The sequence below is a fragment of the Takifugu rubripes genome, chromosome 11 (genome assembly GCF_901000725.2).
Source record: "Takifugu rubripes chromosome 11, fTakRub1.2, whole genome shotgun sequence".
Lineage (NCBI taxonomy): Eukaryota > Metazoa > Chordata > Actinopteri > Tetraodontiformes > Tetraodontidae > Takifugu > Takifugu rubripes.
The window spans coordinates 1,828,256-1,889,203 of NC_042295.1; the positions used below are offsets into that span (position 1 = coordinate 1,828,256).

Consider the following 60,948-nt stretch of genomic DNA (forward strand, 5'->3'; position numbering starts at 1 on the left):
TCTCGTTGGGAATCATTTTGACCACCGAGAGGTCGGACGGGGGCCCCAGGAAGGGGGAGATGGCTCGAACCTGGACAGGAACGCAGGAGAGCGGCGTCGTGGGGAACAGCGCGACAAATTAAAAGGCGGCATCAGCGGGAGGACTCACCAGGAACAGGTACTGCTCGCCGCTGTCCACCACGACCGTCAGGCCGAGGGACGCCGCGCTGAAGTGGCGAGGACTGCGGTACAGATCCAGGAAGGAGGTGGCGTAAAACACGCCGTACATCTGCACACACACACACACACACACACGTCAAAGCTGGCGCGGCCGTCACGCGTCCGCTGTGGAGGACTCGTACCTGAGCGGCGGCCCCGCCCACGGTCCAGCTGCACTCCACAGCCGTCTGGTTGAGGGCCCGCGATTTGAGGAGGGGTCGTTCTGGCTGCACGCCGCCGGTCTGATGGTGGGACAGGGCGGTGGGACTGTCTCCGATCATCGTGTGGGCCCACACCGCCACCTCGTACACCGTCCCCGCCGTCAGGTTGGTAGCTGCAAATGACATCGCCTCAGATTTTCCGCTCCATAAAAGCCGCCATTTTAGCGAGACGCTCGGTACCGTTGAGGAACTTGTCCGCCACTGTGAAGTTCCTGCTCTCCTTGACGTGGGTGTCGAACTGCCAGGACAGATACACCACGTACTGTTTGACCTGAGGGGCAGACCAGAGAGTCGGTCACCACTCTGCAGGTGGGATCAGGACGGGGCGTCGGAGTGGCGCCGTTACCTCGTACTGGGAGTTGAAGCTGAAGGAAAAGCTCATGGAGTCGGCCGTGATGGCGTCCGCGACCACGGATGGAGGAGGAAGAGCTGCGGTGCAGGAGAAACATCAAATTTGATCAAACAGCCGCCAGCACCTGCACAGGTAATCCGTGACCTGCAATAGCGCCGCTCTGCCGCTAGATGTCAGCGTTCGCCCTCGCGCGCAGCCCCAAAACCGCCTTTTCCTTCGTTCCCACTTGGACATTTTTAGCACAAACCAACCTAAAGGTGAGAGAAGGAGCTGACCTTTCTTTGGGGTGATGGACTTCACCTCTGACCAGTTGCCGACGCCTCGACTCGTCACCGCTGCGACCTGATGAAGGACGTCACAGGTCACACTGGGTCTACAGTGTGTGTATGTGTGTGTGTGTGTGTGTGTGTTCTCACCCTGAACTTGTACAGAGTGTCCGACTGCAGATCCTTCACCTCCAGCTTGGTGGCGCTGCATCTCTGAGACGTCCAATCGAGCCCCCCTTTCTCGCTGTACTCCACCTGAAGGGTTAAAGCTGTTGATGGGTTCCGGTCCAACCCGGACGGGTTAAATCTGGGCCGAGCTGAAACTCACGATGTATTCCCTGATGAGGCCGTGCGCTTTGTCAGGAGCGCTCCAGGAAACTTGCACCTTCCCGTCCTCGCCGTGGTCACAGGACAGCTGCAGGTTCCCGGGCGGGTCGGGCACTTTGGGACACATTTAAAAACGGGGCGAGTCAGAACCCGTCCCCTATAAGTGGACTAAAGCCGGGTCTGAGCAGCTACTCACGTCCCTCTGGTGTCCTCACTGTGATCAGCTCGTTGCTCTTGTGCAGCTTACTGAGACACTGGGTCAGAACCTTGACCTGGTAGGTGGTATCGGGCTTCAGCACCGTCAGCTTGTAAGCGGCCTTGTTGCTGTGGGTGTCCATGGTTGTCCACGGCTGCGTCCCCACGACCCTGAGGAAGAGACGGGCTCAGCACCGTATCGGGAGTCACAATATCACAGGTCTCACCTGTAGTAAATGAGGAAGGAGCAGGAATTCAGAGGAAGGTTTTTGGGCCGAGACCACGTCAGCGTGACGGATCCATAGAAGTCTGGCGTCCAATGGAGGTTCTGGACTTTATAGGTCTGCGTATCAGCTGGGAGAGACGGGAGAGTTCAGCCTGTGCACAGGTGACCGGCGGGTGGTCCTGACCGGGTTTGTGGGACCTACTGGTGCAGTTGTCCTCGTCGCTGTGGTCGGAGCAGTCCAGGAAGCCGTCGCACCGCTCGCCGTCCAGCAGGCAGGCCTCGCCGTCAGAGCAGCGGGTCCCGTTGAGGCAGAGCAGGGGCCCCCGCGTGGCTGCAGGGGGGAGGACAGCAGGTTTACCACCGCCGTCGAGCGACTCTTACTCTCCCGAACAGGCGGCGGACTCACGGCAGCGGGCCTCGTCGGAGCCGTCCTGGCAGTGGGGCCGGCCGTCGCAGCGCTGCCAGTCCGGGATGCAGACGGGGGGCCGGAGGCACAGGAAGTGACCCCGGCTGCAGCGGTCCGGGGAATGTTGGGGCGTGGGGGTGGCGGCCGGCGCCAGCGTCACGGAGCCGTTGGCTGCTGTCACAGAAACCAGGAAGTCAGTGCGGAGCTTCACATTGATACAGCTGAAGGGGGGGGGGGGGTAGGGGGGGTGGTACCGGTGGGACAGCCCAGCTCGTCGCTGCCGTCGGGACAGTCGGCGTAACCGTCACACACCCAGGAGTCGATGACGCACACTCCGGAGCCGCAGTGGAAGCGGTTGGGGGCGCAGGTGGAGGGGCCCGGGGCTGCGGTGTGAGGGGTGGCGCCACCTGCAGGGACGAGAGCACAAGATGCGGTCCAGACAAACACGCCTTCGCGCTCCGGTGCTGCGAGGAGCGGCGCCCACCTGTGCACTGGGTCTCGTCGGACCAGTCTCTGCAGTCGTTCTCGCCGTCGCACTTCCACCACGTCGGGATGCAGCGTCCGTTTTTACACTCGAACTGGAAGTACCGGGAGCAGCCCGGAACGTCGGTGGGAGCGGCTGAAACAGACACAAGAGCGTCAGAAGCCATTGCCACCGGGTCGGCGGCGCCGGCGGCCGCGCCTCCATACCGCAGTTGGCCTCGTCGGAGTAATCCCCGCAGTCGTCCATGCCGTCGCACTTCCACTCCAGGCTCACGCACACGCCGTTGGCGCACTGGAAGGTGTAGGCGTCACACACTTTTCCAAACTCCGACGGCACGGCTGCGCGGCGACACACGTTAGCGTTAGCGTAGCAGAACACGGGAAGGGGCGGAGTCACGGGATCGTCGCTCACCGCAGCCGGCGTACTCGGAGTCCTCGTCGGATCCGTCCTTGCAGTGCTTGATGCCGTCACAGACCAGGGACTGGAACAGACACTGGGCCCGGTTCTTGCACACAAACTCCATGTAGCGCGTGCACAGAGGTTCTACAGGCGACAACGGGCGAGTCACCACACGTCACCTGAAGCGTTCTCCCGAAACCGCCCTCCACTCACCGCAGTTGTGCTCGTCGGCGCCGTCCGAACACTCCTGGACGCCGTTGCAGTGGGCGGTGGCGGGCAGGCAGGTTTGATTGGAGCACAGGAAGCCGTTACACTGGGGCCCCTCTGAAATCCCAGGACGGAACCGTTATGAGCCGCTTCCTGCTCCGCCTCTTCAACGACGGCGTGCCGACTTACCGCAGTACTGCGGGTCTTCGTCCGAGCCGTCCTGGCAGTCGTCGTCGCCGTCGCACATCCAGCGCTGCGGGATGCAGTGACCCGTGTGGCACTGGAAGCTGTTGGCCTCGCAGGTATGGTGGCCCACTGGGGTCAAACGGAGAGAAACGGTAACCACGCTGAAGATAGGCGCCGCCCTCCGGCGGTCCGCCGCCCCGCCCCTGTCCCGCCCTCACCCGTGCAGTTGGCCTCGTCCGACCAATCCCTGCAGTCGTTGTCGCCGTCGCAGCGCCACGCCTCGCGGATGCAAACGCCTCGGGCGCACGTGAACTCCCCGGCGCCGCACTGGTGCGACTCTGAGACAGAGACCACAACGCCGTCAGCAAATTTAATCTGGACCGGCGTCCCGCAGGGCTCCGTGTCGGCACTTCTGCCGTTACGGCGGTAACCTGAGCGACCCGGGAGTTACCGCAGTGTTCTTCGTCGCTGTTGTCGCCGCAGTCGTCCTCGTGGTCGCACTTGAAGGCCAGCGGGATGCAGGACCCCGAGGCCACGCAGCGGAACTGGTTGGCTGGGTCGCAGGTGGTGGTCGCTAAAGGATGCAGACGACAGGGGTCAAAGGCGGGAAGCGAGGAACCAGTGCGACCCGCCGGCTGGAGGCTTACGGCACTCTTGCTCGTCGCTCATGTCGCCGCAGTCGTTGTCGCTGTCGCACTTCCAGATGCTGCTGATGCAGCGGCCGTTGGAGCAGCGGTACTGGTTGGGCAGACAGCTGTGCTCTGGTGGGAGGAGAGGATTAATCACACAGATGTTGAGGCACCAGAATCATCACGCTGCCGCCGCCACCGCCTCACCGGTCTTGACGCAGGTTTTGTTTTGCAGCTGGTAGCCGCTCGGGCACTGGCACTGCAGGTCGCCGTCGGCGGTGGCTACGGTCGGGGCGCCGTCCGGGCAGACGCAGGTGTGTCGCTGACCCGGCTGAGGGAGACACAGGAGGCTGCACGGCCGATCGGCACAGGCGTTGAGGCCTGAGGGCAAACGGACGGCACGGCCCGGTCAGGAGACCCGGTTCAGACTGGGGAAGATGCAGCGAACACTGCGCCCCCTGGTGGTCATTTCTGATGTCCTCACCTCTGTTCTTCCCTTTGTAGAAGATCTTCAGGTCCATGACTCCGGTCAGTCTGCCGACAATCAGCTCGCTGCTCTGGGAGCCGGCTTTGGGAGCTTTGAAGATCCCCATTCTGGACCAGTCGTCCCAGTACAGCTCATTCTGAAACCCAGAACCCCAATGAGACCCGTTCAAACGCCTTCACCGGCGAACTCCTGCTCACCTTGAAGACGGCGATGGCATACGGGTGGGGCAGCCCTTCCATCAGGACGCTCCGCTGCCCCCCCCTGAAGTCGGACCTCTCGATGCGGTCGCTGTAGGCTTCGGTCCAGTACAGCCAGCGGTCGTCGGCCGTGATCCCGTTGGGCCAGCGGACGCCCTGGGACGCGATGCAGGACACGTTGGTTCCGTCCATGAACCCGCGATAAACTCCGGCCGCCCGGTCGCCCCAGTCGGTCCAGAACATCAGACTGGGGGGCGGACAGGGAGGATTTAGCTACAGGTGTATCACATCAAAACGACCCGGCTGTGTGACACACGTGTGTGTGTGTGTGTGTGTGTGTGTGTGTGTGTGCGACCTCTCTCCAGGAATCAGGACCAGGGCTCTGGGATGTTCCAGGATGGAGGCGTTGAGCAGAGTGTGACGCAGGTCGCCGTCCGAGTTCGACACCTTTGAAAACCACCAACATGCCCTCAAAAGATCAGGCTCCTCCGTCGCCGCGGCAACCGTTTTTTTTTTTTAAGGCGTTACCTCGATCTTCTGCGCGCCGGCGTCGACCCAATACAGCAGCCTGCTGACGGGGTCGAAGGAGAGCGCCTCCACGTTCTGCAGGTCCTTCCTGACGACCACCTCCTGACCCGTGCTGCCGTTCAGGCACAGCCGCTGCGGGACACGGACACGGGCTCAGGCGGGGGGGCGGAGCCTACCGGGGGAAGGGGCGGCGCCTCCCGGGGAAGGGGGCGGAGCCTCGGACCTCCTCACTCACCTGGATGGTGTCCAGCGAGATGTCGGCCCAGTACAGGCAGTTCCTGTCGTAGTCGAAGTCCAGCGCCACGGCCTCCCGGAGGCCGTTGAGGGGGAGGGGCTGGTCCATGCCCGTGGCCAGGTCGTAGCGGTGGATGGCGTTCCTCACGGCGTACAGGATGAACTCGTTACTCTCTGGAACAGCGTCCACAGACGTGTTTAACCCGTTAACCTACACGCCACCAATGAAGCTCCACAGTCTTTTATTTTTTTTTTTTTTTTCGTTCACCTCCGACAGGACACGGCAGCATCTCGCCGTCCAGCCTGGACTCCACGTCGCCCCCGCCGCAGCTGTCACCCGGAACCTTCCTGTACCCTTTACTGCGGCGGTAGGCGGAGCCTACCGGACAGGGCACCGGGGGGGCGTACAGGTCCCCCGTGAACTCGGGGTCGGGGACGCACACCTGCAGGGACAGGTCGTCGCTCAGCTTGAAGCCGTAGTCGCTGGAGACGAGAACAGACGGTTAGTCGGGGCACCGCGGTCGGCGCCGGCCGCGTTCACGCCGACGAACCATTCGTAGTCCTGGCGCGTGCACGAGCAGTTGGAGATGGTGACGGGCCGGTCGAACTCCTCGCCGTTGAAGCAGGTGGCGTGGGGGGCCCGCCGCTTGAACGTGACCTCCCGGCCCAACAGGCAGTCGTTGCCGCGCTCGTCCGAGGGAGCCCAGCGCTTGTAGTCCGCCTCGGAACACGGGACCCCTGGGAAACCGGGAAAGGGGGGTTCAGGTCAAGCTCGCCGCGGCTGCCGAGAGCCTCCGTTGCTAAGAGACGCAGGTGCCCACCGAGGACGTCGGAGGTGTTGACCTGCAGGATGAGCCAGCTGTGCCTCTGGTCGGCGTAGGAGCCGAAGATGGTGAAGATGGTGCTCTTCTCCCCCGGCTCCGTCAGCAGCTGGTACACGTACACCTCCCTGTCGGAGAACCGGAAGTCCGTCCACGTCTCGCCCTCGTTGGTGCTGAACCTGGCGGGAAGACGGACGGTTTCACCCAGACGTGCGCGGGGGCCGATTCCTGCCTCCCGTCCGGATGGGACCTACTTGAGATGTGTGGTGGCGCCTCCCTGCGAGATGGCCATCAGGATACCGCCGTGGTCGCCCCACGTGTAGAAATGGGGGCCCGCGAGCGCCTGGGAAGCGGATTCAGCGAACCATCAGAACATAATGCTCATAATGGGCACTTCCGCGGGGACGAGCCCCCAGTAAACGTGTTCCTGGCGTTCCGTTGGCCGTCCGTTTAAAGGAACTCGCCGTGAACAAAGACTGACAACATCAAAGGGTCTCCGGGGAGTTACCCTGATCTGCGGCTAACTCGAGCTAGCGGAGCAAACTCAACAATCTGACAGCAGTGTGTGTGTTAGGTGTGTTTTCCATGTGCTGACCTCCCTCCAGCGGGCTCCCGCGCTGCTGGAGACGTACACGTTGGGCTTATTGGCCAAGTTCCTGCCAACAGACCCTGGAACCAGGAAACAAACGGGGTGGGGGGGGGGGTCAGAAACTCGGACGCGATTAATGTGACAGTTGTTTAATCTTCTGTTTTCATGTTTTCTGAATGGAAAGACGGTATGTTTGTGTCTGCGGCTAAGGCTAGCTACGCTCTAGCTTTGATCGCTTTGATCTGGCACGTCGACTCACCGGTGGCCATGATGAGTCCTGGTGCAGAGTCTTTGGACAGGATGGGCATCCTCCTCAGCTGGATGTTGAAGAGCTGACTCCAGCGCTGGGCCAGGTGGAGGGAGCAACCTTTACTGGGCTGGGGGGGGGGGGGGAGGAAGAGGAGGAGGGAGGGAGGGAGGAAGAGGAGGAGGGAGGGAGGGGGAGGAGGGAGAGGAGGAGGGGGGGGAGCAGGAGGAGGGGGGGAGGAGGAGGAGGAGGGAGATGAGGAGCAAGTCAGGGCGTCAGGAAGCCTCCCCTCCCCTCAGTCTGCCGGCGTTCCCGGCGTTCCTACCTGACAGGCGACGCTCCCTCCCAGGCTGTCGGCGGCCGGCGGCAGCAGCAGCTCCCAGGTTCCGCCCTTGTCGAAGGTGATGACGGAGCGCATGTTGTCCTCGCTGACCGAGCCGTTGACCAGGGTGGCGATGAAGACGCCGCGCAGCCCCTCCACACGGTGCAGGTCTGCAAAGGGCTCGTTGGCAAAGTACCTGAGGGCGAGGAGATGCATGGAACGAGGAGCGGCAGCTAACGAGGAGCGGCAGCTAACGAGGAGCGGCAGCTAATGTGGAGGGGCAGCTAACCAGGAGCGGCAGCTAATGTGGAGGGGCAGCTAACCAGGAGCGGCAGCTAACGAGGAGCGGCAGCTAATGTGGAGGGGCAGCTAACGAGGAGCGGCAGCTAACGAGGAGCGGCAGCTAACCAGGAGCGGCAGCTAACGTGGAGGGCCAGCTAACGCCCCCCGCCCACCATCTGATTAGAAGAGAGGAAACGACACCTTCCGTCTTTATCTGCTAGCGCTTCTGTTATCAGCGCTGCAGCCAAGACGCCTTCCTGCCCGCGCTGCGGTTGCTACGGTAACCGCTGGGCGGCCGCTTCCGCCTCGTTTGCCCTGCAGGTGAGCGCCGGCTGCATCGACAGCTAGCGTCTTTCAAGTGTTACGTAAAGAACGTGGGCGAGCTTCACGTGGGACCCTCCGCTGGTCGCTGCCCCCCATTGCTGGCACGTGCACGTGGGCCGGCCTGTACCTGATCAGCGTCTTGCCCCCGGAGCCCTCGGGACTGTAGTACAGGACGTTCTCCAGGGACAGGGAGAAGGACAGGCCCTGCGTGTCCGAGATGTACAGGTGCGTCAGGTTGTTCAGGTGGTTCACGCACACAAACACCTGGTCCTCTGACGCGTCTGCGATGTAGTACTCCTGCGGGGGGGTAAAGAGAGGAGGTCAGGTTTACCCCGGCTGGAAACGACCCCGGCGCCGGCTGGACTCACCGTGATGGGATGGCGCGTCATGAACTGGGCGGCCTTCATGGGCTGGCGGTTGTAGGAGACCCAGAGCTGAACGGACGAAGGTTCGTGGCTGCCGAACAGCTTCTGGAGGAGGACGGGAAACATCTCAGTCTGGTCATGTGACCCACAGCCCAACACCCCCCCCCCCCCCCAGCAAAACTGTCCAGAACATTTCTATCATCTGACGGCGCCCCCTTTGGTGGCTGGAGGTACTGCAGACGTGAAAAGAAGAATTCTTCCGCTTCCAAACGCGAGTCCCTGACCTTTGAATTGGAAGCTAAGAGTTAGCGTGCGTCATCGCCACAATGGTCGTGGGTTTGGAGCCGGGCTTTCCCGCTACGCTCCGATATGTTTTCGTGTTTACTTTGTGAGTCAGGGGGGGAAAACGTCTCCGACGTCTTTTCACATGGAAGCGATGCTACATTTTTCCACTTTAACCACAGCGGCGGACTCGCAACCCGGCTCGAGTTCTCGCAACGTGATCCGCGCTGAACTCGAGATGAGACTCTGGAGCCACCGAACCTCCACTCGGAGAACGCAGAGGGAGGATTAGCATTAGCATTAGCACGAGGGCGCGGTGCCTGACCCGGCGGCTCGACCCCACACCTGCTACGTACTGATGATCCGGCGGCCAAAGTTAGCCTCAATATAGCTACATAAACGTAGCCGCGTTACGCGATTAAAAGAATTTTAACTTTAGCGAGAACCAATCGACACTCGGCTAACGTTAGCTCAGTGGGTTAGCTTTTTCGGAACCCCTCCGCTTGGATAAAAATCTGTTTCTCGTTCCTTAATTAGCGTAAGCGGCTCAGCGCCACCAAAGAGGCGCTGATATTTCACCATGCTAATCCTATTAGCAACTGAGACCAGATCAGGAGGATCTTAGCAGGTCTCCGTCAGGCGCTAAGAGCTGGTTTCTGCTCCGCCCCCTGGCAGGCCGCCAAGAATGTTGCTACTCCGGATCCGAGGTTGTGATCCGGACGCAACGGGCTCGTTAAAAGTGTTGCGCAACGTTGAAACGCAGATAAACTTCCTGTCTGCTCCTCCGCAGATAAAGATGGCAGCTATGGCGGCGGCGGCGGCTAGCATCGGCTGCTACGGCCGCAGCACGTTCCTGCTCCGCCGGCGTCCAAACCACACTTGAGAGCCGCGGCGTTGCGGTCGGGCTCCACATCTCATCGAACCGCGGCGGTAATTGGAAATGAGGTTAGCGCGACCACACGAGTCACTGGGCTCCAATAACGCCACTCCGCCTCCACGTGCACGCGGGGCCAGAACTTCCTGGTTCCACCGCCAGCAGCTCGCCGGCGCCGCGTGACGAGGAATGAAACCGGGCTCACCATCTGCTCCGTTCGCCTGCCGCCTCCGGACAAACACGTCGGCCTCGGCGCCGCCCAAATATTGACCTCGCGCCTGCTCAGCACATGGCGCCGAGGCGCGAAAGGCAGCTCGCGGCCGCCCGCCGCTCCTCGGACAGGAAGTGCCAGCCGTCAGCTGGCCCCTCCCCCGGCCCACTTACCCGCGTGGTGGTGGCGAACATGTACTTCTCCCTCAGCTGGAAGCTGTCGACCTGCTCCAGGATCACCCTGCGGTTCCGTTTGCTCTGGAAGAAGTCGGTGCTGCTGAGGACGGTGGAGACCCCCTGGGGCTCGCTCCTCTGGACCAGCACGGTGGTGGGGGGGTCGTAGGGCTCTACCCCCCTGGGTGGGGGGAGGGAGGGAGGGAGGGGAGAGAGAAGGACCAGGTGAGGCGGGTTCATTCACACCCTCGGTGAAGCAGGGTAGGTGGTAACCGCGGTAACCCCCCCCATTTCCTCAAGGACGCTCTTACACCAGCGATAACAGCCTGCGCTGACCTTGAGAAACGGCGCCGCCGAGCTCCGAGATTCACCGCGACGCAGCCGTTGAATGACCCCCCCCCAAGCGGACCCCCCCACACACACACACACACGCAACCCCCCCCCCCCCACAGAGCCGAACAGAGGGAGCGCTGTGCTCACCGGCTCTGCTCCTGTGACGCCCTTTCAAAAGCCCCCTGTTCAGCCGACGGACGGCGTCTGGACCCGGAGGGCGGCGGGGGCCGTCCCCAGTCTGCCTCCGAGCGCTCCATTCAAGAACTGCCCCCCCCCCATCTGTGAGGGGCGATGCTAACAAGCTAACGAGCTACACATCACTGCCATCAACCCTGATGTAGGCAGCTTTCCTTCGCCGCGACCTTTGACCCTCCACTGTAGGTTCCCGTTTGAGAGCATCTGTCTGCAGGGGGGGGGCATCAGATCGGGGGGGGGTTAAATGAAACCAGGCATTTGAAGCTAAACCAGAACAAACAGGATTAAACACAAATTGGAGGAAGCTGTGGGTTTGTTTGTTTGTTTGGGTGGGGGGGGGGGGTGTCTTCTGACTGATACTCAAATATGAAGAAGGCACACACACACACACACACACACACAGTGACAAGGTTAAAGTAAACACTCACAGCTTCAAACTGTCATGTTTTACAATCACGATCTGGCGTCTCCTCCCAGAACATAAACATGATATTAGCTCTGTAAACACTGGGGAGGGGGGGGGGCAGCTCCGCTAATGTGAGAGGCTAAAAACAGGCAGAAATACTGACAGTTCAACCTTCCCCCCATTGATGCACCGTTCCAGTTCTGAACCACAAAGGTCCCAAGATAGCATCAATGCTAGCTGGCTTACGTAAGAGTCGTAAACTAGCCGTTTTACACTTTTTTTCCCGGACAGATTTTTATATATTGTCCGCGCAGCTTCGTGGCTGCTAAGCTAATGACCGTCACCGTCTTTTGCTGCATCTCTTACCAGAAGTAGGTCTTCACGTGCTCCTGGATCAACACCCAGGTCTCCCCAAAGTCGTCGGATTTCCACAGCTACACCGAGGAAGAGGAGGAGGAGGAGGAGGAGGAAGAGGAGGGGGGAGAGGAGGGGGGAGATGGTGTGACGAGAGCAGTAAAATGTAGGTCAACTCACTCGTTGTTTTACAGTGCAGGAGGCTAACGGGTCCCTCACCTGTCTGCTGGGGTGGGAGCCGTCGTAGCCCAGAACCAGGTTGGACCTCCTGCTGTGCAGCAGCAGGTCGGTGGGCTTGAAGGGCAGAGCGAAGCCCAGGACGCTCCGGCAGAAGTCATAAGAGTTCCACAGGAAGTCGTTGGTGGCGTCCACAAAGATGTACTGAAGGAGGAGAAGAAGAAAACGGTAGTGGCGCCTGACTGGAACCAGATTCATCCCGAGTTCTGAGCGCTGCTAACGCTAACGAGAGGTTAGCATCCGGGCCGATGCTGGTACTGACCCGCCTATTGTCCGCGGGGCTGTGGTAGAACTGCGAGATGACCGGCGTGCCGCCGTCTTTGGCCTTGGCCTCCGACAGCTGGAACTTCTCCGAGACCAGCGTGAAGGTGGTCCCGTAGTCATAGGACACGTAGACCTGGACAGGACAGCAAGAGCGGTTCAGGAGGGGGGGCAACAGGAGGCAGAGCCAGACCGCTGAGGAGGGCTTACCGAGCTGGTCTTGGGCCCGGTGGATCCGGCGCTGTCCCGGGCCAGGGCGACGATCACGTTGCTCTTCTCCCCAGCCCAGTGGACCACCATCTGGTTGTGGGAGTCGTTCAGGTTGGCCTGCGGGACAAACGGGGTTTTCAGCTCGTTAGCTTAGCGGAACAACGTGGCTTCACGTCTCACGTCATCGCGAGCTAACAGCCGCCGCCACAGGAACGCTTCTGTTCCCACCGAGGGTTCGGAACCCGCCAGGATCAGCGAGCTACCGCCGAAGCTTCCTGGACGTTCCCCCGTCTCTCTGTGCGCTCGTGCATAAACGTGCAAGTAGGACGGGCTTTTGTTTGGGTCCAAAGCGCCTGGGAAACTGATACGGCCTCTCCGGGTAGCCGACCTTCAAACGTCAAGCTAGCTGGAGTCCTCCCAGCCTGGTGTGAAGAGCTAAAAACAGGAAGGTTTAGCTAGCCTGGAGCAGCCTGGTGTGTACGCGGCTGCACCATCGGTGTGTGTGTGTGTGGGGGGGGGGTTACCCACGGCAACCAGCGAGCCTCCTGACAACTGCTGGGAACCATCAGAGACGTTGGAAGTGATATTTCTTGTGCTTGCCACCATTTTTAACAACAGGGCTGCGTCTAAACCCCAAACACACACACACACACACACACACACACACACACACACACCCAGGAGAACCTGCTCCGTCTGTCCTCGATTTGAATTTTTTAATACGATTAATAATTCAACACCCGTGTTTATCCTGGTTTTTGAGTCTCTTCAGCCGTCAGCTGTGGAAACCAGTTTAACCAGTGACGGGACGGCCTCCCACAGCCCTGGCCCTGGGGGGGGGCTGTTAAAAGGAAGGGTTTCAGCTGGTCCAGGGACAGACCATCGTCACGGTAACAGACGCTGTATTAATAAATCTTATCCCAGCCGGGGAGCGTCATCCTCCTCTTATTTCTGCATCGTCATGATGAAGAGGAGGACTCCAGCTTCCTCCCCGGAGCGACGCGCACGCCTGCCTCCGCCCCCCCACCTCCGTTCTCTCCATTATTCAAGCGTCCAGGGGAGCGCTGGCAGCGCCGCCGCGCTCCAACAATCACAATGACATCATCTCTGCAGGACTGGCGGCAGATGAAGGCACGCACAGCGGCCGCAGTGTGCACGCACGTTAGCATTTCTGCTAGCCACCAAGTCAGCGTCTGCAGCCAGAATGTGACGACACGCAGCCGCTGGACCTCTGGATCCCTACCTGCCACCTTAGGGGGCACCTTTACGGCGCTAGCGGGGAGACGGCTAGCTCGGTTAGCCGCATTTACGTGAAAGTTTCCACTTGCAGAAGGGAAAACAGAAGGCGGAGCCGCCGTTTTCCGCCATGGCGAATTATAGACGTGTAGCGTTGAGTCAACGAGTTGATTAAATTAACTCAAACCGGCTGTCGGGAGAAGTTTCCCGCCTCAGGCTGAATCAAACGGATAAAACTGCGGGATCTGATCCCAGAACAGTTCGTGCAATGCGAGCGAGACTTAAGATAGCATCAGCCGGGCAGCTGATCAGGTCAGCGCAGGAGTGTTAGCCAGTAGATACTAGCAAGTGCTGCGCAGCTTACATAGCTAACAACGACAGTTTTGCCACCTTCTACCTCTTCTTTGTGGTAAACAAATGTCCTTGAGGGCAAATTCCGAGTGTGTTTTGGCTAATTTACGGCCGCCTGCTTGCGTCCCAGTTGGGGACGGCCCAATAGAGGCTCTCTTGATGACACAGCTGGCTAATCACCTGGCTAATCACGTGACTTGACGGCAAAGAGGCAGAAACGCGTCCCGGGTGCATAATTTCCACTTAAACACACAAATCCTGCTGGTGTTCCTTAGCAAGTCCAGTCAGACCAGCGCGGGGACAACACGCCACACGTGCGGCGGCCTCTCGCTGCCTCTGGCGGTCCATCATCGACCGGCCGTGAAACCCAATCCCGACGCAACTCTCTGGAGTCCATTTGTCCTGTCTGTTGTGTCACCGGACACGGGGACGGCGGTCACCATGACACAGCAGGATGACAAAACAGAGCCCTCACGCTGGAGAGGCTCATTTCTGTCCAGAACCGGCTCCCAAACCGGTTCTGTCTGCCTTCTGGCTTCCGTTTAGATAGTTAAACCACCTCCTTTCACTTCCTCCAGCGTCTCCTCGGCAACAAACAAGAGCAACGGCGCCACCACTGTGAGATAAAAGTGCTCGGCTGGAGACGTGTTTAGGTTCAAAGGCCGCAGGTGAACCACAGCGGCGGCGCCTCCTCCGTCGACACGCAGCAGTTTAAGCCAAAATACGGGACGCGTGTGGCCCTGGTGTGGACCGGCTGCAGCCCGGGAACCCTCCGTTTCACACCTGAAGCTCTTCCTGCCAATTTCTCGCCTCTTTACATCAAAGGAAAAAAGAAGATGCCAGTTTATTCAGAACATTCTGGGAGTTTAAGGTGACTTGGCAGAAAACTGAGAGATGACTGAAGTCGTGGTTGGTGTCTTTGTTGTTGAAACATCTGCCCCCCCCCAACGGAAGCTGCGCAGTAAGTGCAGCCTTCTGTTATTTAGCTGCGGTTCCTCAGAAAACACCAGCTGAATTAGGGTCAGACGCCTTTCTGCTCGGTGTTACAGGGTTGCCATGTCAAATTCCACACACGCGCGCGCACAGAAGCAGACGACAGTGTGCAGCAATCGTGCATTCTTGAGCATGAGGTTGCAAGAAATGATGCGACTTAGAAAACAATACGGGGGGGGGGGGGTTTGCATAACTCCTCCCGAGCCTCGCCAGAAAGGGCAGCGGGAGGTGATGCACCGCGTCGGGATTCACGCCACCTTACCTGGCCGTACACCTTCGGCATGGCCGATTCCCCCGCGCTCCGTCGGCTTCGACGCTGCGGGGAAGCACCGGAGCTTGACCCGCCTTCCGCGGCAGCCCGGGCGGCCAGCGCTCCTCCATCTCCGCCTGCGAAATCCACGCTCGCCCCCACCGCGAAGAAGCCTCTGTCTTGCGGCAGCGCGCGGAGAGGCCCCGGTGGAAGATGCAGAGTGGAGGAGCGGAGCCCGGAGACGCAGAGGAGCAGCAGGCAGAGCGCCGAGCGCAGGGAGGGCTGCGCCTCGGCCGGCCGCGGTACCGCCATGTTTGTGTATGTTCGGCGTTCTGGATCAAACCGAAGAGCTCCTTCTACTGGTGACCCTGCTGCCTTCACGCTCCATGGGAATGTCGGACTTCTCAGCCGCTCCGCGGAGACTGTCTCAAATCGGCAAACACGCACTTGTGTCATGTCAAGACGTTACTGGCGTTCGTTAATTTTTTACGGTGGATTACATTTGATCCCAAACACACACACGAGGGGGGGTTAAAAGACGGTCCATCAACGACAGCCGCGTGTTTCAGCGGACATTTATGGGTATTAACGTCCTCATCTGGAAGCTCACATATTGCGGCTGTTAAAATACGTCAGCCCCCTTTAGAGTATTCCAGAAAATCCTCTTATTAGTGAAGCTGCAGGTGTTTTAATCTGACTTGATTCTTTAATCCCTCATCAGCGACAGCTGATATACAGTTGATCTTTTCCCCCCTCCTTCACGCTGAAGCAAATTCCATGATTTGCCTGAAACCGAAAGTTACGAGTGTCCGCGAACGCAACACGTTTTCTCGCCGACCGAGCTCGAGACCTGTTTTACCTTCATTAAACTTTATTTAAATCGTTCTCACACACATAAAAAAAAAACATTTTAACCAATTTACTTATTCTGTTTATTTTCTAGGTTTGTCGTTTTAAAACCAATATTTGACACATTAAATGCTTAAAACAAGCCTCATGTGAGTATATGTTTGTCACATTTGCTCCAACGTCACTGCTAATTAACAATACTTAACGTGTTAACATATTGCTAACATATTTTCTTAGCGATTTAGCTAATTCGACGCTATGAGCGTTGTGGTTTATTTAACCACCATTTATGGGAATTTTAATGTGGAATTAAGATGCAGTGTCGACTTTTATAACATATCCCCGATGACTAATTAGAACTTTAACTTATTTAGAACGATTAGAATTAGAACTTTAACGTCCTGTCCTGCATAAGAAGAAACAGCCTGTACTCGATGAAGTGTCCTACATTTGACTATTTATGTGTCTAATAGAACTGGATTAGCACGTTTTAAACTCATGTTGAGCTGGGTGTGAATTTAAACTCGCACGCATTGTTGCAAAAACACGCACGCTCTTGTTCACAAACTACCAGACTGTAATTGTGTAATTGAGAGTGAATAAAAGAATCCTGCTCTTTCAGTGCTTCTCTGCAGTAACATTTGAGTCCAATGGAAGAAGAATCGGCCGTGACAGCTGGAGAAGCGAGGCCAGCAGCCAGCGGCGACGGCTGTAACCAGGCAACCGAGGTGAGATACAGGATTTCATGTTGAAGCCTATCCGAGCTACAGGCATCCTTGGACCGTCCCATTAAGGACAAGACCTCATCCGCTTATCTAGATCAGGGGTGCAGGAGGTCGCCCCAACCGGTGGGCTTCCTCTGTGAGGTCAAACGTCCTCACTGGTCCGACGGCACCACCTACTGATGAGACACGTCTGTCCCGAGGACATGGGATCAGCCATGTGACGCTGAAGGAGCCGGAGAGACTGAACCAACCCAACTGCAGCAGAGGGATCTAACAACTTCTGTCTCTCTCTCCAGATGGAATCTGCTCTCGCTCGTATATCTGGATCGCCAGTAAAGAAGAAGACCAAGCCGACGGCGCCGAAAGATGTTTTCGCGACAATAACTGCAGGTTTGTGTCAGTCGTGTCCAAGTGGCTGATGTGGTTTTATTTCCCCTCTCTCTTATTTTAGTTCTTTTTTTTTAATTATTTTTAGCCGCAAGCAGAGAGATCAGCACACAGTTTGCCAAATTTGCCAAAGCGTTGAAGTAAGTGATTTTCTTTATCATTTACCATCACGGCAGCAGTGGGTGCAAGGCTAACGGTCTAAGGCGGACGCCGCCGCCCCAGAGGGCACTTTAGTCTGTTGGACCAGCTTCCTCGCTGGCTGGAAGAACATTAAATATAGCTGCATTGTTAATTCTCAGCACTGTAAAGCTGAATAATCCTTTTACGGCGAGCTAAACTGCGACGTGACTGCGGTGTCCTCCTACAGCGACCGAGCTGCAGCGGACGCCTCCCGGATGAAGGAGCTGGAGGGTATTTTGGCCGAAGCGTGCGATCTGGAGTCTTACCTAAAAGAGAAGAAGCAGCACCTGAGGCAAATGTTAGCTGTGATTTCAGACAAACTGCAGGGTTAAAACTGCTGCGGCGTGTTTGTCTGCCATGTTTATTTCTTTAGATTTGGCCTTTTACAATTTAACAGATGCTAAATACAGAATAAAGTATGTTTGTTGTCACACACACACACACAACTGTTATTTCTGCGGTGATTAACAGACTTAAACTGCTGTAACAAACCCACACAGAACAATAAACCTTTCATTCGTTAGGAAACCCTGCATGACACATATTTGAACAGTAGGTGGCGCAATAAGCCCAGATGTTCCCGCCTTCCAAGCGAACTCTTCAGTACTGATGCAGCTGCAGCCCAGTTTGAGAGTATTTTATATGGAGCCGGACTGCACTGTCACATAAGTAATTAGCTTCTGTTCATCAAAACAACCTTCATTTTTACACACAACAACCTGCTGTAAACAGTCTAAACTCTTAAGTTCCTGCCTAATCCCAGAAACATCAGCCGCTCATCCCAGAAAAAAAAGCTGCTGTTTAAGTCATCTGACCATTTTTAACAAGCGCAACGCGAGCTAATGTTTGAAGATTTGAAACAGTTTTCAGTAGCTGTAATTTTCTAACTTATAAAACTTATAATCATGCATATGAAGCAGCTGGGATCGCTGCGTTCCTGCTGACGCATCTATGTTGCAGCAGTGAAGGTCCCATGGAAACCGTAGGGGATGTTGACGGGCACCCTCGCCCTGCCCAGCTCCTCAAAGGTCCTGGCGTCTAAGACCAGGAGGAAGGTACTCCGGTCCTGAAAGGACAAATCACACCATTCTGATAGCAATCCAGAGAGGAGGAAAGCCCGTCCATGACCTCTCTGACCTTGTTTGGCGTGATCACCACTGAGAGGATGACGCCGTCGTCCTCTTCTGCGGCGCCAGGGGAGGGTACAAAGATGGGTTCAGAGGGATAGAACCCAGGTTGTTCCCACACCTGGAAAGAAAAGTAAATTAAGTTTATTCCATTTTTGAACTGAGAACTGGCTTGGAGGTCACCTTCATGCTCTTGCTATGGACGTCCATCTTGATCAGCGAGTCTCCCACCAAGTGTCTGAACCCACAGCCGTAGAAGTAGCGGTAGGGACGCGTGTTGTACTTGGCGTAGTTGATCTGAGGGAACTCCAGACCTCCATAGTGGTGAAGGTCCTCCCCATGGAGGTCTTCGTGAGTACAGCAGACCTACGGCACAAAGGTGTGAAGGAGGGACCTTGAGCAACATCAGTGGAACTGGCGGCATCATTTTCCCCTCTTACTTTGTTCCTGGCGATTCTGATGGCGGTGGCGGTGCTGCTGTGGCGGGCGTTGAGGTTCTGGTCATAGGCTGTATCCTGGTCCACGTGGAGAGGCAGAACAAAACGCCGTGGGAAGACCCTACACAATGTGTTGTACACCTACGAGACAAAAGGGTCCCGTTTAGCCTCATTTGGCGTGTTCCCCCCTTCCACAGTCCGCCTACCTCGTCTAGAGCTTCTCCGGACTTGCGCAGGTTCTGGATGTTGTAGTTGGCGATGGCCAGTCCATCATCTGAAGCGCACATATCCAGGACCAAGAACCCGTCCTCCTCGTATGCGTTGATCTGGTGGAAGGTGGACAGCGGCTTCGCCAGGTACTTGACGGAACTCACCTAAACAAAGGCGACCATGAAGGCAACGGCGTGATGAACCAGACCCACCCACCTGGAGCTCCTTACCTCTCCAGTCTTCTTGTGAATCACGTGGAAGATGGTGTTGCGTTTGGGGTCCCAGAGGAAGCCATCACTGATGCTCTTCCGTCTCAGCTTGCCCGTCACGATCTTAAACAGGTCCATCTTGATGGGCTGCTCCACGAACACCACGTAGTTCTCAGTCATGGCTGCAGAGAAACCAGAAGCTTCTCTAAAACATCGGTTTTAAAGTCCAGCTGCTCATCTCTCAGTGGTCTGACTGATGAGGTGCCTACCAAAGCTGTGGTAGTAGGATGGTTTGGTTTTATCAGACGATGGAATCGTGCACAGCACCGTGGTTCCCTCCAGGGTTTCTTCCTCCGTTCTCTTGGTAGGTGGCACACGGATGATGTTGTAGTACGCGCCTGTTTACAGGAGAACGTTGTCAGACGTGCGGAACGCCTACGTCGTGTTACTGAGGTACCTTTGGAGGTGTAGGAGTTCCCCATGTTGTATGTGGTTCCATCTGGCTCAGTGTGCGGATGAGCGGTTGCCCCGTTTACGGCAATGAATTTGCTCCAGTCCACCTGATCGAGCAAGACATCGGACCAGAGGAGCCCTTAAAACACCACCAAGTGTGACCCTACAGGCTACAAACCCCAACCCTTGGCCTGAGCTTACCTTTTGGGTCGTTTCCAGCTTCTCCGGGTCAAGTTTGTGTATGATTGTGGTTTCGGTGCTCACATAATAATCGCCTTTGTAGGTCACAAAGCTGACGTTGGCATTGTCTGTGGGCTCTAGAGGACATCAAAGACAGTGAAGCAAAAGCAGGGATAAAAGTAAAGTTTTCCATCAAACACCTACTTGGCAATTCGAATCGCGACAGAAATCTTTGGAAGATATTTTTGCAGGGGTCTGGCAGGGTGATGGTACCGAACTCGGACACCGTGATGCGGTTGTTCTCCTTGTTAGCTTGGTAGCTGTCGCTAGACAGGAAGCGGCTTTTGTAGGTCACCTGACCTCTGGCTATTTTGAACTGGTGCAGGAGGGCCATACCGTCGAACCAGTGGTTGAACCTGGTAAAGAATGGACACGCAGAAGTAGAGGAGCTGGCTTTGGGTCCAGCAGAAGGCTCAGAGGATTTACCCACTTCTGGTTTCCGATCTCAAACTTCCCAGGGCCGTTTCTTAAGAAGTTACCGTCGATCCATTCTGGAATTTGGCCAACGATGTCTGTGCAGATGGGCTCGGGGGTCTCCTCCACCGAGCTCACCATCCTTTCAATGCACGGCAGGCCTCGGACATCCGTAAAGCGCTGGACTTTTTGGGGGGACTTGGATTTTTTAAGAGCTGTGGGAGGAGAGATGGACTCCGTAGATGTTTCTGCTAGCGACTTTGCTCACTAATGAAATGAGGGCTTACCTGAACCCTTCTTCTGCTGAGGTTTGACAGTAGCCATGGCTGTAGCTCTGCCAGTCGTCCTCTGATGAGTCCTCTCGCTGATGGCTGCTCCGATTTATAACTCGTTGGCAGAGATAATCGATTGATCTGGGCCGTTTTGTCACAAATGCCTCTTTATTCTCCACATCAGAACTTTACCCTGCTGATTGTGGGAACATGTTGTGGGGAAGATGCCACCACAGAAATGCCCAAATCTCTGTTTGAAGGCTTTGGGAATTTCCTCACAGCTACTGTTATACTTTATTTCTACCCTATAATATTCTATCTATAGAACAGACAATGTTTTCCATAAATAGGGTTGTTGGTGTTTTATAAGTCTTGGACAAAGTACAATTTAGCCCCGCTAGCTAAGCAGTACATGTAGCGGGCAGTCTAGCAAAGAGGTCAGTCCATGATGGCTGATACACTCTGGTTATAATTTTAACATCTTATTTAAATTTGTACGTAGTAGCTAAAGACTAGAGAAACAAACCTGTGAATGGTTCAAACTCCCGGGCGACAGGGATGGTTTCACATATGTGATTATAACAGAATAAAAATAAATGAGCTTGTGAACTGATGTGATGCTCTGGATATTCTTTTAGCGTAGCTACAGCTACCTGCATCACCTTTAAAACAACAAAAGAGGGATTTTTATCATGGGTTGTGGAGATGCAACTATAAAAGTTTTTTTAACGTGATACTTTAGCTCCCTCAGCCCTGCCTGGACCTGAATTAAGCCAATGTGCGCTCCGTTAATTCAAGGTTGCGTAAGCATTACCGTGCAGTCGATTTCCAATTGTGTTATGTTGGGAACCAAGAACGACTGTGGCTCTGCTTCCATAAGAGCTAGCTGCTGATAAAAACAGCTCAGAACACAAACTCATTTTCACTCATGATGCTTTTTCCTTTCCTGAGGTTTTGAAGTAAAATTATGGTTAAATGTGCAATTGTGCTCCCTCCCTGCCTCTGTGACCCAGTGGGGGATATTCTGAGGCCGAATCGGATTCCAGCTAATTAATTATCTGCTCTAGTTTCGGATTTAAGTACAAGCTTCATGTTGGAACCATTTTGATGAGACAAATAAAGACATAGGACAGTGGATCAATGTTCAGTTGGTGACACAAAGTGTGTCGGTATTTCCAAATATCTCTTCAGCAGTAACAATAGGAGCAGGTTAGCTTCTTGTTTAGTACTTTGCTTCACTGTTCTTCTGTCTGGAATACCAAACATTGCAAACGCAGCATTCATAAAGACTCTATTGGTATATTATTACATTTTACAGCATAAACATCAGCCCTGCAGGGTACTCAAGCTTATCAGTACTGTCCTTTTATTAGCAACATTAGCCTTTTCTGATGCGGCAGAGTTTGTGTGGAACTGCATGTGGCCGATCGAACTAAACTAATGCCCTCAACGCCAGCTTAGGACTTTCACCTGAAGATTTAACAGTTACATTCTTGGGGGGGGTCCCAAAGACCACCCATGTACAGGTAAATGCACAAATGAATAGAGGCACGATGCACAGCTGTGCCGACTAGCGGTGGCAGGTCACGACAACTTTAAAGACGAATAACAAAACAGAAATCCACTAAAATAACTACACACTTGGCTACAAACCCAAAGCACGCAACAAGGAAAACCTACGTAAGTTTAATAGGACCTCCGCACCACTGCTGTCCTGACCTTCCTCTGCCCCAAACCCAACAGGTCACGATCTGGCTAAACACAACCACCGCTGCCCAATATGCTACAAAGGTTATCCAAGTAAGAAAGACCGAGCTGCTAGTTTAAACGGAAATGGCACTAAGAAAAACAAAAAGTCAGGCAAGGCAGGACTACCAGCGGCCCAACACCCGGAACAAAACCACCCATTAGTTACATAAACCGTGGCAACAGAGCACCAAACTGACGGCATGTGATACCTGGGAGGGGTTCGCTGTAGCATGCACACATTTACTGTAGGCAGCTGCTGCTCAGAAAGTGACCACACACACCACACTGAACTGGAGCAATCACTCCCACACAGGGACATCGCAGCGTTGCCCATGGCGAACGAGGGTGCCTACCCCAAATACTGAGGCATAGACAGGCCCTCATGAGTGGCCACAAATCAGCCACACCAGGTGTCATCAGGGTCACGCCACACACCTGCCGGTAACACCATGGCAACCAAAAAAACAGCCTGGGGCGGCAGGAGAGTAATGCAACAGACAGGCTTATACCTATTAACCATCAGGTTACACTTTATTTAAACGTTTTTCAAGACTTGAAGTCCAGAGGCAAATATCTGTCTACTGAATACTTGCCTGTGGTTTCCCAGCCCATTAGACTGGATAAAAATGTTAAATTGGCGTGACAGATAGTTAAATCCAACTAAAAAAAAAAAAAAAAATCAATAGAATGTGAAGCTCTAGGGTGGACGATGATATCAGTGGTATTGAATAAACAAAAGAACTCTATCAGAAAGAATGGGTGTGCTGTTTTCAGTTACCACACATTTCTAAACGCTCGATTGCAAAAATAAAAAAGAGAGCTTCAAGAGAAAGAAATGTATCTGTTGTAATATTGACACAATAATAGTCATTAATCTCAATATATTTGACTTTTTAAAAATAGAAATATTCAGTCTTTACATACGAAATGTAGATCCGTGTTGCCCCCTGTTGGCAAAAGAGGGGTAAATAAAACCAAATAAAACCAAGTGTGTGTTTGTGTGTATTCTTTTTTTGTAATCGGGAATGAATCATTTTTATTTGGCGTTTGTTTGTCGACTACATTTGATTCTTTATGTAAAAAATAATTTATTTTTGCTGAAATTAAAGAGAAAACTGGTCCTTCCTTTCTCACTTCCGCACTTCGAAGCGGGAAGCCTGGTACTGCCTCGCGCACGCGTGTCACGGGAGTTTGAATCGGACAGAAGGATCAAGGTGAGAAGGTAATTTTTGTTTACTATCATAATTCTAAAGAAATGCACTCTTTTTTTCACCGTTTTGCATCCGTTTTCTCCGAGAAAAGGACCGGAAGAAAGAAACGCTACACTTTAAAGGCTTGAAATGAACCTTCAACTTTTAGTTATTATTGACTTTGCTCTCATTGTTAATTTGGTGTATTATTTTTATTATTAAGAATCTCTTACTAATTGTAGTTTTTAAAAAAAAATCATAATTATAACTATGATGCAACCAGGATGTGGAGCTTTGGGCAAGACGTGTAAAATACTTTACTAAGTGCCCGGTTTTGCTCTTCAGGTGTTCCAGATGGCAGCTAACAATGGCAATTTTGTTACCTTTCTCCATGCAACAGAGACAGCCTTTTACTTCGAAGGTAAAAATCAGTTTATAATAGGTTGAGTTGATCGGACCTAATTCTTTACTTTTGGAAAATTATCTAATCCCTTTTTATATCAAGCCTGAATTTAAAAAATGTGAAATTTGCATGTCTGTATGTAATCCTCATTCCTTTATTCTTTTTGTCTTTGTGTTGTCCATGTTTTTCTGATTTAAAGACTGCAATGAAGGTAAAAAAAAAGAAGTGATATTTTCCACTTTAGCCGTGGCATAAATTTAATAGCCTATTTGTAACTTTAATTGTTAAAAGATAGTTGATTAATGAAGATGACCCCACCAGAATGTGGTGGTCATTGGTCAAGATCATGGTGTGTATCACTTACATGTTAGATTTTTTTTGGTGTTTTTCTTCTTGCAGAGTTGGACAAAGATGGGTTTCTTTATAAGTCTGATTTCCAGAAGTGGATCAAAAGCAAGGACAATAAATTCCTCATTCTGAATGAAAGTGCAGAATTTCAATGCCAGAATTTGTCGATACAGGAGCAGGAATATTACCCAGGTGAGGCGCAATAGCCGATCTATGAGTTTAGAGCAATTCCACGTCTCACTCTCAAAACTACGTTTTATGTTGTCACGGTTGTTTTAGCACAAGGAGGCCAAGTTCTGGCTCTTAAAGTACTTGGATTTCAGGAATTGATACTACACAGTGCCAACATTTCAAAAGTTGCAGTAAAAACGCAGCACTTTGGAACCTTAAAACACTTTGAAAACACCGATGTTTGTGGAACTTTTTACAGAAAACAAACCTCACGTCTGCGTTTACAAGAACTCAGACAAAATGGGAAAGATGGGGGTGATTCTGTACACCTGTAAAGACCAGAAGAAGGTGGTGTTGTGCTGCAGCGACAAGCTCGAAATTCACCCCGTGGAAATGGTGAGTAGAATCTAACGGCTCCTGTTGAGTTAAAGTGTAAGTAGAGGGTTAAAACCAGCTGGATTTTATTTTGAGTGTGTCTTAGAGGGAAGAGGAAGCTTTAAATCACCATTAAAGTGTGTCTGGGGGCATGGGCTCTTGACCCTGCCTGATAACATGTGGTCTCTTCTCAGGACATTTCCCATGACATTGCAGAAAAAGCACACAAGGCGCTTTTCTACTTAGAGAGAATCACAGAAGGGTGCTATCTGTTGGAATCGTCTCTGTACCCATCTATGTTCCTTGCTTTCGAGCCTGACTCCAACAACCAAACGCTGAACAAAGTCATCCTGCGCCGCAAAAAGTATGACGAAGTGGACGAGACCTGCTACGTCACCATGTCTTAGATACTGGCGCCAGGTTTGGGTTTGATCTGGTGCTGTCAACCCCTGAAAAATGATCATCACATTAATCACGGGGTGGATTCGTTTTTATTAACCACAATTAAACGTTTATTTTTTTACCCCACATGAATCACGTTTCATTTTGCATGAGCAAAAAGACGAAAGAAAGAAGGGTGGCGTGTCGCGAGGCGAGTGACCCGTTAGCCGAGGTGCTAACTAACGTTTGCGTGGAAGCGTAACGCAATTATGTCGGTGGACTTCTTCGGTTCGGGGGATTTTCTTTTTCTTTTTCGTACATCGAAAGAACCAACGGGCCTGTCACGACCGGATCGACGAAAGTCTGCCTGGGATAAGTGGCCGAAATACGTTTCCAGAGACGCTAAGGTTCATCTTCCGCTGGTGATTAAGGGGTAATTGCGTTAAAATCGTAAACCGGATTAATGATGGCGGATTAATCCGGGTTAACGAGTCCGCTTCGACAGCCGTAGATTTTCGCGCCGTTTTGGACGCTTGAGTTTCCGGTTTACGCGGACATTTTAAACGTCGTGTAAACAAAACCTTTCGTGGGTTTCTTTTATTTTTAATTTTGAAATGCATTGTACACTCCACAATTTTTAAAGCCACAGATTCTGTCAAGATGTTTTAATTTTCGGTTTTCTCACAGCGTAGCACAACGTTGCGGTCCAGTGAGGACGGTGCGTGACGCAGCTTAATCATCGTTTATTACACTCCGTTATAAACATGCCAGCAGCATTAGCTCCCGTTGAGACAAGGGGGTCGTGGGATGCACACAGTTCATCATCACACTTCTTGTGTTCCTGTTCAGGAAAAACACGTCCGTTTTACGTCTTTTAGATTCAACAGATGCAACTCGATGAAGTGGCAACATAACACTAAAAAAAATAGACGGCATTCGTCGTAAAATACAATTACACACTCAATAAGATGGCTGTAGTTGAGTCCCTCCCTCGCTCTGCCTCATACTTTCACCAGGAGCAGTATCTCCTTTCTCGTGGAACCACTGTAAAGCTCATTTCCACCTTCACCGACACACAATTTTGTCGAGCGTTGATGTTTTTAACCACGTGGAAATGTTGCCAACACGGAAAGCTACGAGGGAAAGTGAGGGGAAAGGGAAAAGGAGTGGAATTTATGAAACAAAAAGAGGCGGGAAATTAACCAGAGTTAGGATGACTGGCTGGGAATAACAGTGATATATATTCAAATGAATTTACAGACAACTTAGCTGATTTTCTTCTTAAATTAGACAATATTCCCCTGCCCTCCCCAAGTTCATTTGCTCCACAGAAGAGCGACGGCTTTGCAGATGCCCACGTCATTGTAGTTGAAGTAGCAAAGACCAGCAAAGGTGAGGGTAGACAGGAGGAAGAGGCCCGCGTTGGCCATCTTGACCTTGGGTTCGCCGTGAACGTAGTCTGTCAGCACCTGCCCGATGCCCCTGTGGGAGAACAAGCAGCCGAAGTCAGCGAAAACCCAAGCTTTTTCAGACGGCAGAGCCGCGTTTCATCACGTCAGAGACCAATCCTCTTAGCACAGACCGCTAATGATGCCGAGAGACAGCGGAGCATTCCTCCGACTGGGCCTGGTCAAAGAAAATGTGCTTTAACCCTTTGAGACGTGCACTCTGGCACTTCGGCTGAACTTGGCGGCACGCGTGACAGGGATTTGCGCCCCGGAGCGGCTGCGCCGCTTTAAATCTACACTCTGAGTGACGGAGGAGGACATCGCCCCGACGCTAAGCTGCTGCCGCGCTCTCTCAGGTCTGCAAACAAAGCTGGAACCAGCCACACGAGCTGTGAGCGGCTTGCACATTTGAGCAGGAACACCAAACAGGAAGTAGCTTTTCTGGGTTATAAATGGAAGGTGCTGGAGGGAACAAACACGATACAGCTGGCAGGGTGCTCCGGTCGCCGGCGGTTCTTACCAGTGCCCGTGCAGGGTCAGAGCAGCTGCCAGGGAGAAGTCCATGACCGGACCAGGGTTGAAGTAGGCTGCAGGTCCCATGGCCAGCAGCAGGATGCTCAGAACCCGCTCTGCTGTCCAGTGCAGGGAGGCCGCTTTGGAGCCAGAGCCCGCTGTAGAACAGAGCAGAACACAGGAAGTGCTGTTTACTGTCAGGGATATAAGAGGGTCGTCACAATTATCCAGTCTTTTTGGCAGCCGGTTGATTTTGTACCAAACTGTAATGGCCACCGGCATTCTGCAGAACCCACGGCAGAAAACACCCGCACTCAGCAAATATTCTCTGCAGTCATGTGTGACCTTTACTTGTAAGTTTCTGGGTTTCCGTTAGGACCATTTAAAAGAGGTGAAAACAACTAAATCAGTTTTTTTCTGCGAGACCATTTCCGGAAACCTGTTTCATGCGACAGGAAGTGATACTGCAGCTGTCTGTCAGATATAATAGTCATTTCGTGGAGCTGTGTTATACTTCCTCTCCGCAGATTGGTTTCAGGTTTTGTTTTTGTTTTTAACTGAAAACTTGATAAATTGGCTTTTCCTGAATAGACACTGGCGCCGACCTTGCAGGGCCTGCGACGCGTGGATGTGAGCCGTCAGCATGTACGGCTGTTCCTGGGGCTGGTGCGGGACAACCAGCGGCCTGGCCAGCAAAGTGCTTTGGTAGAACAGAGCTGCAGGGACAAGCAGACGCATTAGCAAAGGACTCAAGACCTAAATGTAACATCTCAAACCAAATGAACCTCAGCTTTGACTGCTCCATAAGGCGCAGCCAATAATAACGATCCGATTTTGAATTCATTCGTACGTCTTGCAGAATTAGAACATATACGCCAACTAAAGAAATAGTCAAACCTGCTGACGGTTTCTAACCGAAACAGATGAATTTATTGCGGTGATTGAAGGGAAAGAGAGAACGATAGAAGGGTCTGATGGAGGCGAATGCGAGTGTTTTTTCGTTTTAATATAAAAGCCGAATGACAGGACAGGATTTCGTGCTCTGCGTTACGCCTCCTTCGAGCAACGTCATACTTTTGCCATTCCCGTATGACGATTTAACCTCACAGCATCACCAAAGTGTTCGAGTCACTGATTTTGATGACATCGTGAACGTCCAGGGTTCAGGTTTACTTCTTAAACCAGAGAATAAATCGGCAACCCCGCAAACATTCGAACTCGTTAAAATCAGCTGGCCTGAGAGCGCAACGTATAAACGTTCAGAAATGTTGTAAAGAGACAGAAATGCTCACGTTTGACGACACACAGAACTCAACCGGACGATCGCCGCCATGATGATCAACTAACCAAGGTCACCACCGTGACCCGGATGTAGTTTTCCCCTCTTCACAGTGACGATTGCGGTTTTTAAAAAGCCTAAAATTATTCATTTTAATTTAGGAATTATTCGGAATAATGGGAACACCGTGATGCGGTTGTTCTCCTTGTTAGCTTGGCAACTGTCGCTAGACAGGAAGCGGCTTTTGTAGGTCACCTGACCTCTGGCTATTTTGAACTGGTGCAGGAGGGCCATACCGTCGAACCAGTGGTTGAACCTGGTAAAGAATGGACACGCAGAAGTAGAGGAGCTGGCTTTGGGTCCAGCAGAAGGCTCAGAGGATTTACCCACTTCTGGTTTCCGATCTCAAACTTCCCGGGGCCGTTTCTTAAGAAGTTACCGTCGATCCATTCTGGAATTTGGCCAACGATGTCTGTGCAGATGGGCTCGGGGGTCTCCTCCACCGAGCTCACCATCCTTTCAATGCACGGCAGGCCTCGGACATCCGTAAAGCGCTGGACTTTTTTGGGGGAATTGGATTTTTTAAGAGCTGTGGGAGGAGAGATGGACTCCGTAGATGTTTCTGCTAGCGACTTTGCTCACTAATGAAATAAGGGCTTACCTGAACCCTTCTTCTGCTGAGGTTTGACAGTAGCCATGGCTGTAGCTCTGCCAGTCGTCCTCTGATGAGTCCTCTCGCTGATGGCTGCTCCGATTTATAACTCGTTGGCAGAGATAATCGATTGATCTGGGCCATTTTGTCACAAATGCCTCTTTATTCTCCACATCAGAACTTTACCCTGCTGATTGTGGGAACATGTTGTGGGGAAGATGCCACCACAGAAATGCCCAAATCTCTGTTTGAAGGCTTTGGGAATTTCCTCACAGCTACTGTTATCCTTTATTTCTACCCTATAATATTCTATCTATAGAACAGACAATGTTTTCCATAAATAGGGTTGTTGGTGTTTTATGAGTCTTGGACAAAGTACAATTTAGCCCCGCTAGCTAAGCAGTTCATGTAGCGGGCAGTCTAGCAGAGAGGTCAGTCCATGATGGCTGATACACTCTGGTTATAATTTTAACATCTTATTTAAATTTGTACGTAGTAGCTAAAGACTAGAGAAACAAACCTGTGAATGGTTCAAACTCCCGGGCGACTGTGGACTCTTGAGCAACGCCCTCAACCACCAAATGTTCCGAGAGCCACACGATGTCTGTCCGCCGGTCTTCAGGGATGGTTTCACATATGTGATTATAACAGAATAAAAATAAATGAGCTCGTGAACTGATGTGATGCTCTGGATATTCTTTTAGCGTAGCTACAGCTACCTGCATCACCCTTAAAACAACAAAAGAGGGATTTTTATCATGGGTTGTGGAGATGCAACTATAAAAGGTTTTTATTTTTATTATTATTTATAATAATATTTATTTATTATTATCTTTAGCTCCCTCAGCCCTGCCTGGACCTGAATTAAGCCAATGTGCGCTCCGTTAATTCAAGGTTGCGTAAGCATTACCGTGCAGTCGATTTCCAATTGTGTTATGTTGGGAACCAAGAACGACTGTGGCTCTGCTTCCATAAGAGCTAGCTGCTGATAAAAACAGCTCAGAACACAAACTCATTTTCACTCATGATGCTTTTTCCTTTCCTGAGGTTTTGAAGTAAAATTATGGTTAAATGTGCAATTGTGCTCCCTCCCTGCCTCTGTGACCCAGTGGGGGATATTCTGAGGCCGAATCGGATTCCAGCTAATTAATTATCTGCTCTAGTTTCGGATTTAAGTACAAGCTTCATGTTGGAACCATTTTGATGAGGCAAATAAAGACATAGGACAGTGGATCAATGTTCAGTTGGTGACACAAAGTGTGTCGGTATTTCCAAATATCTCTTCAGCAGTAACAATAGGAGCAGGTTAGCTTCTTGTTTAGTACTTTGCTTCACTGTTCTTCTGTCTGGAATACCAAACATTGCAAACGCAGCATTCATAAAGACTCTATTGGTATATTATTACATTTTACAGCATAAACATCAGCCCTGCAGGGTACTCAAGCTTATCAGTACTGTCCTTTTATTAGCAACATTAGCCTTTTCTGATGCGGCAGAGTTTGTGTGGAACTGCATGTGGCCGATCGAACTAAACTAATGCCCTCAACGCCAGGGTAGGACTTTCACCTGAAGATTTAACAGTTACATTCTTGGGGGGGGTCCCAAAGACCACCCATGTACAGGTAAATGCACAAATGAATAGAGGCACGATGCACAGCTGTGCCGACTAGCGGTGGCAGGTCACGACAACTTTAAAGACTAATAACAAAACAGAAATCCACTAAAATAACTACACACTTGGCTACAAACCCAAAGCACGCAACAAGGAAAACCTACGTAAGTTTAATAGGACCTCCGCACCACTGCTGTCCTGACCTTCCTCTGCCCCAAACCCAACAGGTCACGATCTGGCTAAACACAACCACCGCTGCCCAATATGCTACAAAGGTTATCCAAGTAAGAAAGACAGAGCTGCTAGTTTAAACGGAAATGGCACTAAGAAAAACAAAAAGTCAGGCAAGGCAGGACTACCAGCGGCCCGACACCCGGAACAAAACCACCCATTAGTTACATAAACCGTGGCAACAGAGCACCAAACGGACGGCATGTGATACCTGGGAGGGGTTCGCTGTAGCATGCACACATTTACTGTAGGCAGCTGCTGCTCAGAAAGTGACCACACACACCACACTGAACTGGAGCAATCACTCCCACACAGGGACATCGCAGCGTTGCCCATGGCGAACGAGGGTGCCTACCCCAAATACTGAGGCATAGACAGGCCCTCATGAGTGGCCACAAATCAGCCACACCAGGTGTCATCAGGGTCACGCCACACACCTGCCGGTAACACCATGGCAACCAAAAAAACAGCCTGGGGCGGCAGGAGAGTAATGCAACAGACAGGCATATACCTATTAACCATCCGGTTACACTTTATTTAAACGTTTTTCAAGACTTGAAGTCCAGAGGCAAATATCTGTCTACTGAATACTTGCCTGTGGTTTCCCAGCCCATTAGACTGGATAAAAATGTTAAATTGGCGTGACAGATAGTTAAATCCAACTAAAAAAAAAAAATCAATAGAATGTGAAGCTCTAGGGCGGACGATGATATCAGTGGTATTGAATAAACAAAAGAACTCTATCAGAAAGAATGGGTGTGCTGTTTTCAGTTACCACACATTTCTAAACGCTCAATTGCAAAAATAAAAAAGAGAGCTTCAAGAGAAAGAAATGTATTTGTTGTAATATTGACACAATAATAGTCATTAATCTCAATATATTTGACTTTTTAAAAATAGAAATATTCAGTCTTTACATACGAAATGTAGATCCGTGTTGCCCCCTGTTGGCAAAAGAGGGGTAAATAAAACCCCTCACTTCCGCACTTCGAAGCGGGAAGCCTGGTACTGCCTCGCGCACGCGTGTCACGGGAGTTTGAATCGGACAGAAGGATCAAGGTGAGAAGTTAATTTTTGTTTACTATCATAATTCTAAAGAAATGCACTCTTTTTTTCACCGTTTTGCATCCGTTTTCTCCGAGAAAAGGACCGGAAGAAAGAAACTCTGCACTATAAAGGCTTGAAATGAACCTTCAACTTTTAGTTATTATTGACTTTGCTCTCATTGTTCCATGAAAAAAAAATCTTAACTCTTCCTCCTGACTTTCTGCGAAGTCATGTAGGAACACGCTGAAACGATGGTGATTCTGACATGCTTTTATATTAGCTTTTATATTAGCTATATAAGCAAATTACTGATGGGGACATTTTTGCATGTAACTACCAATATTTTAGTCATTTCGACACATACCAGTATAATAATTATACCATCACGGTAATACTTAATTTGGCGTATTATTTTTATTATTAAGAATCTCTTGCTAATTGTAGTTTAAAAAAAAAAAATCATAATTATAACTATGATGCAACCAGGATGTGGAGCTTTGGGCAAGACGTGTAAAATACTTTACTAAGTGCCCGGTTTTGCCCTTCAGGTGTCCCAGATGGCAGCTAACAATAGCAATTTTGTTACCTTTCTCCATGCAACAGAGACAGCCTTTTACTTCGAAGGTAAAAATCAGTTTATAATAGGTTGAGTTGATCGGACCTACTTCTTTACTTTTGGAAAATCATCTAATCCCTTTTTATATCAAGCCTGAATTTAAAAAATGTGAAATTTGCATGTCTGTATGTAATCCTCATTCCTTTATTCTTTTTGTCTTTGTGCTGTCCACGTTTTTCTGATTTAAAGACTGCAATGAAGGTAAAAAAAAAGTGATATTTTCCACTTAAGCCGTGGCATAAATTTAATAGCCTATTTGTAACTTTAATTGTTAAAAGATAGTTGATAAATGAAGACGACCCCACCAGAATGTGGTGGTCATTGGTCAAGGTCATGGTGTGTATCACTTACATGTTAGATTTATTTTTGTGTTTTTCTTCTTGCAGAGTTGGACAAAGATGGGTTTCTTTATAAGTCTGATTTCCAGAAGTGGATCAAAAGCAAGGACAATAAATTCCTCATTCTGAATGAAAGTGCAGAATTTCAATGCCAGAATTTGTCGATACAGGAGCAGGAATATTACCCAGGTGAGGCGCAATAGCCGATCTATGAGTTTAGAGCAATTCCACGTCTCACTCTCAAAACTACGTTTTATGTTGTCACGGTTGTTTTAGCACAAGGAGGCCAAGTTCTGGCTCTTAAAGTACTTGGATTTCAGGAATTGATACTACACAGTGCCAACATTTCAAAAGTTGCAGTAAAAACGCAGCACTTTGGAACCTTAAAACACTTTGAAAACACCGATGTTTGTGGAACTTTTTACAGAAAACAAACTTCACGTCTGCGTTTACAAGAACTCAGACAAAATGGGAAAGATGGGGGTGATTCTGTACACCTTTAAAGACCAGAAGAAGGTGGTGTTGTGCTGCAGCGACAAGCTCGAAATTCACCCCGTGGAAATGGTGAGTAGAATCTAACGGCTCCTGTTGAGTTAAAGTGTAAGTAGAGGGTTAAAACCAGCTGGATTTTATTTTGAGTGTGTCTTAGAGGGAAGAGGAAGCTTTAAATCACCATTAAAGTGTGTCTGGGGGCATATGCTCTTGACCCTGCCTGATAACATGTGGTCTCTTCTCAGGACATTTCCCATGACATTGCAGAAAAAGCACACAAGGCGCTTTTCTACTTAGAGAGAATCACAGAAGGGTGCTATCTGTTGGAATCGTCTCTGTACCCATCTATGTTCCTTGCTTTTGAGCCTGACTCCAACAACCAAACGCTGAACAAAGTCATCCTGCGCCACAAAGAGTATGACGACGTGGACGAGACCTGCCATGTCATCATGTCTTAGATACTGGCGCTGGGTTTGATCTGGTGCTGTCAACCCCTGAAAAATGATCATCAGATTAATCACGGGGTGGATTCGTTTTTATTAACCACAATTAAACATTTATTTTTTACCCCACATGAATCACGTTTCATTTTGCATGAGCAAAAAGACGAAAGAAAGAAGGGTGGCGTGTCGCGAGGCGGGTGACCCGTTAGCCGAGGTGCTAACTAACGTTTGCGTGGAAGCGTAACGCAATTATGTCGGTGGATTTCTTCGGTTCGGGGGATTTTTTCTTTTTCGTACATCGAAAGGACCAACGGGCCTGTCACGACCGGATCGACGAAAGTCTGCCTGGGATAAGTGGCCGAAATACGTTTCCAGAGACGCTAAGGTTCATCTTCCGCTGGTGATTAAGGGGTAATTGCGTTAAAATCGTAAATTGGATTAATCCGGGTTAACGAGTCCGCTTCGACAGCCGTAGATTTTCGCGCCGTTTTTGACGCTTGAGCTTCCGGTTTACGCGGACATTTTAAACGTCGTGTAAACAAAACCTTTCGTGGTTTTTTTTTTTTTTTAAATTTTGAAATTCATTGTACACTCCACAATTTTTAAAGCCACAGATTCTGTCAAGATGTTTTAATTTTCGGTTTTCTCACAGCGTAGCACAACGTTGCGGTCCAGTGAGGACGGTGCGTGACGCAGCTTAATCATCGTTTATTACACTCCGTTATAAACATGCCAGCAGCATTAGCTCCCGTTGAGACAAGGGGGTCGTGGGATGCACACAGTTCATCATCACACTTCTTGTGTTCCTGTTCAGGAAAAACACGTCCGTTTTACGTCTTTTAGATTCAACAGATGCAACTTGATGAAGTGGCAACATAACACTAAAAAAAATAGACAGCATTCGTCGTAAAATACAATTACACACTCAATAAAATGGCTGTAGTTGAATCCCTCCCTCGCTCTGCCTCATACTTTCACCAGGAGCAGTATCTCCTTTCTCGTGGAACGACTATAAAGCTCATTTCCACCTTCACCGACGCACAATTTTGTCGAGCGTTGATGTTTTTAACCACGTGGAAATGTTGCCAACACGGAAAGCTACGAGGGAAAGTGAGGAGAAAGGGAAAAGGAGTGGAATTTATGAAACAAAAAGAGGCGGGAAATTAACCAGAGTTAGGATGACTGGCTGGGAATAACAGTGATATATATTCAAATGAATTTACAGACAACTTAGCTGATTTTCTTCTTAAATTAGACAATATTCCCCTGCCCTCCCCAAGTTCATTTGCTCCACAGAAGAGCGACGGCTTTGCAGATGCCCACGTCATTGTAGTTGAAGTAGCAAAGACCAGCAAAGGTGAGGGTAGACAGGAGGAAGAGGCCCGCGTTGGCCATCTTGACCTTGGGTTCGCCGTGAACGTAGTCTGTCAGCACCTGCCCGATGCCCCTGTGGGAGAACAAGCAGCCGAAGTCAGCGAAAACCCAAGCTTTTTCAGACGGCAGAGCCGCGTTTCATCACGTCAGAGACCAATCCTCTTAGCACAGACCGCTAATGATGCCGAGAGACAGCGGAGCATTCCTCCGACTGGGCCTGGTCAAAGAAAATGTGCTTTAACCCTTTGAGACGTGCACTCTGGCACTTCGGCTGAACTTGGCGGCACGCGTGACAGGGATTTGTGCCCCGGAGCGGCTGCGCCGCTTTAAATCTACACTCTGAGTGACGGAGGAGGACATCGCCCCGACGCTAAGCTGCTGCCGCGCTCTCTCAGGTCTGCAAACAAAGCTGGAACCAGCCACACGAGCTGTGAGCGGCTTGCACATTTGAGCAGGAACACCAAACAGGAAGTAGCTTTTCTGGGTTATAAATGGAAGGTGCTGGAGGGAACAAACACGATACAGCTGGCGGGGTGCTCCGGTCGCCGGCGGTTCTTACCAGTGCCCGTGCAGGGTCAGAGCAGCTGCCAGGGAGAAGTCCATGACCGGACCAGGGTTGAAGTAGGCTGCAGGTCCCATGGCCAGCAGCAGGATGCTCAGAACCCGCTCTGCTGTCCAGTGCAGGGAGGCCGCTTTGGAGCCAGAGCCCGCTGTAGAACAGAGCAGAACACAGGAAGTGCTGTTTACTGTCAGGGATATAAGAGGGTCGTCACAATTATCCAGTCTTTTTGGCAGCCGGTTGATTTTGTACCAAACTGTAATGGCCACCGGCATTCTGCAGAACCCACGGCAGAAAACACCCGCACTCAGCAAATATTCTCTGCAGTCATGTGTGACCTTTACTTGTAAGTTTCTGGGTTTCCGTTAGGACCATTTAAAAGAGGTGAAAACAACTAAATCAGTTTTTTTTCTGCGAGGCCATTTCCGGAAACCTGTTTCATGCGACAGGAAGTGATACTGCAGCTGTCTGTCAGATATAATAGTCATTTCGTGGAGCTGTGTTATACTTCCTCTCCGCAGATTGGTTTCAGGTTTTGTTTTTGTTTTTAACTGAAAACTTGATAAATTGGCTTTTCCTGAATAGACACTGGCGCCGACCTTGCAGGGCCTGCGACGCGTGGATGTGAGCCGTCAGCATGTACGGCTGCTCCTGGGGCTGGTGCGGGACAACCAGCGGCCTGGCCAGCAAAGTGCTTTGGTAGAACAGAGCTGCAGGGACAAGCAGACGCATTAGCAAAGGACTCAAGACCTAAATGTAACATCTCAAACCAAATGAACCTCAGCTTTGACTGCTCCATAAGGCGCAGCCAATAATAACGATCCGATTTTGAATTCATTCGTACAGTGAGAGTAAAAAGTATTTGATCCCTTGCTGATTTTGTTGGTTTGTCCACTAATAAAGACATGATCATTCTATACTTTTAATGGTAGATGTATTCTAACATGGAGAGACAGAATATCAAAAAGAAAATCCAGAAAATAACTTTAAAGAATGTATTTTAATTTATTTGTTTTTCATTGAGGGAAATAAGTATTTGATCCCCTAGTATGCATTAGGAGTTCTGGCTTACACAGACCAGTTAGACGCTCCCAAACAACTGGTTACCTGAATTGAAGACACCAGTTCTAACTAATCACCTGTGTGTAAGACAACTGTTCACAGAATCAGACAATCAGATTCCAAACTCTCCACCATAGGTAAGACCAAAGAACTCTCTCAGGACCTCAGAGACAGGATTGTTGACCTGCATAAATCGGGAATGGGCTACAAAAACATTAGCAAATTGCTGGGTATTAAAGTAACAACTATTGGTGCAATTGTGAGAAAATTTAAGAAGTATAACATGACCATCAATAGACCTCGGTCTGGTGCTCCACAGAAGATTTCACCTCGTGGGGTGGCAATGATCATGAGAACAGTGAGAAATCGGCCTGCAACCACACAGCAGGAGTTAGTGAATGACCTCCAGGCAGCTGGGACCAAAGTCACCAGGAAAACAATTGGCAACACTTTGCGCCGCAATGGATTAAAATCCTGCAGTGCCCGAAAGGTACCCCTGCTTAAGAAGGCACATGTGGAGGCTCGCCTAAAGTATGCCAATGATCACCTCAAAGATGCACAAAGTGATTGGGAGAAGGTTCTGTGGTCAGACGAGACCAAAATTGAACTATTTGGCCTAAACTCTACTCGTCATGTGTGGAGGAAGAAAAATGCTGCCTATGATCCCAGGAACACTGTGCCCACCGTCAAGCATGGAGGTGGAAACATTATGTTTTGGGGGTGTTTCTCTGCCAAGGGCACAGGGCTACTTCACCGCATCACTGGGAAGATGGACGGAGCCATGTACCGTGCAGTGCTGAGGGACAACCTCCTCCCCTCTGCTAGGAAGCTGAAAATGGGCCGTGGCTGGGTCTTCCAACATGACAACGACCCAAAGCATACAGCAAAGGCAACAAAGGAGTGGCTCAAGAAGAACCATATTAAGGTCATGGAGTGGCCCAGCCAGTCTCCGGACCTCAATCCAATTGAAAATCTATGGAGAGAGCTGAAGGTCCGAGTTGCCAAGCGACAGCCCACCAACCTTAATGATTTAGAGAGGATCTGCAAAGAAGAGTGGGCCAAAATTCCCCCTGATATGTGTGCTAACCTTGTGGTTAACTACAATAAACGTTTGACCGCTGTGCTTGCAAACAATGGCTTTGCCACCAAATATTAAGTGCTTTTGGATAGAGGGATCAAATACTTATTACCCTCAATGAAAAACAAATAAATTAAAATAAATTCTTTAAAGTTATTTTCTGGATTTTCTTTTTGATATTCTGTCTCTCCGTGTTAGACTACATCTACCATTAAAAGTATAGAATGATCATGTCTTTATTAGTGGACAAACCAACAAAATCAGCAAGGGATCAAATACTTTTTACTCTCACTGTACGTCTTGCAGAATTAGAATATACTGTATACGCCAACTAAAGAAATAGTCAAACCTGCTGACGGTTTCTAACCGAAACAGATGAATTTATTGCGGTGATTGAAGGGAAAGAGAGAACGATAGAAGGGTCTGATGGAGGCGAATGCGAGTGTTTTTTCGTTTTAATATAAAAGCCGAATGACAGGACAGGATTTCGTGCTCTGCGTTACGCCTCCTTCGAGCAACGTCATACTTTTGCCATTCCCGTATGACGATTTAACCTCACAGCATCACCAAAGTGTTCGAGTCACTGATTTTGATGACGTCGTGAACGTCCAGGGTTCAGGTTTACTTCTTAAACCAGAGAATAAATCGGCAACCCCGCAAACATTCGAACTCGTTAAAATCAGCTGGCCTGAGAGCGCAACGTACAAACGTTCAGAAATGTTGTAAAGAGACAGAAATGCTCACGTTTGACTCCTCTACGACACACAGAACTCAACCGGACGATCGCCGCCATGATGATCAACTAACCAAGGTCACCACCGTGACCCGGATGTAGTTTCCCCCTCTTCACAGCGACAACGATTGTGGTTTTTAAAAAGCCTAACATTATTCATTTTAATTCAGGAATTATTCGGAATGATGGGAAAATGTGATTTAGAGAAAAGACAGTATATCAAAATGATGTGATAAAATTGATGCCGTCGAATTCCGATTTTAGACGATCACGTTCAAAATGTCAAAGCAAAGACTATTGAATTAAAACTGCGTGTGGCGTGTTTGGTGTTGTTCTCCGCAAGAATGATATTTCAGGTAAACAAGGTTATAGTGTTTTGAAAAGTTGCGTTAAAGCGATGATTTACAAACGTCACAGCGGCTGGACGCAGCCGCGCATCCGCCAGTCACATGATTTGAAAATCAGCGAAATCGAGCGACTCGTCTTCCGGCGGACACGAAGGTCACGCGGTCGCGGAAAGAAACACTTCCGGGTGTAGCCGACACAGGACGTAACCTCGGTGTTACCGGTAATTTGTGCAGCAAGGCGCTGTTCTTGCCGAAGGATGGACTCATTTGATAATTTAAGCGCGTCGGAGAAGGCGGAAGCGACGGAGCTCCAGCGTATGATCGCCATTGAACAACAGAAAGCACAGTTCCAGGCACAGGTTTGTATGCTAGCCGCTAAAATGCTAATTTGCTACCTCTGGGAGCCTCACAGAAGACACGTTTCCCTAGTGGCCACTGGCGGTACTGCATCTTAGCAGCTACCCTGGCTATGCTATTTAGCAGTAGCAGCAGAAGGATGTGTATCACCAGTGTGCTGATGCCCTCTCTGTTTATACCAGGTTCACACTTTCACTGATGTGTGCTGGGACAAATGCGTGGACAGCCCAGGCTCGAAGCTGGACTACCGGACGGAGACGTGCCTGCAGAACTGCGTGGAGCGTTTCATCGACACCACCTTGATGATCACCAACCGCTTCTCACAGATGGTGCAGAAGGGCGGCCACTGATGGGGCTGGCCCACAGAGGACGGGTTCATTTCTAACTGACCATTTCTGCCCTCGGCTGACTGCTGACAACAGCATTTAATAACCCCATCCAAGTCCGAACGCACTTTCTTTAAGGAATTGTCTAAAAATCGGTCCTCCAATAAATGTACATAACAGGATGACGTTGGATGAGTAAAAACATGTTTAATGTTTCACACCACTTCAGGGCAGAGTGGAAAGCAGTGCAGGAGAAGCCTGGGTGGCTCTTGACTTTTTATTTGATTGTTTTACCTGTGTCTCAAGTGTCTGTAGCTGACACATTAAATCCACCATGTTGGGAATTATGCATTTGAGCTGTAGTTTCCTCTTCACACAGCCTATCAGACAACACTCTGAATTATGCAAATCTACCTGTCGTACCAATAAAGTCACTGATTTGGATTATTATTTTTGAGAAATACAGTCTCGTTTTGTACAGTGACAGGCCAAAACACGCATTTTTGTTACAATAGAATAAATACAAAAATCTACTGGCGAGTTCATGCTATTCAACTGTTTCTACGCGGACGTTGAGTTTGCTGTTAACAAGCTACGCTTACAGACACTAAAGTGTGAGCTTGTTGATGTTTCTGGCCGCTCTGAGCGCAGACTTCATGGCCGTTTCGATCCATCCGTGTGGCGTGGCGGTGTGTTCCCCTGCGAAGTGTACCCGGCCCTCACTCTCGAACAGTTCTCCAGCATACTGCCCCTGCTGGTAGGGGGTGAACAGTGCAAAGGCACCCAGGCTGTAAGGATCTAGGCCCCACTTCTTCACCAGCCCGCCCGTCCACAGAGGCCTGATCCGCTCACCGTGGATCTTCACCAGGTCCTCCAGAACCACGGCCATCAGCTCATCGTCATTCATTCCCTGGAAGAGGGTGGAGTCGTCGGAGCAGGTGTAGGAGGCCAGGAGGGCACCGCCGGCAGTCCCGGAAAAGGCGTGACTGGGATAATGGATGAAGCGAGAGGGCCGGTCGGTGATGCTCTTCCCCCCTCTGATGCCATCCTTCTCCCAGAAACGCTCGCTGAAGCTGAGGACCACCTTGGTGGAGCTGGCGTAGTGGACCGAGCGCAGCGCTTCCATCTTGTCCCCGGACAGCGGGGGCTTGAAGTCGATGAAGAGGGTGGCCTTGGCGGTGGGCGTGACCAGCACGTAGTCCACCGTCAAGTTGCTCAGGGAGCCTGAATTGCGCCGGTCCTGATACGCCACCCTCACATTGGTGCCACCTGATTGGTCGATCAGCTTGACCTTGGAGTTGAGCAGGATGGTGGCGTTCAGCAGCCGGTAGAACGAGTTGGTGAGGTGCTCGAATCCATCCGTCACTTCAAAGTATCTACAGGTGAGAACATTCACGAGCTGCATCTTAACAATTCACGGACGAGCTCTCCACGCTAAAAACTGCCTGGTGCCACACCGCCCCCAGGTGGCCAAAAGGACACCTTCACTCACTCGGTCTTGTCGTTGATGTCGGACTGTATGTAGAGCATCTCGACCAGTGACATGTAGAAGAGGCTGTTTTCATTCAGAATGTCGCCGATCATCCTCAGAGCTCCGCGGCTCAGGTTCCCCTCCTTCACCAAGTACTCCTGTAGGACACAAACTCCCGTTTTCCGAACAGAACCACCCGTGGCGAAACACTGTCAATGTCAAGAAGCTTTACCTTCACCGAGTACGAGTCGTATTTACCCAACATGGCGCGGCAGCCCATGACCACGAGGTCATCTCTCACCTGCACACGGGAAACAGGCGGTAAATCGACATCACAAAAAGAAGCAGCTCAAAGGTGATGCAAGGGTTCAGGTAAGGCTGTTCCTTTCTAGGCTACAGCAGAAATGCTCATTAAAACATGAGTAAACGTTAACACCGACCTTCTGGAGAGCTTGACCGAAGAGCTGAGCGGCCGACTTCCCCCTCTCCTGCTCAGCCAGGGGGTAATTGAGCAAACTGGGGTTGATCTCCACCGCGTACGTCTTCTGAAGGCCGCCGTTCACGAAGTAGTAGGTGTTGATGTCATCCTGGACGAAGTGGTCGAGGGAAAGTTGTAGCTTGGCGGCGAAAGACAGCAGAATCCTGAAGAAAGGAGCGAATCGGCGGGTTGAACTGGTCTGTGTCTGAGTTGACCAACAGCTAAGCCCCGCCCCTTTCCCAAAGTATCTGGTTAATATTCTTAGAGATAAACATTTAAAACGGGAATCTTGTGCGGCTGAAGCTTTAGCTCCTTTGTCAGGATCCATATTTTACTTCAGACACTTTAAAAAGGGGTAATCCAAAAAATCCCGTGGTTTCATTTCGCTTCAGCGATTGACCGTTGTCATGGTAACGACGAGGACCAGAAAAATAAACAGAGGCACGCTTACTCACTTGTGGAAGCTGGGTATCCTCATAGCTCCCACTTCCACGTACCAGCCTTCTTTCCTGTTGCGGAACGTCTCCACGCGTCCTCCAGTCCGGTGACTGGCCTCTATTATCGTCACCTCATAGAAGAACATTAATATGCGTTTTACGTTGTAGCTCGAACAGGAAACACGCAAAAACCATCAACTTATTTTACTTTATGCCCGGCATCCTCCAGAAACTTTGCCGCCGTCAGTCCGGCAATCCCCCCGCCGACGATCGCGACGTGGCGCGGGGACTTGGTGGCGGGAAGTCCCTTCTCGACGATGTCGAGAAGCTCCGAGTAATCGGCGTCCTGCAGGCACTCGAAAAGAGGATCTCCAAAAATCCCGCCGACAGCGAACACCACCACGCCGACCAGCGCCAGAGGAACTGAGGGAGGGAGAAGCCACAATAAAACCACCAGGTTCTACGTCCGGGAATGTTCTCAGTCATCCGGGTCGAAGAGAAATCCTGGTTTACGGGAATTCAGCTGGAATTCTGCTGGGTTTTTTGAGAGGGTTCTTCAGTTCTACATTTACTGGTGGGAATTCTGGGAGGCTCGTAAAATTGTAGTTGCTGTTTTTAGATCTGAGGGATTAGAATCAGAGTTCTGAGCAGAACCGGTCCTGGTGGCTTCAAAAAGAACTAAAACTCCGTATAAAAATCCGTTTTACACACAATATCTAGAAAAATGCAACCTCTGGCATAAATTTACTGTCCTTAAATTCAGTTGCATTACAATTTTGGCCCAAATTTCTTCCCGTACTTTCGTGACCCATAGGAGCCTGTAAGTAGTTTATTAGGAGAAAACTGCATTTGACATCGCATTCTTGGACTTTTAGTCAGGTTGTGTTTACATGGTGGGTGTTTTTACAACCCCCGCTGGTACAGACTCGTTCAAAAAGACAAAAAAGAAACACATCCGCTTGATTTAAGACTTACAGAAGGTGCAGAGCGCCGTGTGAGGGATCATCTTCACCACAGAGCTCCAGATGTTGGATCTTCTCCTTCTGCCGTTGATGCTGTTTGAGGAAGATGAAACCTAAAGATAAAGAATTTTAAAAAAAATCAGGAAAATCGGGATCAATGTCCTTAAACACACAGGAGGCAGGCGAGGGTGGACTTCGGCTGACCTTCAGCAGAGGTAAAGTTTGGTAAGTTGTTGTAAAACTGTTCATGACTGAGGAGAAAACGAGGAGCTCCGGCCCAACTAAACCTTCACTCATCCATACCCGCAGTTGCCTGGAAAAGCTGGTAACCAACTAAACCCAAGGCCACTTTAAGAAAGGACCCCCTTCCTCGGGTCCTCCAGAAATATTTTCCCACAGCGGCTCCGGAGTCAACCACACTGAACAAATCAGATTAGTGAGGTTACACTAGTCATCGGCATACCTCGTTGACTCCGTCTTCACTCCTTTCAACATCTGAAATGCGCCGGAATCCATGTCACACTAATCTAAACGCTAGAGCTAATTCACCGGGATTAGTCAATAAAAGAACCCATTTATTCTCATTTAGCCAGTTCATGAAATCACAGCCTCAACTCAAACCCCGAAAGATTTGTTCTTTAATGTCTCTCTGCGTTTCTTTTTAATTTACTGAAGCGGGAGAAAGAAAGACGGGTACTTACTTGCCCACAGCCTTTTGTGATGGAGCCGACCGACCGGGCAAGTTTTTATCTTCTGCAGGAGGTGAAAGCGAAAGAAGACGTCTTGAAAAGTTTCGTTTTCCAGACAAAAAAAAGCAGCTGAAGTTTTTGACCGAATGAGTAACAAGAAATGACCACAAGATGACCCGGCATGAGGAGGAGCAGGAATCTGTTCCTAATCTTTGATTTTCTGACTGATTTGAGGATTAAGGTGCCCTGAGGGGAAACTCACCTGCTCAGGTGCGACTTAAGCATCACGACGTCTTATGGCGACGTGAATTTATGCACCATCCTCAGCTGAATGCAGAATTATCTGGGGCCAAGGGTCGGGTTTTATTTCACATTTTCCTCCGCATGTGTGGAAACGCAGAGTTCAGTGACCTAAAGAGGATTCAAATTGAGGTTTTGCATGTTAATGTATAATAAGAGGTGTGAATTCTTAAAAATAATAGATGTTCTCAAAACCGCTGTGCCGCTTTGATGCCCTCTACCACTAGGGTAAAGTGATTTTCTGATGCACAAAGGATGTGGTTTTAAAATGTGCATCTGCACCACTGCGGTGCAGACGGCTGAGTCGACTTTCATTATAGCCTTTGTGTGAAAATACACATTCATCTTTTATTTTTCTGAAGGATTTGCACATCTCTCTATTGCTTCAACTGGTAAAACTATATCAACAGTTGAGATCAAATATAATGTCCTTATTATAACACTGTCACTTATTACATTCACATCAGCTACATACAGCTATACATATGAGAGCTATACAGGGGTATTTTTTATATGAAGAATTATTAATATCGAAAATGAAGAAAATTCCGGAACCAAACTACATATCCCAGGAGTCTTTGCGAAGAAGAAGAATAGAAAGTGTAGTTTTTTCATGCCCGTTTCTCATGCCGTTTCATTACCGCTTTTATATTGAATGTGTTTGTAGCGTATTTGCTGTTACGATTGAATAAAAGCGGTTTTCACGACCCCTTTTGCCTCATATTTTGATTTATTTGAACGCACGTCACAACACCGGAAGTCAACACCGCAGCCGCTGGGCAGCGCTCGCAATGAGCGCTATCAAATCTCATGCAGGTACAGTCTTGTTTTTCATCTTCAATGTATAGATCGCGCGTGCGATAACGCGCGACGAGACGCCTGCTCACACATCCCATAATAGAAGGGCTCCATTTTACGGACAGCTGCTAAGCGACGCCTGGCTGTTTGCGCTGCAGGCTAATGCTACGTACACAGAAAAGGCACATTTTCTTTATTGACAGTGGATTTAACTGTGTTATTAAAGAACGTCACAATCAAGATTTCCCCTTTAATATCACAGACTCGTGTTGTTAATGTCAGTGGACCTTTTAGCATCGAATTGACCGGGAGAAACATATTAAACGGTTCCGAATGCGTCGTTGTCGCCGCTAATGGAGTTCTCCATCTCTGTGGATCACCGGCCCATTATTAGATAAGCTGTAGAAGATGGGTGCGGTGGTTTAGTCCCAGAAGATAACGGTGCCAGTCCTGTTCATCCCAGCAGAACTGGGCCTTAATGTGTGAAGGTCCAATTATGTATTTGTCACCACAGCTAAAGTCCTCCAACTGGTTTCCTCCAGCGCTGTTCGAGGGTGAGATGCTGCTCCGGCACCCATGATCTCCACCTTCCATCCCGAGGGTGCTAAAGGACACGGCAGCCCCTCCGGCGCCGCCATGGCCGAGGTGCTGGGACAGAGGAGCCTGCTGGGCTTCGGCGTCCTGCTGGCGTGGCTGGTACTGTTCCACCTGCTGGTCAACATCTGGCTCCTGTGTGTGTTCACCAGCCTGTTGGTGGTGTATGGCGGCTGGCTCACCTCACAGGCCATCCTGGAGTCCAACAACCTGGTCCACCTGGAGAGGTTCATCACCCTGGAACCGGTAAAAGTGCCGTTTCACAGAGTGTTGACGCGGTTCGAGTTTATTTAGAAGGGTTTTGTCCTAAACCCCAGGTTCCCTCCACCGAGGGTGACGAGTGTCAGCTGGATGAGGAGATCCACAACACGGTCAGGAAGATCATCAGGGACTTTGTCGCGTCCTGGTTCTCGACCGTGTCCTCCGAGAGTGCTTTCGAAAAGGAGGTCCAGGCGGCGATGATCTCCATGGCCATGGAGATGAAAAGGCGCGCCAGACAGGTGGACAGGAAGGTATCTGGAGCCGTACCGGTTGTTTTTGAGAAGCCAGAACAACCATAACTGTAGAATTAACAGCCGAAAGGGTCATTGTGCTGTTTTCTCTTGTTCCTGGCGGCGGCAGGAGCTGACCCACAGGGTCCTGAATCTCTTTGGCTGCCACCTGCGAGACTTCATCCGAGCCAAGGAGCTGTGGGGCGAGCAGCAGGGGCCCCCGGCCGAGGGGCAGGGCGGCCTCTGGGGGGCCTACTCCCGGTTCGCCACGCCTCATCTGGCGGTGACCGACGCCGCGCTGGAGGTGAATTACACCAGGGCGGTGGCGGACCTGCTGCTGCAGGTGTTGGTGCCGTCGCCCCACCTGGAGAGCCGCACCGGCCGCTTCGTGGTGGGGGAGCTCATAACCTGCAACGTCCTGCTGCCTTTCTTCGCCCGACTGTCTGACCCCGATTGGCTGAACGGCCTGATTATCCAAGTGTGCGGCGGTGCGGATCCGCCAGAGGATCGACCGGCTGCAGGTCCTCCCGCGGTGGCGCCGACAGAGGCCCCGCCCCTGCAGGAGGCAACGTGTCTCAGCTCGCCTCAAGGTCCTCCACTCAGAACGGAGACGGAGGTGAGCTCACCTGAGTCCGCTGGACGTGACGTCGCTGACGCCCAGGAGGCGCCCCGCCCACAGAACACCACCGAGGAAGAACCCCCAGGGTCCTGCCTGAGAGGAAGCAGGTCCAGCTTGTCTTCTGAGCCCGAACCCGACTCTCCTTTTGGCGACTGTAATCGAATTCAGACGGATTCCCTGGTCAAGCTCGTCCAGGAGGGGGCGCTGTGCGCCAGGCAGACGGCGCGTTCCTCCGCCGAGGACGACGACCCGGACCTGGACGACGGCTATCTCAGCCCGACGGAAGCGTCCTGCCCCAGACTCCTGGTCAATTCCGGAGTGGAGAGCCTCCCGATAGCTGGGTGTGGAGACGGGATCCCCCGAGTCAGGGAGGCCAGCTCCCCCCTGGTGACCCCCTCCAGGGAGCTCCACCTGGGCGTGGAACAGGGTTCCCCGGGAAACCTCGGGGAGCTGAGCGAAGGCAGCCCGCTGCGCAGCTCCTCTCCTGTTCCGTCCTTCAGCTTCGACCCCCTGAGCAGCCCAGAGGGGCCGGTCATCATCCAGAACCTGCGCATCACCGGAACCATCACGGCGAAGGAGCACCGAGGAACCGGCTCGCACCCCTACACTCTGTACACCATCAAGGTCAGTTCGAGCTCCGCCCTCCTCTGATCGTGCACGACAGAAGCGCTGAGGCGTTCCTTAACGTTCTGGTTCCCAGTACGAGACGGCGATGGGCTGTGAGAATCCAGGCGGCTGCCAACCGGGCCCAGACGGCGTGGACGTGGTGCTGGCGGCGTGCGAGCACCCTTCGGCCGTGGCCTACCACACGGTCAACAGGAGGTACAGCGAGTTCCTCAACCTGCAGACGCGGCTGGAGGAGAAGGCGGAGCTGCGGAAGCTGCTCAAGGGTAAATCCAGTTAGAGCCCCCCCCCCCCGGAGAGGCGTGGAGGTCCAACCTGCTTCTGCGGTTCTTTCAGGCGTGAAAGGTCCGAAGAAGATGTTCCCCGACATGCCGTTCGGAAACATGGACAGCGAGAAGATCGAGGCCAGGAAAGGGCTTCTGGAAACGTTTCTGAAAGTGGGTGAAATCCGGCATGACGGCGCCGCCGAGGCGGCTCCGCCCCCGTCTGACGCCTGTCGCCTGTTGCAGCAACTCTGCGCCGCGTCCGAGGTCGCCGCCAGCGAGGAGATGCGGGAGTTCCTGGCGCTCAACACGGACGCCAGGATCGCCTTCGTGAAGAAGCCCTTCATCGTTTCGCGCATCGACAAGGTCTCTGCTTGGGTTCTCATCCTCCTCGTGGGCGGGGGGGGCGGTCAGGTGATGAATCCACGTGTCTTTCAGATCGTGGTCAACGCCATCGTGGACACCCTGAAGACGGCGTTCCCTCGGCCGGAAGCTCAGAGCCCGACGGAGGATGAAGCAGAGGTGGACGGACTGAAGCTAGGATCTGAGAAGAAGAGCAAGTAGGACTCCTGGGGGGGCGTTAGCCCCCCGCCTCTGAAGTTACCTGTTATTTATTGATGATGGGATGGCCTCGTCTGTCCCGCCAGGTCTCGCCTGAGGTTCTCCAATAAGAACGTCCCCTTCGTGAACGGCGCCGAGGTCAGGCCGGTTCAGTTCAGCTGCGAGCAGAGGAACACGGTGAGGCGCTCTCCTCGACGAACGCGGATTCTCGCCCGTTTGTTTTTAACGTTCTCTCCTGGTTTCAAAGGTGTTCAGCAGGATGTCTCTGGGAGAGTTGGAAACCTGGATCACCGAGCAGGAAAAACTGGCCTCCGCAGCTGATCCAGAGCGGGAGGAGAGTCCAGAACACGCAGAGGTTCTGGATGTCCGACTGAGGGAGAAGCACGTTCAGGAACGCGGTAGGAGCGAGTCAGAGTGGAACAAATTCTCAGAGTTGTTCCTGCTTTAGCCTGAGTTTACTGTGTTTATTTGCCGAGTTATGAGTGAGATTTCCCCTCAAAACAGCCAAAATTCCTCTTAATCCCGGAGGCCGAGCTCTTATCTGTTGTGGAGCGGCGGCAGGCTTCCACACGACGTGGAGTTTGTTGTTTTCCTGCCTTCTCTCGGCATTCGAAGAATGTGGACGGTTTCCAGTTAACGCCTGCACCTCCAGAGCCCGGCCACGCGGGGGCGCTGCTAACACGTCTATGCTCAGAAAGCGGCGGCGCGATGATATTCCGTGTTTTTGGTTGTTTTAATCCCTTTTTCCACGCAGGATCGGAGACGGCGCTGGCCGAGGTGGCCCTGAACATCGCGTGCCTGCTGATCAGGAACCAGTGGAGCTGGCTGTGCACCGAAAACATGCAGAAGACCGTCAGACTGCTGTTCGGGACCCTCATCGACAGGTGACGTGCAGAGAGACCCAGAAAGAAACCGTAAACACAAATGAGCCGGTTTGAACAGGACGCAGGTTGTGGTTCGTTCAGACCGTCGCAGACTTTCAGCCCCCGAAGATTCGGGGTTATTTTGGTTATTAGGTGTAATTATAGTCGGCTTTCCAGACATGACGCCAACGCGTGTCCGGGCTAAATCGGGGAAATGCGGAAAAGGCAGCGACGTCTTGGTTTGGACAATTAAGAGGTCCAAAGTGGATGAGATGTCCGTTGGGAGCTGCCAGGAACTGTCGTCAACGCTCATCAGGGGTCATCAGAGGTCACCAGGACGGGGAAGTGTGGGAGGTTTGGCAGGATTTCCGTCTCCGTCTCTCTGATCCGACACTTCAGGACCGGAAAAACCTGAGTTCCACCATGTTTATCTGCTGGTTGAGCAGCGTAACGAGGGCTCACACCTGGATCTGGTTGGAGGTTCCTGTGTCAGGACCCCCCCCCCCCCCCCCCCCTCCTGATCTGCACCATCTCTTCCACTGGTTCCTACAGGAATGAAGTGATGGAAACAGCAGGTCAGGAGACTCTTCAGACTGTTTATGCTTTGGAAAGCTCCCGTCCAGCTGCTCCAGCGTTGAGCCTCTCCAGATCCATGTGTGAGGGCGCCGGGGCCACGCGCCCCCCCGCCCCCCCCTCGGACCCACACACCCTGCAGGAGAGCACCTGACACGGCCTCTATAAACAGCTGTCCCAGGTCCATGAAGCTGCCGGTAAACAATGTTCAGTGTTCTCAGGTTCTTGTTGTGCTCTCGGTGTCGTGACCTCACGTTCCCGGGGGGGGGGGGGCCCGGAATACCGCTCCTTCCTATCAATACCCCCCCCTCTATTCTGGGAAGCTGCATCAGCCCAGCACGAAAGGCCGCGCACTTTTGTCCAGCCGCGGCTAAATCAGGCGGCGGCCTGTCAACATGCACGCCGCGGCGTGGAAGGAATCTCCGCTGGTCACGCCGTCCCCCAGAGAGGACGCCATCCCCGAGAGAGGACGCCATCCCCGAGAGAGGACGCCATCCCCGAGAGAGGACGCCATCCCATCCCCGAGAGAGGACGCCATCCCCGAGAGAGGACGCCATCCCATCCCCGAGAGAGGACGCCGTCCCCGAGAGAGGACGCCATCCCCGAGAGAGGACGCCATCCCATCCCCGAGAGAGGACGCCATCCCCGAGAGAGGACGCCATCCCCGAGAGAGGACGCCATCCCATCCCCGAGAGAGGACGCCGTCCCCGAGAGAGGACGCCATCCCATCCCCGAGAGAGGACGCCGTCCCCGAGAGAGGACGCCGTTATATATTTTAGGGCACATTTTCAGCCCGCTGGGATTGATTGGCGACCCAGCATCCAGGACCCAGATCCCAGGCTCCAGGACCCAGCATCCAGGACCCAGGCCCCAGGCTCCAGGACCCAGGATCCAGGACCAGGCCCCAGGACTCAGTCCTCCCGGTGTGTGTACGTGTGTGTTGACAGGCCTGGCTGGAAAAGCCGTCCCTCTGGAAAGTGGGACACGTCCACAACATCGTCTCTGGAAAGCGGGGCAGCAGCCAGACGGGCGTCGGCGTCCTAAAACCCTGAAGCTGGAGTCACTTTTGGGGAGATTTCTGTCTCTGTGTCAGCTGTGGGGGGGGGGGGCAGATAAACGAGAGTCTCGTCTGTCGTCTTAGATGTGGGGGGGGGTCGGTTGCACGCTCGGCCTGACGGGGCTCTGCTGCACCTGTCCCTGTGACGCCAGTCTTTATTTTCGTTGATGCCTCCATAAACAATCGGAGCGGCGGCGAGAGCCTCGCTGACAGCTCGATGCTGGAGGGGAGGATGGGGGGGTTGGACCTGTCAGCAGTCTCCGCCCCCCCGCCTGACAAACGGCGGGTCGCAGCGATGCCGGGGGGGGGGGGGCAGTTTGTGTGTCAGCGTCGCGGCTAATGCTATTAGCGGTGTGTGTGTCTGGCTCTGGAGCCGCTCTAATCCGGGTCTGAAGGACCGTGTCAGACCAGGTTCTTTATCGCCATCCGAGGGGGGGGGCGATGTTGGAGGCGGGAGCATCAGGAGCTCATGTCAGCGCAGCCTTGGTTCTGGTGTCCACCCTGAAACCCAAATATTGGCCCCCGGTGGTTAACAGGACGACATGCGCCGCGACCTTTGACCTCTGGGCGGTGTCCGTTTCCGCAGCTCACCTGAGCCGAGGTCGGTCTTCGGTCGGTCCCCGGAGACGTGCTTGTGCGGTGACGACCCGTCTGCTGGAAACTGGGCCTGGGTTTATTTTAGCACAAACGGGCCCCAGCGGGACCGGACCGGCGTTTGCCATAAATGGACTCCGAGATAAATCCCATTGGAGTCCAGCACAGGCACTTTTTGCCCCGGACGGGGCACTTGTCCAGGTGGAGGGTTGGACCCGAGCCCGGTCAGCACCGGTTGTGAACATGTGATCCGTTTTGGGTCCTTTTCCCCCCAGTTTCTGATCCTCTCTGGGGGGTTTTCCTGTCTAAGTTTCCCATTTTAGGACATGGTTACTGGGAACGCCGCTGCAGCCTGGGCGCCGCGTACCCGCCTCCTGGCTGACGTGACTCCGGCTCGTGTTATCGCCGTGGTAACGGCACCAATATTGGTTCCACTGGCGATTGATTATTACGGGATTGATTTGAACCCCGATGCCCCTTCTGATGAGCCCGGATCTTTTGTCTTTAAGTAGCCGCAGCCCGCGGCGGCCCGTGGCTGCTGGCTCCGCCCACTTCCTGTCCTGTGATGTCACCGCAGCGGCGGGTCGACAGACCGTCCGGTTCCAGGGCTGCAGGAGCGGCCCGATGTGTCGCCGAGACACGTGTCGAAACAGGAAACGTGCTGCAGCGTCTGGGATTGATCAGGCGCTCCCAGGATTCCGGCATTCAGCAGAATTCCTCCCACCTCTGGAGCGCGACCACGATTCCACTCGGACGGGATTTTACCGCTGAAAAGTAAATTGGATCGTTTGTTTGATTGCGTGAGCGACGGTCACGTCTCACATTTTCCCCTCCGCGTCAACATCAAACCCCACGCCAGATAAATACATATAGTTTTCCCCTCCTGAGACGGAATCCAGCCCGGGCGCAGGCTCGCTACGTTAGCAGGCGTTAGCACGCATTAGCACGCGTTAGCCACTTATTAATCCTTTATTTACAGCCTCTACTGCTGGGACTCACTTGTCCTGCAGTCAGTCCGGCACTTGAACGCATCCTGTCAACCCCCAGGTGAGGATGCTATGCTAATGCTAATGCTAACGGCGGTCTTTATCTCCCGGGTTGCTCTCAATCCTGAGGGAAGCGCCCCGAGCCGATGCTCTTCGGGACTTTTCCAGTCTCGGTTCCTTTAGGTCCTCTCTTGGAAACTGCGGTTTCGAGGATTCCGAATAACCCGAATCTATCAAGATGGGTTAATCCGACATGTGAAACGAGCGTCCGGGATGTTGGGAGCAGCGAGACGATGGTATCGAAGAGGAAAAGTCTCCTGTATCGCCTGGAAACGGGACAGCGGGAAAGTGGCGCTAACTTGGGCCGCTGGCGTCGGAGTGGGGGAAAAGTGTCGTGCGGAATCGGCATCGGTTTTTATCCTGGAACAACAACAGCGGAGGGAGCGTGTTGATCCCGTTTATCGGCCCACATGTTTCCCCTCGGAGCGCCGGGAAGGGGGGGGGGGGCAGCTGAAGCACATGGAGGTGATTTCACACAACAGACGCTGGAGTCGTGTTAGCATCCACGTCCCGGACGCTTGGACGCTCTTCCTGTTCCTGCGACGCTTTAATCGGAATTCTCTGCCCCTCTCGAGCTTGGAAAACATGAGACGGGAGGGAACGGTGCGGGGGCGGTTCCACAGGTGGAACCAATCAGGGCGGAGCAGGTAACGGCACGCAGGTGAATCACAGGAGGGGAAACATGCACAGATCCGTGTTTAGCTTTGGTCGGAATAAACACTGACTCCCCGGACTCACGCAGCTATGGGCCGTTTGTCCCGCCTGGCTTTAGCGGGAAGCTAAAGCTTTAGCGATGTTTGCTAGGTGGCGTCGGAGCGCGGGAGCCTTCTGCCCCGGCACCAGTTGCCTCTCCGCTGCCTGGAAATTGATGCAAGATTTTTCCCCCCCTGGTTTCAGGAATTCCACAGAGCTCATCCTTTGGAAAGATCCGCTTCGGTCGCATCTGTCCGTCAAACCGACGGGGTCGACCCGCGGACCGGCCCGCTGTGGAATCATTATGGAAATTCCGGCTGTGAAAAGTGACCGGCACAACGGGTCCGTCCACACCCCGGCGGGAAGCGGCGCGGCGCGCTAACTAGCCCGCAGCAGCTAATGAAATAGCTTTATTAGGGGCCACATGTGGCGAGCAAAAGGAGCCGAAGGCCCAGAGGGGGGTCGCCGGTTCCCCCCGCGCTGTTGCGCAACACATCTGTGTGTTAGGAATGTTTCAGGGGGTCTGCGGGTCCTGGAAAAATCGCCGCATCTGAAATCGTCTTATTTACGGCCCCAGAACTCTGCGTACAATTAGCAGCCGCAGCTTTACGGGCCGGGCCGAGGCCCCGGAGCTGCCGCACACACACACACACACACACACACTCGTCACATGACCTTAGATCCAGGGAGGGAATGCTTCAGTCTTGGGATCAGCTCCACTCGGGCTCCGCTGCGGCGTGAGCCTTAAATCCTGGTGGGAACGCGCCGCGGCACAGGCTACGTTCCCGGCTGGTCTGGGACCAGGGCTAAAGCCGGCCCGGTCCGGTCAGGCGTGATGATCCGACCCGACCTCTTGACCTTCCCACCTAAGGTCAGGAGGTTAAGTAACTCCTGCCGAGGTCGTGGCACCAGCTCCAAGTGTGGTGAATGCGGCTAACCGCTAACGTGCTAACCTCGTGTCCGCGCCCCTCAGGTGGCTGGACGTGGGCGTGGCCAACCTGACGTGCACCAGGTACTGGGTGGTGTACCTGCAGGTGATCCAGGAGGCCCTGTGGCCCGGAGGAACGCTGCCCGCGGAGCCTCCGGCCGAGCGCAGCCGGCAGCAGAAGGACGCCACCAGGCAGGAAGCGCTGCGCTCCCTGATGAGGCTCCTGCCAGGTAAACGCCAGGTGTTCCTGGGGGGGGGCGGGGCCATCGAGTAACCTGCTGTCTGTCTGTCGTAGACGCCGTTTCTGACATGGTGGACCCGCACAAGTACCAGCGGAGCTGGCGGAGCGCTCTGGACTCCCTCCAGGACCCCGATATCAACAGGTAAGGACGCGAACGCCGGCGTCCGGAAGGACGGAGCTTCCTGCTGCAGGAACATGTGGCAGAGCTCCGTGATGAGAGGAAGGAATGCGTCTGCTGACGCTCCGCAGCGCCGTGGCGTGCCGGGCCTGGACTCTGGCGTCCTGCGAGCCAGCAGCTGGTCCAATTAGGACGGGCCGCAGAGGCTCCGCAGGCGACGCTCACCTGGAAGCGAGCAGCAGGCGGCGGGTTACGCAACCACCTGAGAGGGTTTACAGATGTTTGCTGCTCCCGGTCTGTCACGGCACCGGAACGCCGCCGCTTCCCGATCACCTGTGGATCACCTGTGTATCTGCTGCCTGTCGGTCGCCTCCGTCTCAGAACAAACCCAGTTGGGTTCCAGGTGTTTCCTGGGAGCTCAGACTAATGTGGCACTATTTTACCTGCTCAGCTAATGCTATCTTGGCTCCGCCCACCCGCAGGTGACCTTCAGCCTTGTTCTCTGTGTCCTCTCAGACATTTGGTCTTCTGCATCCTGGACCTCCTGCTGGAGCTGCTGGTTCCTGAGGTGTCCGACGAGGGCTTCCAGAGCCGCCTGCTGCAGAAGCTCTCCGGGAACCCCGAGAACTCGGCCGCGTGACAGGAAGTGACAGGAAGTGTCACTAACGCCGCGCCGCAGTGTCCTGGGACGTGTGGGCCAGATCTCCCCCTCTCGGTTCAGATGGACTTTACATCCTCCTCATCCCCACCTCCTGGGCTGACCCGGACCTTCCCGAACCTCCCGACATCCATCTCTCGGCGCTCCGCTGGGGTTCGCCCCGTTATCGCCCCCCGCGGGCCCGTTTTTCACCGTCCCGCTGGTTCCACGTGCAGCCACGCGTGACTGTGACATAATCATCCCGAGCTCCGAACCCTCCGGGGGGGATGTGCTGTCGGAATTTTCCCGGCCTTTAACGGCCCCCCGGACGGTCGTTTGGGCCGTCACGTCTAAATCACGGCGTTCCGTAGATCTCAAGTTCTTCTTCTGTGGGTTAGCATCAGACCACGGGAGCATTCCAGGATATCCTGAGCGTGGAGCGGTTAGCCTTCGGATTGAAGGCGCGCGTCCGCGCGGAGGCCCGGTCCGACTGAATCATTCCGTGAAGAAAATCCTCTTTTTTCTCCCCCATTCCGACATTTTGCACTTTGATCCTGTGGTTGTGCGTATTTATTTATTTATGAGCGGAAGCTCCGATTGAAGACTGAGCGTCGCTACGAGACGTTGCTATGAGACGTTGCTACGTGCTTTTGTGGATTTAGCCTGATGAAGGCGCCATCCCGGAGATGCCTTAGAACGACTGTCTGACCATCCGTCTGGCGATTTTATCGTTAAAACTGGAAACTTGTTTTAAAAATTCCTAATTTTTCTTTCATTCCGGTTGTTTCTGTTAAAATGGCCGTCGGCTGAAACCTGCTTTGATGAGGAGATCAAAGCGTTTAACGTCATTCAATGAATCTGTAAAAAGAAAAACTCGAATACGACTCGTTTGTTGCCTGTGTGGTTGCCGTGCCAACGCCACAGAGAATCTCGCTACAAATGTACTCGGATCGGCCTTTTTCTCGTATTAACGTGACTTTTTTATTTGCACAGTGATAAAATCACTAAGAATTACGGATGTAAAGGATCTTACAAAGCAGGAACGTTGCTCTCGTAACGACGTATTAGCTTGAATTAGCGCTCAATGTTGCGTTTAAGACGTCCTCCACGGCAGACGGGACCCATTTTACACTGTAAAAATCTCGTGGAGTCGCCAGCACAATCATGTCGACACAATAAAGTTCCCCGAAGGGGGCGTGGCCAACCCGACTGTTGTGTTCTCTCCCACGGGGCGGGCGCTAGCTTTTTACGAGAGGGGCTTTTACGAGGTTTCTTTCAATTTGTCCCAGGCACGCTTCGGCGGAGTCGTCCGTGCGTGTGGTGTCGTTCAACCTTTCCCGACTGTTAGCTCCCCCGCTAATTTGTTACAGCCCATAAAGTCGTAACTCGCCCAAAACAAACCGAGAAAGCGGGACTCTAAAAATGCCGTCGTAAACGGCGGCGTGGAGCTAAAACAACACCAACAAAAGCGGGTCAACACTACATCCGTAGGTGCGCCCGGTGGCGTTAGCCTGGCTAACCTTTAACTAGCCAAGTTTCATCGCTAATCTGAGGAAATTAGCCCCGCCCTGAACAGGGCTACGAGACGTTGCTACGAGACGGTGGCCGGTGAGGAAGGTCGCTAACTGTGACGTCAGAGTTATTCCCTGCCCCCCCAGGCAGGTCCGGGAGGCACCACTTCCTACCCCGATGCCCCCGTCCCCCTGGACTAGGGTAAATCTGGCCTCACCAGACCAGCTGAGCTAAAGCTAACTGAAGCCTGCAGCCACTTTCCAAAGGAGCTGGTCTATTTTTAGAACAAGCAATTTCGTCACTTTTTGCTATTTAGGGCGAAATGAGCCCAAACATGCTAGCCGTCGGTCTCCGTGGCAACGGGATGTTTGGAACGCCTCGCTCCCGCCGTCGGTCCTGTGCGACCCGCGGCCTCCAGCTCCAGACGACCTACATGGAAACCACATGTTCTTCACCCACGACAGGTTACGCAACACGTGCACGCCCCCACAAACGCGCACGTTCATTCCAGCTCCGGTTCGACAGGCTCACCGTCTCTTTGGTGCTTTTGTTTACAGCCTTTTCCAGGTTTTGACTCACTTTTAAACCGTGTTTAAGAAGTCATTAAAGGCCTCGTGGCGCCGACTAGTGGCGATTTGACAACTTTAACTTTTTATTTTTGTCTAAAGAAAGAAAGAAACGGACACATCTGTGAATATTTAAGAACATCTGTTTGGTTAAACTCCGCTTAAAATGCTCAAGCTGTGACCGCTGGTGATCACGTGTCGTCGTGGTCGCCTGTGATGGGGCCGAGTCGCCGCTAGATGGAGACAAACCCCCGCTGGTGAGTCGGCGTCAGTCCCCCACGCGGCCGCCGGGGGGCGCTGCTGCCCCGCGGCTTCGACCCGCACCTGGCGGCGACGAGCAGCCGTGAAGAAGAGGTGGAGGCGGAATTAACCATGACGGTAGCTAGCTAACAACGGTTGTTGAGCTTTAGCAGAGACCCCTGCGTGACGTCAGTGACGCTGGTCAGAAGGGGCGGGGCAACGGCGACACGCCCCCTGCCGCTAAACGGTAACTAATTTAGGTTGCGCGTTGAAACTAAAAAGACTAAATGTTGCTAACGGCTAACGGTTAGCATTCAAGCACATGAAAGAAAGCTGCCTTTGATCTTCTGCGTGGAGGCATCAAAGAAAGCGCTGTCGCTGCCTTTGATGTCATGTTTAGCCATGTAGCCGACGCTGCTACGCCGCACCGTCGGCTTCCACCAAAAGCTAACACCGCAGTTTTTGTTGCTCCAGTTGTGACGACGCATGGGGGCGGGGTTAGTGGGGTCAGCTGACCTCAGGGTTTAACCTCGAGGGGCCGATGACGACGTTGAAACTGACGCGTTTTAAAAACCCCGATAACAATATTAGCATGCCGGTGCCTTACAGCACTGCTAACTCAATTAGCTTCTTTCTTGTGCTTCTGTGTTTTCATCTGTTGTTGCTAATGGCCTGCTAACAATCAGATAGCCATCAGAGGAAGTTAGCTTGGAGCGACACGCGGCTAGCACCCCTGCGTTGCTCCGCGTCCTCCCCTTCAGGCCTCAGCTGGTCTCTGGGATCGAATCAGTCGGGAGCTAATGGACGTTAGCGCTGGTGCGGCGAGAGATTAGATGATCAGGGCAGCATCTGGAGCTCGGCCAGAGCGCCGCACCTCCGCTAATCCCAGGGGAATATCGCGGAGACGAGACTCGCGGAGACGACAGATGAAAAACACGAGGCCGACAAACATCCAAGCTAGCTGAGGGCAATAATCGCTTTAGCTTCAGCTCTGGACGACACAACCGCCCGAGGGCGCCGCTAAAGGTCAAAGGTCCTGATGACCTTTAACCGCTAATTAACCTACTGTCAGAAGTTTGCGTCATGGAAAACACGCGATATTAGCGTAATTCTGGTTTCTACGTAGATGATTCATTAGCTGCTGCCCCGCTAACATTGACAAACTATGCTAGCTTTGATGCTAACGTTGAGACTGATGAACAGTCACTCTTCTGGATTTCTGCTGAATAAAATGAGTCATTAGCATCACAATGCTAATGTGTTTAGTTATGATTAGCCCCGTTCATATAAATGTGGAGGCGGGTCCCCCTCTACGTTGTTGCTCCTTCATGTTTCTAGTGGCCCAGATGTTACATTTTATCCACTTTACAGTCTCGCGATGTGCTAATTGATCTACAACAAACCTCCAGTCGGTCGTGGAAGAGTTTACTTTGTTCCCTTGCAGCTAGCGTAGCATCACCGACACTTGAGTAAGCTAGCGCCGAGGACAGGCGTTGCTGTTTGCGTTGTTGAAATGGGAAGCAGATCTCTGCAAATGAAGAGCGGCTGATTTTTAAATGTTTTAATCTGCGGCTCCTCTGTAAAAGACGCGGAAAGTTAGCATTTTGTTAGCACGTGTCCAAGAGCGCTTTCAAGAGCAGAAGCAGATGAACAAGACGGAAGGAGGGAATCAAAGTCCTGGAAAAGAATGATGCTAGCTAGCATGGAAGAAGCATTTCATCTGTGGTTTTTTAGGCTAGCATTAGCATGTAGCATGCTCTCAGATGAGGCGTCACTCTGCCCCGCCAGCTTCCAGATGCCACAGCTGCGGCTGATCGGACCCGACAGATGTGGAGCCGCAGCTCGGATCGTTTTTTCTCTGGGAATCGCAGAAAACTCCGATCAGGTTACGATTTCCCATCAACGCAGTCACCTGTCCGGGGGTGACTATCGCTGTAGCATTAGCATCAGAAAGGGTTCCAGGTGGTGGGGGAGGGGATGGGTTCACGTTAACGGTGCCCCCCCCCCTCACCGCTAACAGTTAGCCCACACGCTGTCACGCACGGCCTTTAGCTCGTGCTAACGACTGGAGTCACTTCCAATAACCCTGTGAGGCGTCTTCAGGGGTCAGAGTCTCCTCGCCGCCGTCGCCTCTGCTAACGTTCACCGCCGCGGCGGCGCGGAGGATCCCGAGAACAGCTGAGACCTCTCAGCTTTTGACCCCGCCCCCCTCGCCCCCCCCTCCCCCCGCAAGATTCCTCGAAGAGCGAGGAGGCTTCGCTAATCAGCTGCACCTGTTGCAGATCTGGGAACGCTCGGTGGGAACGCTCACAGGGACAAACGTGCGCACACGCACATGCACGTACGAACACGGGGGGGGCGGGGGGGGGGGCCTGTCTGTGCGATCGGTCCCTCCGGAGGCGGCTGAGGTCAGAGGTCAGGCGAGCGTGTTGCGATGGCTGCGGAATCCGCGGGACTTTCCAGCGCGGCGCTGCCGCGCGCGCTCATGATGTCATCGCTCGGTGTGTCACAGCACATTTGGAAGACGTTAGCGCCGCGGCTACGCTCTCACGACGCGGTGCAGGAAACGTCGCTCGCCAGGTCGCGTTCCCGAAAACAGGATCCCGGAGGCCGCGCGGAGGGGGTTTGATGCTAACAACTCCAAACAGCCGCGCGCTTGTTGCTGCTCCCCGCGGGGGGCTAGCGAGGGGCTAGCAGCGCTCTCTGCCCCCGTTAATCCGATTGTCTGATTGGTGGTTGTGTAGCGTCCCCGCTGAGATTAGCATTCCTCCTCTGTCCGACTTGATTGTCACCATCGATTCTGGTTAGCGTGACATTAGCCAGCGTGCGTTTGCCCACAAGGCCACTTCCCAGGAGGACCCTCGCGTTACATCAGAGCGCCGCTGTACGTGATCCCGCTGAAGTTAGCCTCCGAGAAGAACGCCGAGATAGCGGGGATGCTAACGGGAGACATCTTTTCTTTGATGTAATTGATGAGAGCAGAGAGAAGCTCGTAAACGTGCGACGGCTCTCGGGTTGATCTTTGGAGCGTTGACGCAACTGTCGTCCTGGTGGAAGTTTTTTTTTAGCTTAATTCCAGCTAGCGCGCCGTCCTCGCCATCGGCGGCTAACTAGCGTGTTTGTTTGATCAGGTCGTACGGACGGAATTTAGCTGTGATTGTAACGTAAACACGCGGCGTTCCCGGAGCCGAGCTTTGTTTAATTAGGTGTCCTCTTCTGCGGCGTTAGCATGTGCCGCGGGATGTGTTTTTAATGGCGGCAGGGTTGCGGCGTGTGGGCGGGGCCACCACGCTAGCTTGTGTTTGGACAGCTGTCTTCATCCAGGCGCCTCTCCCTCGCTCCTCCTGAGTGACATCATGTGATTGATTAGCGCACGCCGCAGCTCGTGTTCGTCTCTGCGGTTAGCAACCTCTTTTCGGCGACCTTTGACCTTTCACTCCTCAGTGTCCGAACCCTCTTTAGTCTTTTCGTTCACAGCGTAACCACAAGCTAACGCTACAATCCAACCACAGACCTGCTAATGATTAGCCTGCATGATGTTCTTTAGTCGTCTGGTGTCACTTAGCGCCGCACACTTTTAGCTGTTAGCAACTTTTCCCCCAAACAGCTCATGAAAAAACATCAAAGAAGTTTTTTTTTTAACGACGGCTAATCCAGAGGCTAATTACGCTGAGCCACTGACGTCTGTTGACATAACAGCCAGCTAACGCAACATGTCAGACGGCTACGACGTGTGCGGAGGTGAATGAGGTGTAAAAGTTGGGCTGATTAGAAACCACGTAAAGAAACTTTAACGATCTCAAGCGCGGCTACGTTAGCGAGACACTGTTAGCGTGACACTGTTTGCGTGACACTGTTAGCGTCTCTAAAATCAGTAAGGTCCACACGTCGGGCGTGTTTTTATTTACGGAAGTGATCGGACATCCACTTAAGCTAATTAGCACAATTAGCACAGTTAGCACAGCCCTGTTACGCAACCATGAGGTGAATCCGAGGAGGAAGACGCCAGCAGACGGAACACGTGATTCCCCTGTTGCCTCACGCTCGACTCGTCCCAGCTGTGTTATTTTTGTGGCGTCTGCTAATCTAACCAGCCACCCATCGCGCT

The 60,948-nt window shown here is 52.3% G+C and overlaps 8 protein-coding genes across 18 annotated transcripts in view; 3 read left to right on the top strand and 5 right to left on the bottom strand.

Moving 5' to 3' along the window:
• sorl1 (sortilin-related receptor, L(DLR class) A repeats containing) overlaps positions 1 to 15,463 on the bottom strand; it is an 18,386-nt gene extending 2,923 nt beyond the window's left edge. The window contains exons 1-42 of one of the 3 annotated variants that reach the window (XM_029844470.1): positions 14,871 to 15,463; positions 12,029 to 12,145; positions 11,820 to 11,954; positions 11,540 to 11,701; positions 11,333 to 11,400; positions 10,033 to 10,213; positions 8,496 to 8,594; positions 8,255 to 8,424; positions 7,525 to 7,717; positions 7,212 to 7,329; positions 6,959 to 7,032; positions 6,618 to 6,706; positions 6,364 to 6,542; positions 6,094 to 6,280; positions 5,811 to 6,025; positions 5,544 to 5,716; positions 5,309 to 5,440; positions 5,136 to 5,227; positions 4,781 to 5,027; positions 4,581 to 4,719; positions 4,304 to 4,477; positions 4,115 to 4,228; positions 3,919 to 4,041; positions 3,686 to 3,805; positions 3,471 to 3,596; positions 3,288 to 3,398; positions 3,087 to 3,218; positions 2,882 to 3,013; positions 2,676 to 2,810; positions 2,446 to 2,598; positions 2,192 to 2,365; positions 1,988 to 2,116; positions 1,787 to 1,913; positions 1,561 to 1,730; positions 1,366 to 1,478; positions 1,188 to 1,292; positions 1,047 to 1,113; positions 766 to 848; positions 600 to 690; positions 342 to 532; positions 149 to 268; positions 1 to 70 (exon numbers count right to left, since the gene is read on the bottom strand). The exon at positions 1 to 70 is cut by the window's left edge and continues 95 nt beyond it. In XM_029844470.1, the coding sequence (XP_029700330.1) occupies positions 1 to 70; positions 149 to 268; positions 342 to 532; positions 600 to 690; positions 766 to 848; positions 1,047 to 1,113; positions 1,188 to 1,292; positions 1,366 to 1,478; positions 1,561 to 1,730; positions 1,787 to 1,913; positions 1,988 to 2,116; positions 2,192 to 2,365; positions 2,446 to 2,598; positions 2,676 to 2,810; positions 2,882 to 3,013; positions 3,087 to 3,218; positions 3,288 to 3,398; positions 3,471 to 3,596; positions 3,686 to 3,805; positions 3,919 to 4,041; positions 4,115 to 4,228; positions 4,304 to 4,477; positions 4,581 to 4,719; positions 4,781 to 5,027; positions 5,136 to 5,227; positions 5,309 to 5,440; positions 5,544 to 5,716; positions 5,811 to 6,025; positions 6,094 to 6,280; positions 6,364 to 6,542; positions 6,618 to 6,706; positions 6,959 to 7,032; positions 7,212 to 7,329; positions 7,525 to 7,717; positions 8,255 to 8,424; positions 8,496 to 8,594; positions 10,033 to 10,213; positions 11,333 to 11,400; positions 11,540 to 11,701; positions 11,820 to 11,954; positions 12,029 to 12,145; positions 14,871 to 15,314 (5,974 nt within the window). In that variant the 5' untranslated portion in view covers positions 15,315 to 15,463. Of the gene's footprint in view, positions 71 to 148; positions 269 to 341; positions 533 to 599; positions 691 to 765; positions 849 to 1,046; positions 1,114 to 1,187; positions 1,293 to 1,365; positions 1,479 to 1,560; positions 1,731 to 1,786; positions 1,914 to 1,987; positions 2,117 to 2,191; positions 2,366 to 2,445; positions 2,599 to 2,675; positions 2,811 to 2,881; positions 3,014 to 3,086; positions 3,219 to 3,287; positions 3,399 to 3,470; positions 3,597 to 3,685; positions 3,806 to 3,918; positions 4,042 to 4,114; positions 4,229 to 4,303; positions 4,478 to 4,580; positions 4,720 to 4,780; positions 5,028 to 5,135; positions 5,228 to 5,308; positions 5,441 to 5,543; positions 5,717 to 5,810; positions 6,026 to 6,093; positions 6,281 to 6,363; positions 6,543 to 6,617; positions 6,707 to 6,958; positions 7,033 to 7,211; positions 7,330 to 7,524; positions 7,718 to 8,254; positions 8,425 to 8,495; positions 8,598 to 10,032; positions 10,214 to 11,332; positions 11,401 to 11,539; positions 11,702 to 11,819; positions 11,955 to 12,028; positions 12,146 to 14,870 lie in introns of all 3 variants that reach the window. The other 2 variants (XM_029844471.1, XM_029844469.1) reach the window with 2 other exon arrangements.
• Positions 15,464 to 17,490: 2,027 nt separating this feature from the next.
• On the bottom strand, positions 17,491 to 22,197 carry bco2b (beta-carotene oxygenase 2b). Its single transcript, XM_011618091.2, has 13 exons — positions 20,888 to 22,197; positions 20,377 to 20,557; positions 20,106 to 20,304; positions 19,820 to 20,031; positions 19,637 to 19,752; positions 19,440 to 19,542; positions 19,252 to 19,380; positions 19,004 to 19,164; positions 18,770 to 18,937; positions 18,567 to 18,704; positions 18,310 to 18,492; positions 18,137 to 18,247; positions 17,491 to 18,065 (listed from the first exon to the last, which is right to left on the bottom strand). The coding sequence occupies exons 2-13, from the start codon at positions 20,411 to 20,413 to the stop codon at positions 17,949 to 17,951; spliced, it is 1,674 nt and encodes a 557-aa protein (XP_011616393.1). The 5' UTR covers positions 20,414 to 20,557; positions 20,888 to 22,197; the 3' UTR covers positions 17,491 to 17,948.
• A 1,049-nt stretch (positions 22,198 to 23,246) lies between these two features.
• il-18 (interleukin-18) lies at positions 23,247 to 25,153 on the top strand. 3 transcript variants are annotated; one of them, XM_029843226.1, is made up of 6 exons: positions 23,247 to 23,324; positions 23,646 to 23,721; positions 23,903 to 23,914; positions 24,103 to 24,243; positions 24,482 to 24,618; positions 24,792 to 25,125. In XM_029843226.1, the coding sequence occupies exons 2-6, from the start codon at positions 23,655 to 23,657 to the stop codon at positions 25,002 to 25,004; spliced, it is 570 nt and encodes a 189-aa protein (XP_029699086.1). In that variant the 5' UTR covers positions 23,247 to 23,324; positions 23,646 to 23,654; the 3' UTR covers positions 25,005 to 25,125.
• Positions 25,154 to 26,186: 1,033 nt separating this feature from the next.
• On the bottom strand, positions 26,187 to 29,610 carry LOC101062817 (succinate dehydrogenase [ubiquinone] cytochrome b small subunit B, mitochondrial-like). Of its 2 annotated transcripts, XM_029844473.1 has the most exons (5): positions 28,880 to 28,931; positions 28,658 to 28,807; positions 27,545 to 27,655; positions 26,947 to 27,097; positions 26,187 to 26,460 (listed from the first exon to the last, which is right to left on the bottom strand). In XM_029844473.1, exons 1-5 carry the CDS (start codon positions 28,914 to 28,916, stop codon positions 26,295 to 26,297), a joined length of 615 nt encoding a protein of 204 aa, XP_029700333.1. In that variant the 5' UTR covers positions 28,917 to 28,931; the 3' UTR covers positions 26,187 to 26,294. The 2 variants fall into 2 exon arrangements, with proteins under 2 accessions (XP_029700333.1, XP_029700332.1); XM_029844472.1 differs by lacking the exons at positions 28,658 to 28,807; positions 28,880 to 28,931 and adding an exon at positions 29,391 to 29,610.
• Positions 29,611 to 34,226: 4,616 nt separating this feature from the next.
• sdhdb (succinate dehydrogenase complex, subunit D, integral membrane protein b) lies at positions 34,227 to 38,591 on the bottom strand. The gene is made up of 4 exons (XM_003977023.3): positions 38,467 to 38,591; positions 36,182 to 36,292; positions 35,583 to 35,733; positions 34,227 to 35,096 (listed from the first exon to the last, which is right to left on the bottom strand). The coding sequence occupies exons 1-4, from the start codon at positions 38,513 to 38,515 to the stop codon at positions 34,931 to 34,933; spliced, it is 477 nt and encodes a 158-aa protein (XP_003977072.2). The 5' UTR covers positions 38,516 to 38,591; the 3' UTR covers positions 34,227 to 34,930.
• Positions 38,592 to 38,947: 356 nt separating this feature from the next.
• timm8b (translocase of inner mitochondrial membrane 8 homolog B (yeast)) lies at positions 38,948 to 39,833 on the top strand. The gene is made up of 2 exons (XM_003977022.3): positions 38,948 to 39,161; positions 39,342 to 39,833. Exons 1-2 carry the CDS (start codon positions 39,060 to 39,062, stop codon positions 39,507 to 39,509), a joined length of 270 nt encoding a protein of 89 aa, XP_003977071.2. The 5' UTR covers positions 38,948 to 39,059; the 3' UTR covers positions 39,510 to 39,833.
• Positions 39,673 to 48,327, bottom strand: il4i1 (interleukin 4 induced 1). Of its 4 annotated transcripts, none has more exons than XM_029843396.1 (8): positions 47,816 to 48,327; positions 42,847 to 42,946; positions 42,080 to 42,294; positions 41,890 to 42,002; positions 41,397 to 41,598; positions 41,189 to 41,257; positions 40,978 to 41,114; positions 39,673 to 40,861 (listed from the first exon to the last, which is right to left on the bottom strand). In XM_029843396.1, exons 2-8 carry the CDS (start codon positions 42,875 to 42,877, stop codon positions 40,093 to 40,095), a joined length of 1,536 nt encoding a protein of 511 aa, XP_029699256.1. In that variant the 5' UTR covers positions 42,878 to 42,946; positions 47,816 to 48,327; the 3' UTR covers positions 39,673 to 40,092. The 4 variants fall into 4 exon arrangements, with proteins under 4 accessions (XP_029699256.1, XP_029699254.1, XP_029699255.1 ...); XM_029843394.1 differs by lacking the exon at positions 47,816 to 48,327 and adding an exon at positions 43,535 to 43,869; XM_029843395.1 differs by lacking the exon at positions 47,816 to 48,327 and adding an exon at positions 43,297 to 43,503.
• On the top strand, positions 44,366 to 55,728 carry snx19b (sorting nexin 19b). 3 transcript variants are annotated; one of them, XM_029843392.1, is made up of 14 exons: positions 44,375 to 44,638; positions 45,135 to 45,460; positions 45,532 to 45,726; positions 45,836 to 46,948; positions 47,025 to 47,214; positions 47,285 to 47,385; positions 47,458 to 47,577; positions 47,650 to 47,771; positions 47,859 to 47,949; positions 48,020 to 48,170; positions 48,527 to 48,656; positions 53,572 to 53,756; positions 53,822 to 53,909; positions 54,402 to 55,728. In XM_029843392.1, the coding sequence occupies exons 2-14, from the start codon at positions 45,197 to 45,199 to the stop codon at positions 54,523 to 54,525; spliced, it is 2,874 nt and encodes a 957-aa protein (XP_029699252.1). In that variant the 5' UTR covers positions 44,375 to 44,638; positions 45,135 to 45,196; the 3' UTR covers positions 54,526 to 55,728. The 3 variants fall into 3 exon arrangements, with proteins under 3 accessions (XP_029699251.1, XP_029699250.1, XP_029699252.1); XM_029843391.1 differs by having other exon boundaries at positions 44,366 to 44,638; positions 45,163 to 45,460; positions 47,458 to 47,771; XM_029843390.1 differs by having other exon boundaries at positions 44,367 to 44,638; positions 47,458 to 47,771.
• The last annotated feature ends 5,220 nt before the right edge of the window (positions 55,729 to 60,948 follow it).

What these genes read in the sequence shown, in the direction of transcription:
- bco2b (XM_011618091.2), bottom strand. Translation starts at nt 20,413, where the DNA reads ATGGCTACTGTCAAACCTCAGCAGAAGAAGGGTTCAG. An exon ending in TCAGAATCGCCAGGAACAAA is followed by an intron (nt 18,493 to 18,566) that starts GTAAGAGGGGAA and finishes TTTGTGCCGTAG; the next exon opens with GTCTGCTGTACTCACGAAGA. An exon ending in TGGTGATCACGCCAAACAAG is followed by an intron (nt 18,066 to 18,136) that starts GTCAGAGAGGTC and finishes TTGTCCTTTCAG; the next exon opens with GACCGGAGTACCTTCCTCCT.
- il-18 (XM_029843226.1), top strand. Translation starts at nt 23,655, where the DNA reads ATGGCAGCTAACAATGGCAATTTTGTTACCTTTCTCCATGCAACAGAG. An exon ending in GGAGCAGGAATATTACCCAG is followed by an intron (nt 24,244 to 24,481) that starts GTGAGGCGCAAT and finishes AACTTTTTACAG; the next exon opens with AAAACAAACCTCACGTCTGC. An exon ending in AAATTCACCCCGTGGAAATG is followed by an intron (nt 24,619 to 24,791) that starts GTGAGTAGAATC and finishes GTCTCTTCTCAG; the next exon opens with GACATTTCCCATGACATTGC.
- LOC101062817 (XM_029844472.1), bottom strand. Translation starts at nt 29,595, where the DNA reads ATGCAGGTAGCTGTAGCTACGCTAAAAGAATATCCAGAGCATCACATC. An exon ending in GGAGTTTGAACCATTCACAG is followed by an intron (nt 27,656 to 29,390) that starts GTTTGTTTCTCT and finishes TTGTCCCTGCAG; the next exon opens with CTCTGTTCTACCAAAGCACT. An exon ending in CGCGTCGCAGGCCCTGCAAG is followed by an intron (nt 27,098 to 27,544) that starts GTCGGCGCCAGT and finishes TCTGTTCTACAG; the next exon opens with CGGGCTCTGGCTCCAAAGCG.
- sdhdb (XM_003977023.3), bottom strand. Translation starts at nt 38,515, where the DNA reads ATGGCGGCGATCGTCCGGTTGAGTTCTGTGTGTCGTAGAGGAGTCAAA. An exon ending in GTGTCGTAGAGGAGTCAAAC is followed by an intron (nt 36,293 to 38,466) that starts GTGAGCATTTCT and finishes TTGTCCCTGCAG; the next exon opens with CTCTGTTCTACCAAAGCACT. An exon ending in CTGACCCTGCACGGGCACTG is followed by an intron (nt 35,097 to 35,582) that starts GTAAGAACCGCC and finishes GTTCTCCCACAG; the next exon opens with GGGCATCGGGCAGGTGCTGA.
- timm8b (XM_003977022.3), top strand. Translation starts at nt 39,060, where the DNA reads ATGGACTCATTTGATAATTTAAGCGCGTCGGAGAAGGCGGAAGCGACG. An exon ending in AAGCACAGTTCCAGGCACAG is followed by an intron (nt 39,162 to 39,341) that starts GTTTGTATGCTA and finishes TGTTTATACCAG; the next exon opens with GTTCACACTTTCACTGATGT.
- il4i1 (XM_029843393.1), bottom strand. Translation starts at nt 43,130, where the DNA reads ATGAGTGAAGGTTTAGTTGGGCCGGAGCTCCTCGTTTTCTCCTCAGTC. An exon ending in CACGGCGCTCTGCACCTTCT is followed by an intron (nt 42,295 to 42,846) that starts GTAAGTCTTAAA and finishes TCCCTCCCTCAG; the next exon opens with TTCCTCTGGCGCTGGTCGGC. An exon ending in TGGAGGATGCCGGGCATAAA is followed by an intron (nt 42,003 to 42,079) that starts GTAAAATAAGTT and finishes TTCTTCTATGAG; the next exon opens with GTGACGATAATAGAGGCCAG.
- snx19b (XM_029843391.1), top strand. Translation starts at nt 45,197, where the DNA reads ATGATCTCCACCTTCCATCCCGAGGGTGCTAAAGGACACGGCAGCCCC. An exon ending in GGTTCATCACCCTGGAACCG is followed by an intron (nt 45,461 to 45,531) that starts GTAAAAGTGCCG and finishes CCTAAACCCCAG; the next exon opens with GTTCCCTCCACCGAGGGTGA. An exon ending in CCTGATGAGGCTCCTGCCAG is followed by an intron (nt 53,757 to 53,821) that starts GTAAACGCCAGG and finishes TGTCTGTCGTAG; the next exon opens with ACGCCGTTTCTGACATGGTG.